We start from the raw sequence: 72089 nt of genomic DNA, 5'->3' as shown, positions 1-72089 counted from the left end.
CTTATATAAGGGAATCATTAGATTCAAATAAGCTGAAAAAGTGAAACCTCGGTACGCAGGACTATTCAAAATTCTGGAGAGATTGACACATTGTCTTACAGAATAGCATTGCCATCAGATATATCTAGAATCCACAATATATTTCACAAGTCCAAACTAAGGAAATACACCTCGAACCAAAGCCATGTTATGGAAATTGAACCGCTAATGATCAAATGTAACATGGGGGAAGAGCTGAAATATGAAGATGTCTCTATTCATATTGTGGACACCAAGGACCAAGTACTAAGACGACGTATCATTCCCTACGTCAAGGTGCAATAGTCAAAACACACAGAACGAGAAAACTACTTGGGAGTTTGAAGAGAAAATGCGCAAGCAATATCCTTACCTTTTTGAAAGTCAAACCGACTCAAGTTTCGAGGACGAAACTTCTAATAAGAAGGGAGGGATGTGAGAACCCAAATTTTTGGGCACATAATTAATTAAATATAGACATGTATAAGAATTTATTTTCGAGTTATAATAAATTTGAAAATATAAATAATACATGGAAATCGAAATCCAGTGCAAGATACACAGTAAATTAATGCTGGATATCCACCTAATTGGAAATATTATATTGTATATAAGGAAGTTTTCTCAATAAGGAAGCTAGCAAATTTGCAATACAGTCCAGATACGTCACGAACCTGTACAAGAAAGCAGTCTACGTTCATCCGAGAGAGATTAGTGCAATTACCCATTTGATTAGCCATCAGCGTCATTCGTGGAGCGACTTCAGAGCTTACCTTGTAAGCTGATTTTCCGTGCCTATAAATAGGAGGACTCTTCATTCAGAACTTGCACTCCCAAATCTCGAAATCCTCTCTAGCATCACCGTATTTTCGAAGCTTTCATCCTCAAGTAGCGAAGCTCTGCCGCAATCTCACCATTCACGTTTCCTTGAGCAGTCAGAATACTGTAAGTGGGCTTTTGATATATGTATTCCTTCGTAAGAGGATTTTTGATATTATTATATAAAATTGCACACTTATGTTTATTTTAAGTGGCTCTCGATATTTATATTCTTTTGATAAATACGGTTCACTTGTTTAATTATTTTTAAAGTGGACTTTTGAATATATATGTATTATTATATAAAAGATTTGGCACACTTATTTTCTTTTTAAGTGAGCATGATATATTTCGAAAACAAATTAAATATGACTTTGAAAATTCGATCGGCATGATATATTCATTTCCTTTTGGTATGAAATCCCCTGAATTATTCGTTTTTCGATATCAGTTATAATATTTGAAAGCATGTTGAATTATTTGAAATGCACTGTAATGATTTGATTTAGAAATGGTAAAGGAAATTCCGAACTTTGATATGCTTTGTTTAGGCCCTGATGCGGTGGGTTATAATAACCGTTCCTTTGGCCTCACCCCTTAGAAGAGTAACATATAGGGGACTGATCAGTAAAAACCATAGAAAATGAGATGATTTTCAGTGCTATATTCGTATTTGTGTTAGTATTTGATTCAACATGCTTAATATTGAGATTCGATAATTTATTCGTATATATATCCTCGATATTTGTTATGCACGATCGGCCCCCACTTGCTGAGTATTTCCCAAAATACTCACCCCTTACTTCATTCCCACCCAGATAAGAAAGAAGAGCAAATGGATGAAGATGAGCAAGAGCAAATTTTGGGGATGGTAGGAGATCTCGAGTTATTCCAGAAGTTTTAAAGCTTAGTTTATGTTTATCGCTTCCGCATATTTTTATTTAAGTTGTAAAGACGATGATTTTATGAATAATAGACTGGTTTTGGTTTATACTGTGCTACGAGGCTTGTTGTTTTCCAGGTTGTAAAACAACGCCGATGTCGACTAACCCCGGTCTGGGGGCGTGACAATTCCTCACACAAAGATATTAAACATTGTGTTTATAGTCTTGGGATAAAAGATGTTAAACATTATTGGGAATGTTAGGTACTGCCTGCAATGTTGAGTGCTAGGAGTTCTAGTTGGGTGATGTCCTTCTGGAGTGGATTTGTATAAGATGTTGTATAAATAAAAGTCTTTTAGTGGATATTATCCGAGATGTTAGAATTGGTGACGTAGGAGCAGTTGAAGTATCCGAACATTCATAAATATATCTTGTGTATTTAACTGTTTAATTATTGTTTTAAAATTGATTTGATCAGTTCAGCTGATATATATCAGTTCAGTTCTTCCCATAACTAAACTTATAACTCATTTGACACATTCAATGTCCTAAGTTTAAGACATAACCTCGATTTTGAGATCCGATTGTAATAGTTAAAACTCATCTGCCAACTTTACGCACGCCTTGTGAAATGATCTACGCCACAATAACTAGTCATCACACTATTTGTGAACTTCGTACAAAATTATGTTAGTATTATCACCACCGAGGCCACATTCAAATTGAAAGGAATATTTTAATTCCTAATTCAATTGAGATTTTATTTTGATTTTGCACTTCTAGACTAAACTGATAGATTTGCTTTCCTAGATATGGTGAATCATATTATTAGGAATTATTTAGGAACTTATCAATAAGATATAGTGCAGTTACTTTGGATTAGAATTTGATTCATATTAAACTCTAGTTTCCTTGTTTATAGGTGGGAAGGTTCTATGAATATCTAGGTCAAAAAGGGACTATATATAAGTGGGTCAATTATCAATAAAGGAGCAGAGTGAAGCAAGAAGATATTCTGACGGCTACAGGAGCTTTGCTGATGGAGATTCAATTTTTGAAGATTTGCAATAAGAGCAAGAGTTGTCCGCCTACCTTGTGACTGTGTTGCTGATTGGTGTTGCCAACACTCAAGAACAACACTGACGCAGAGTGTTGATCGAAGAGTGGCTTCGTTTGATTTTAAGCAAAATGTTTTTGTTTTCATACATCTAGTATTTACTTTGAGAGTTTGATGCATGTTAATTCCTTGGAGTGTCAAGGAATTTAGTTGTGTTAATTTCACTAGTATTGTTTAAGTGTAAACGATTTACATAATTTTCTAGTGAAATTTTTTCCATGAGGCGTCGCACAAGTCGTTGTACTTGTGAAAAATTTAATCCAAGTGTTTATTTATTAAAGTTATATCTGAGTTAAATAATAATTTTCCGCTGCCGTGTTGTGTGATAGTGTTGTCAACACCGAGTACAACTCCCAATTCTGATATACTAGTTTTTAATATTTATTTCCTGTTAATTTATGCGCAATAATTCTTTCAAGTGATATCAGAGCCAACACTTGATACACTAAGTGATTGATTTTGTCTTCTGTTGTTCGTACAGGAAATACACTGACAACCAAATGGATTCGCTAGCATCAAGTAATGTGTTTAGACCACCAGTCTTAGATGGTTCAAACTATGCCCTCTGGAAAGTTAAGATGAGGATGTACATCAAATCCATCGAAGAAAGTGCTTGGAAACGAGTCTTAGATGGTTGGTCTCCACCAAGGACGGTTGACGTTGATGGTGATAGCAGAAGTAAACCAGAGAATACTTGGGCCAATTATGAAGTCCAAACCTCGAACTTTAATTCGAAGGCACTCAATGCTATATTCACTCTGTTGACGTCAACATGTTCAGCCTAATTACCAACTGCATCTCTACCAAAGAAGCCTGTGATATACTTCAAAAAAACTGCGAAAGGTCTGAAAGTGTTCGCTGAACCAAACTCAGAACGTTAACCTCTAAATTTGAAAACTTAAGGATGGAGGAGAACGAGACTATTGTGGAATATGATTGTAGATTACATGATATTGCAAATGAGGCTTTTAGTCTCAGTGATCCTATGTCAAATGAAAGACTCGTTAGAAAGGTCCTGAGATCCCTTCCTGAGCGTTTTATTATCAAAATCTATGCTATTGATGAATCCAAGGACACATCTGCACTTAATCTGGAAGACCTAATTGGCTCCCTCAGAACATTTGAGATGAATCTAGACCTACAGAAAAGAAACACTGGGAAGGCTGTTGCTTTACAAACCACTGATGATTCTGTGAATAACCTAATTCAAGAGGCAAAGGATTCTGATCTTGGTGAAGAATCAATCTCCTTAATCACAAAGAAGTTTTGCGACTATCTAAAAAGAATGATAGAAAAGAAGAATATTGTATCAACATCAAGACCACAGTTTGTTCCTTTTGAAAGGAATAAAATAACTCCATCAACTCAAGGAAGTTTCAGATCGAGAAATGATTCATCGGGTCGAACAGAAACAAAGAAACTTGATTCAGTCCAATGTCGAGAATGCTCTGGATTCGGTCATTATGCAAATGAGTATGCCAACCGACTCTGTAGAAATACAAACATGGCAGTCTCCTTAAGTGACGACGATACCGATGAAGATAGCGACTTGAAGGAAGGAGATGATTGCACTTCTCTATCTACCATTCAGAAAGATATATACAAACTGCAGGTTAATCCTTCTAGTGTTGCTAGTGGTGTTGCAACACTGTGTCAAAATCGTTATGTCTTAATGCCAAATCTTTAGAGAACACAGTTGCTGACAAAATCTAGGAAATTGACCATGAAGAGCTCACTGTTGAAATTGTCCAGGTGATGTATGAAGAACTTTATGATGACTGGCTTAAGAGGAATGAGACAAACTCCATAATCTCAAAAGAAAACACTGATTTAAAAAGCAGTTTGTCTCATCTTGAAGTCTTGTTGAGCAAAAAAGGATCTCGAATTGTGTGAGGTTAAGAATGATCTTGAGAAGGCATCAAAGACTCTTGATAAATTCAATATAAGCTCATCAAAACTTGACACAATGTTATCTATGGGGAAGGATAACATATCTGGTCTTGGCTATGTTGAAAGTATATTTGAACACGCTGAAACATCCAACGCGGGTTCAAAGACTCCAATATTCGTGAAGAGTGTTGAAGACTACATTGTCCCCGTAAGGTTGGATCCACCTACGAAAACTGTACCAATCACAAAATTAGCCACTGAACAGAAGCCGAATTCATCAAGTCAAACTTCCGCACCTTCAAAAGTTCTCTCTTCATCAAACAAGGCTCATGTCAAGAAGAAAGTCTCAACTTTTCAACCTAAGCAAAGAAAGCGTCGTTTCGTATGTCACTACTGTTATAAGTCTGGGCACATCAAACCCTTCTGCTACAAATTAAGAAATGATTACCTGAATTGACACTCAAATCAGGTGTTGCACAAAGTGTTGCCCAACGCCAAGCACAACACCGCTGTCAAGAAATCTTCCACAAAGCAAATATGGGTACCTAAAACTGGAATTCAATGCAATGTCATTTATACTTCTCTTAAAACTAACATTGCAGGAATATGGTACTTTGATAGTGGATGTTCACGCCACATGACCGGAACCAGAGAATACCGCACTGATTATGTTGAAGTAAAAAGTGGGCGTGTAACTTACGGTGGAGGTGATAAAGTAAAAATTGTGGGCAAAGGAACCCTGAAAGTTGAAGGACTTCCGCAACTGCACAATGTTTTACATGTTGAAGGACTAAACTCAAATCTAATCAGCATAAGTCAACTTTGTGATGATGATTTGCATGTTAAATTCAACAAAAACAGTGGTAAATTTTTTGATAATGCTAATATATATATAATGACATGTGCTCGATCTGCCGAAAATTGCTACCAATTAGGAGAAGGTGATGACTGCCGAAGTTCCAAAACAAATGATCTAGATCTCTGGCATCAAAAATTTGATCATGTGAGCTTCAAGACCTTAAAGAATCTGTGTAAGAGGTATGCCTAATTTAAGTTCCGGAAATACCTATGTTTTTGGACCTTGCCTGAAAGGTAAACAAACGCGTGTTGCCCATCTGGTGTTGCAACACTTTGGGACAACACGGTACCTTGAACTTGTGCACATGGATCTAATGGGTCCAATGGATACTGAAAGCTTGTGCGGTAAGAAATACTCATTTGTGTGTGTTGATGACCTCTCGCGTTTCACTTGGATAAGTTTTATAAGAGAAAAATCAGACACCTTCGATGTCTTTAAAAAGTTGCATGCTAGAATTACGAATTTACATGATGAGAAAGTAATTAAAATTCGAACTGATCATGGAAAGGAGTTTGAAAATTCCTTGTTTACATCATTATGCGAAAAGAAAGGAATAACACATGAATTTTCAGCTCCTAAAACTCCTCAACAAAATGGAATAACAAAAAATAAGAATCGGACTCTTCAAGAAATGGCTCGGCTCATGCTAAGCTTTCAACATGTGTTAAAACACTTTTGGGCTGAAGCTTTGAATACTGCTTGTCATATTTTCAACCGTGTGTTTTTGAGAAATGGATCTACCATGACATCTTATGAGATCTTAATGGGAAGAAAACCAAATCTTAAGTATTTTCATATATTTGGTTGTGTCTGTTACATCCTAAATGATCGTGATCACCTTGCGAAATTTGACTCCAAAAGTGATAAATGTCTGTTTCTCGGATATTCAATGAATAATAGGGCTTACCGTGTTTTTAATCTGAGAACTAGAACTACCATTGAATCAATTAATGTAGTGTTTGATGGTTGTGCTGACCTAACAGGAAAGTCTGTAGAGGATGATACCGAAGGACTACTGGATACAAGTGAGCCATTGACTAGTTCCGGTGTTGGGACTGGTGCTGAGACCAGTAAGACAACACCAGATACAACACCACCACCAAACAGAACAGAAGTCGTTGAAAATGAAAATGATGATGATGACGTGATAATCAACTTTCAGAAAGATATTCCCAGCAAAATTCAGAAGAATCGCCCATCATCACAAATCATTGGTGAAGTATTTGAAGATGTGCAGACAAGGAAAAAGAAAAAGGTTAATTATTGAAAAATGATCGGGTTGGTGTGCATGAGCTCCACGTATTCTCAAGTAGGTCACTCTTGATTTATATCTTTGATTGAACCTAAAAACGTTAATGTTGCATTAAAAGATGAATTTTGAGTCAATGCCATGCATGAAGAACTAGAACAATTTGTCCGCAATTATGTGTGGGACTTCGTCCCCAGACCTTCGAACGTCAATGTTATTGGAACAAAATGGATATTTAAAAATAAAACAGATGAATCCGGTAAAATTATTCGAAATAAGGCTCGATTGGTAGCTCAAGGGTATACACATGTTGATGGGTGTATTTTGATGAAACCTTTGCACCTGTGGCACGAATGGAGGTTGTACAATTGTTCCTTGCTGTTGCATGTCATATGTGTATTAAATTGTATCAAATGGATGTGAAAAGTCTTTTCTTGAATGACATTTTAAATGAGGAAGCTTATGTCTGTCAACCTAAGGGATTTGAAGATCCTCACCACGTGAACCATGTCTACAAACTGAAAAAGGCTCTGTATGGACTGAAACAGGCTCTACGGGCTTGGTACGACAGGTTAGCCGACTATCTGATAAATTTGGGTTTCAAACGAGGAGAGGTTGACAAAACCCTTTTCATTCAAAAATTGAAATATGATATTTTTATATGTCAAGTGTATGTAGATGATATTATTTTCGGTGGGTCATCTCAAATACTTGTGAATAACTTTGTGGACTGCATGTCTTCTCAATTCAAAATGAGCATGGTATGAGAACTAGATTTCTTTCTTAGATTACAAGTTAAGCAATTGCATGATGGTATATTCTTGTGTCAGTCCAAGTATGCAAAAAATTTTACAAAAATTTCTCAACCAATAGCTCAAAACATGTGAGAACACCTATGGGGTCGAGTGAAAAACTGTCTGAGGATAGTGTTGTCGAAGGTGTTGACACACCTTGTATCGCAACATCATTGGTAGCCTTCCGTACTTAACTGCTACTCGGCCTGATATCATGTTCAGTGTGTGCTTATGTGCTAGGTACCAAGCCGATCCGAAGATTTCGCACTTAAAAGCAGTGAAACGTATATTAAGATACATTGCAGGTACACTAGAATTTGGTTTGTGGTACACTCATGATACAAACACAAACTTGGCAGGTTTCACTAACTCTGACTGGTCAGGTAATTTAGACGATAGAAAAATCACCTCAGGAGGGTGTTTTTATTTAGGAAATAATCTTGTATCATGGGCTAGCAAGAAACAAAACTGTGTCTCCTTGTCCACGACTGAATCTAAATATGTGGCAGCTGCCAGTTGCTGTTCAAAACTTATCTGGATGGATCAAATAATTAATGATTACGGGTTCCATAGTGACATAATGATTGTGTATTGTGACAACTCTAGTGCCATAGACATTTTTAAGAGCGATGTTCTACATTCTCGAACTAAACACATAGATATAAGACATCATTTTATTCGAGCCTTGGTTGAAAAATGTATTATTCGACTAGAGTTTGTCAGGACTGAAAATGTAATGCCCAAGATTTAACTACTGTAATCAGATGCTGATTAATTGTCAGAATTGTGATTAGCAAATATCACAGGGGCTAAATAAAACGTGAATCAGGAAGCCGGGCGTTGGTGCATAACAAGTCAATATTTCGGACAGAACCTATGGCGCCCGAGCGGTAGAAAAGCACCGCTCGAGCGCCAATGAATCATAAATGGAGAATTTGGACAGAATGCCTGGCGCCCGAGCGGCAGAAAGTTACCGCTCGAGCGCCAGTGTGTAATCGCCGAGGCTTGGACAGAAGGCTCCGAACTCGAGCGGTAAAGATTGACCGCTCGAGCGCGAATCATGCAAAACGAGATTTCGCCACTTGCCTTCTTGCATGCATCGTATGTGTCTATATATATATATATATGTATAATTCGAGATTTCTTCAGAAAGAAGAACGAAGGATTCGAGAAAGGTTCCGGAATAGGGTTGAAAATCCTTACGCCTTTTGTGAGAAATCCGTCCGTCTAATTTTGAATCCGACTTCAGTACTGTGTTCCTATCAACACAGGCTACAACTGGACGTAAGTTTTGTTACGTTTAGACATGTTTTGAAATTATGCTGTGGTCAGAATTGAATAGGATTCATATATGATGTTCTTGTCATGTTAGACATCATAGAATCGAAGTCAGAATAAGAAACAGAGTGTTTATGGAATTGTTATGAATTTTAGAGTTGATTTGATTGAGATTGCTATCAGAATTATGCTGTTATTCATTTTAAAGTGTACAGATATTGAGGTTATAGATTGTACTGAGATTTATTAGGAATTCTGATATTATAATTGGGATGTTAAGACTGACGGGGTTACAAGACTGTATTGTTATACCGTCTAAACATCAGTGGGTACAGATTGATCAGATTCAGTATTGGTTTCTGTTATCTTGTGATACTTTTGATATGAATCAGATTGTAGATTATTCAGATATTGACCAGACAGATTGTGAATTGGATTACACATTGATACAGTGTATTGGTTATTGTCATTTCAGATCGGATATGGACAGACCGGACTTCGAGACGTCTTCTTCATCAGATCAGGAAGACAAAGGTATAATTCATGTGATATTCGGGAAGAAACAACTCAATCGAGATCATCCTTGAGTTGCCCAATAAATCACATACTATATTCTTGTTTATGTTTTATCTTATTATGCTTGTTTACAGATTGTATATTCATGCATTAAGATAGGGCAGTCTGGAGATCAGGCAGACTACTAGATGTTCGGCGATATCTCAGCTCTGGGGAAGATCACCGCCCCTTTGTAGACGTGGATACAGATCAGGCCGAAGTCTAGGAATAAGACGTACAGCACCACGATTGGTTGGGTAGGTGACAGCCAGTGACGTCTTATTCACCTCGGGATCCCTAGAGTTATAGTTGAGTCGAGTCTAGACATGATTTGATTAGGACTGCATGCTCATATGGATGTGGCTCCTAGATCATGGGACCCATCATTATTACTTTCAGTTATGATAGCATGTTTGTATGATTTAGATTGTTTATATGCATGTTTAGCTGATTGGAAGTGCATGCTTGTTGCGATTAGATTTCATAGCTTATGAAATCTAATGTTTTGATTTTATTCGTGACAGCATGTTTCATGAATTATTTTATGTATATACATGTTTACCATGTTTTATACTGGGATTTATTTCTCACCGGAGTTATCCGGCTGTTGTCTTGTTTTGTATTTGTGCATGACAACAGGTGGGGCTGGATCAGGGTCAAGATGATGATGAGAGAAGACGAGTGTAGCGTGGTGATTCCGGACTTACAGTAGACTTGGTTTTATTACTGGACTTTAGTAGTTGAACCTGAAATTAGCTTGTTGTACTTTAATACTGAAATGTATTTATACAGACATGTATAGTATTTAGATTCCATTACCTTCCGCAGTTATATCTTAAAACGAAAAATTTTTAGACCCTGTTTTATCTTAATTGATAATTAAATCCCAAAGATGATTAGCGTCCGGGTCCCACAACAGGTGGTATCAGAGCTGATAGTTCTTTTAGACTTAGATTATCAGAGCGATAGATCCTTTAGATTGAGATAATCAGAGTTGATAGATTCTTCAGACTGAGATAGCAGAGAATGAGCGGGGTAGATTGAAATTTTTGTCCTTGCATGTGATTGCTAGCATGAGATTTATTTCAATGTTGACTACATTGTGTGTGCTAGCATGATTTATTGCTTTCCCTATTACATGTTGCTTGTTATCTAAGTTGTTTGCAGCATGTAATTACTAAGCCTGGATCAGAACCGAGTCTGAATCAGAGGTATATGATCAGAGGAGGGCTGAGACAGATGGTATAGATTGTGTATTAATCTGTTTGATATTCAGATATACCGCCGCGAAGAATTTCAAAAAAAGGCAGTACTTCGTATGATCAGATAGATAGATCAGAATATCAGATAGATGTGTCAGAAACTCCAATGGAAACGAAGTTGAGGGAATTTCAGTTACTTCAGCCGCCGATTCTCAGCGGTATTGAGACATCGGAAGATTGTCAGCACTGGTTGGATGACATAGAAATACTGGTTGATTTACTTGATTGTACCGATGACCAGAGAGTTAAATTGGTATTTCACCAATTACAAGAGGCTGCCAGAAGTTGGTGGATTACCATCAAAGGAATATTAGCACTACGTGGTACTGTGATCACGTGGGAAGTCTTTAAAGCTGAATTCTATCAAAGATTTTTCTCAGTTTCATACCGGGAGGACAAAAGAGCAGAATTTGAGAATTTGAGACAAGGTCAACTGAATGTTGAAGATTATGTTGCGAAATTCTCTACGCTACTGCATTTTGCTCCTCATTTGACTGGAAATGACGAAGCTGTAGTGAATCAGTTCGTCAGAGGATTGAATTCAGAGATAGTTGCATTGATGAACATGCAGCAACCTTATCATTTTGATGATGTCTTGAGTAAAGCAAAGAGGGCTGAGGCGAGTCTGATTAGACAGCTAGGGAGGTTATGCGTGAAGCCACCCCAAACCTAGCAATTCCCTCTTCGATTCGATCGAGGCAGTACGAGTGGAAAGCAAGATTTGCTGAAAAGCTCGAAAGAAGTCATTCAAGAAATTGGGAAGTGGTTCCTCTAGCTCCAGCAGTCCTAGTCCCAGCGATACTGGAGTGTATTGCAGGACTTGCGGTGGGAGACACCTCACAGAGCAATGCCAGGGAGTATCTGGTAGTTGCCATATCTGCAGACAGCGAGGACACTTTGCTAGAGTTTGTCCCCAGAGAGGTCCTCGAAGATTTCAGGGGGCTGGACCATCTGGATATGGTGATCGAGGGACAGATCTAGGTCACACTGGGTAACATAGTAACAGGTACTATTCTTTACGATTATATTGCATATGTATTGATATATACTAATGCATTCTTTATGAGTATCTGTGACTGAGTTGCATGGAGATATGCATTATATGTTGGATCTGATTATACTGTAGTATTGATTTCTTGGTTGTTGAGGAATATGTTGATATCAGAGATCTCTGTGACATGTTATATACTACAGTGAGATGAACCCGGGATTGGGTTAGATTATGATGTACTTGTGATATATGATTTCGATTTCATTATTGACATGTAATGCTAAACAAGTACAGAAATATCGTAGAATGTGTTCCAGAAATGGTAAGATTAAGATCAGATCTAGTTGAGAAATGAGGATTCTAGATCCAGGATTCCTTAGATCATTGTACTGTTGACTCGATTAGCACAGAAAGAACAGATGGTATTCTTATGTGGTTGGTAGATATACTGAAATTGAGTCTAACAGTGACAGATTTGCCCGTAATGTATTAATTGACTGGTGTTTGCCTAGATAAGATTTAAGATGTGTGGATATCAGAAAAGTAGATTTCAGAATTGAATCGATACCAGATAATGGTTATAGACTAGAATTCAGTACAGAATGATATTGAAGATTAATAGAAGGGTACAGATTGCTAACTCTTAGATTCAGGGATATTCGGATGATTGTATGCTTGTTATATCTATGATATTTGATATGTTAGCAGCATCTGACTGGTTGAAATGAATATTTGAAGACTTTATTGAATATTCAGAGAATGGTGATTATTGTATACAGAAATGGGTCAGGTATGAATCATAATTGAAACGGATTGTATTCCGCATATGTAATATCTGCAGTGTGTATACCGAATTATTTGCACAGTTGAGACAGAAATCAGCGACTGTAAACGACACAGGTAACAGATATAGCAGAATTAGTAAGAATGTCAGAAAGTCAGAATTGCTGAGTTTTACATATTTTCTTATTCTCTTATTCCCTTATTATGTTATATCTGCTTGCGTATTGTGATTGATCTAATCAGTATTTGAGACATTTTATATTGTTTGGGAGCATATTTTATTTGCAGAGGAGGTATGGCAGATGATTTGGGCACTGTGAAGATTGATCAGTAGTCAGAATTATCAGTATTGCCAGAAATCGCTGTTTTATGAGTTTCTTAAACTCACTAGATCTGTATAGGTTGTGTGTATTTCGATAATCAGAACAGAGTTTCGATCAGAACAACCGATATGTGATTTGTGTTTGTATCAGATTGATTATCTTGTGATATCAGAATGTTTCAGAATTGTATAACAGAATTTGATATCTATAGTCAGAGCCAAATACCAGGTAGGTATTTCTTCTTTAATTTATATTATTAACTGATTGTTAGTACCGAATAGTTTGAATCAGCTATCACAAGTAGTGTCAGACATGCACAGTGATTGATTCAGTTTTCATTCGGATAGCAGACAGTGTTGCTATAAACAGATTAAATCAGTTATGACAGAAATTGTACTGCAATGTTAGCAGAAATTGTACAGATATGTCTGAATCGCTAACAGAAGAAGACAGAAAGATAGAAATCAGAAGATTAGTACAGATTTTGTATATTTCTGAATAGAAATGGGAGTACATTTCTATGGCTTCCGTAATGAAATTACCGCCATTTTAGATTATGATATGATATGATTATGATTGACAGATTTCTCAATCTATATCTATCGGTTGGTACCAGATTACATACAAACAGAACTAAATGACATAGGTCGATGTCAAAGAAATGTTCAGATAGAACAGAACATTTAAGTAGATTATATCAGATTGTGATTTTGATTGAGGTTGTATTTGTGATAGAAGATATCAGGAACTCTTTCACAGATTATCCACAGATTGACAGGTAGTCAGAGTGTATGATTCAGATACTGACAGATATTGGTAGAGTTTTAGTGCTGGATGTTAGCACTAGTTGTTATGATTTATTGTCACTATATGACTTATTGCATGACAATAGTTATCAAGACAGTTCAGAATGGACAGATTAAAGAAACCAACATCGGATGATGATGCTTGGTATTTGAAACTGAAGATTTCATATGTCCTTGATTGGGATTAACAGGTTTGATAACAACTGCTAGTATTGTTTTGTTATGAACTGGGATTGGTTTATACGGATGTTGTATAACCAACATGGCAAGATTGATTCTGTCAGAGTTAGTTTAAGAAGTATTAGAATAGTATACTTTATGAAGTTTTATTCCAGAATTGAAATCAGAGATTGATACAAGAAAGAGATTTCAGGATGGATTCATTAAGAGAGGAGTTTGGATGTTAAACTCTATTATACATTTCTTCTCTTATATTTGAATTATTTGCTTATGAGTTCGAGGACGAACTCAGATCTAAGAGGGGGAGAAATGTAATGCCCGAGATTTAACTACTGTAATCAGACGCTGATTAATTGTCAGAATTGTGATTAGCAAATATCACAGGGGCTAAATAAAACGTGAATCAGGAAGCCGGGCGTTGGTGCATAACAAGTCAAGATTTCGGACAGAACCTATGGCGCCCGAGCGGTAGAAAAGCACCGCTCGAGCGCCAATGAATCATAAATGGAGAATTTGGACAGAATGCCTGGCGCCCGAGCGGCAGAAAGTTACCGCTCGAGCGCCAGTGTGTAATCGCCGAGGCTTGGACAGAAGGCTCCGCGCTCGAGCGATAAAGATTGACCGCTCGAGCGCGAATCATGCAAAACGAGATTTCGCCACTTGCCTTCTTGCATGCATCGTATGTGTCTATATATATATATATGTATAATTCGAGATTTCTTCAGAAAGAAGAACGAAGGATTCGAGAAAGGTTCCGGAATAGGGTTGAAAATCCTTACGCCTTTTGTGAGAAATTCGTCCGCCTAATTTTGAATCCGACTTCAGTACTGTGTTCCTATCAACACAGGCTACAACTGGACGTAAGTTTTGTTACGTTTAGACATGTTTTGAAATTATGCTGTGGTCAGAATTGAATAGGATTCATATATGATGTTCTTGTCATGTTAGACATCATAGAATCGAAGTCAGAATAAGAAACATAGTGTTTATGGAATTGTTATGAATTTTAGAGTTGATTTGATTGAGATTGCTATCAGAATTATGCTGTTATTCATTTTAAAGTGTACAGATATTGAGGTTATAGATTGTACTGAGATTTATTAGGAATTCTGATATTATAATTGGGATGTTAAGACTGACGGGGTTACAAGACTGTATTGTTATACCGTCTAAACATCAGTGGGTACAGATTGATCAGATTCAGTATTGGTTTCTGTTATCTTGTGATAATCTTGATATGAATCAGATTGTAGATTATTCAGATATTGACCAGACAGATTGTGAATTGGATTACACATTGATACAGTGTATTGGTTATTGTCATTTCAGATCGGATATGGACAGACCTGGACTTCGAGACGTCTTCTTCATCAGATCAGGAAGACAAAGGTATAATTCATGTGATATTCGGGAAGAAACAACTCAATCGAGATCATCCTTGAGTTGCCCAATAAATCACATACTATATTCTTGTTTATGTTTTATCTTATTATGCTTGTTTACAGATTGTATATTCATGCATTAAGATAGGGCAGTCTGGAGATCAGGCAGACTACTAGATGTTCGGCGATATCTCAGCTCTGTGGAAGATCACCGCCCCTTTGTAGACGTGGATACAGATCAGGCCGAAGTCTAGGAATAAGACGTACAGCACCACGATTGGTTGGGTAGGTGACAGCCAGTGACGTCTTATTCACCCCGGGATCCCTAGAGTTATAGTTGAGTCGAGTCTAGACATGATTTGATTAGGACTGCATGCTCATATGGATGTGGCTCCTAGATCATGAGACCCATCATTATTACTTTCAGTTATGATAGCATGTTTGTATGATTTAGATTGTTTATATGCATGTTTAGCTGATTGGAAGTGCATGCTTGTTGCGATTAGATTTCATAGCTTATGAAATCTAATGTTTTGATTTTATTCGTGACAGCATGTTTCATGAATTATTTTATGTATATACATGTTTACCATGTTTTATACTGGGATTTATTTCTCACCGGAGTTATCCGGCTGTTGTCTTGTTTTGTATGTGTGTATGACAACAGGTGGGGCTGGATCAGGATCAAGATGATGATGAGAGAAGACGAGTGTAGCGTGGTGATTCCGGACTTACAGTAGACTTGGTTTTATTACTGGACTTTAGTAGTTGAACCTGAAATTAGCTTGTTGTACTTTAATACTGAAATGTATTTATACAGACATGTATAGTATTTAGATTCCATTACCTTCCGCAGTTATATCTTAAAACGAAAAATTTTTATACCCTGTTTTATCTTAATTGATAATTAAATCCCAAAGATGATTAGCGTCCGGGTCCCCACAGAAAACCAGCTGGCCGATATCTTCACGAAACCATTGGATTTTGAGAGATTCTCCAATCTTCAGAAATCTCTCAACCTGCGTACTATAAATCATTTGTTCAGTATTGTCATTGGTGTTGCCAACACCAGAGACAACATCTGTTTTGTGCATGTCTATTATTAGGATGTTAGGCATACTGCATATTCATGACCATCTTATTATTTGTGTAATGTCTGAACAGTGAAGGCAATTTCTGAAAGGTACTCTCTGATTTTTCATACTTCCAATCAAATGTCGAGGAGTAAATTATGCTCAATCCAAGGCATCGAGTAGTTGAGAATATTCATGGAAATCATGATCTTGTCTACTGTAAAAAAGTGACTTGGAAAATGCGAGCATAAGGAGAAAAATAGAAAAGAGGTAAATAAAAAAATTGTTTAGAAGAAAATGAAAAAAGCTACCTAGAGGAGTTCATTGAAGACCGTTCTTCTAGTGTGGGAGCTACCACTTCTAAGTAAAAATAGTAATGGAAAAAGCTACCTAGGGGAGTTCATTGAAGACCGTTCTTATAGTGTGGTAGCTTCCATTACTGAATCAAAATAAACTTTTATGGAAGTTTGAATAAAACTCAGTGGTGTTGTCAGGAGGTGTTGTCAACACCAATTTTAGACACTACAAAAATTTATACACTGCCTGACATTATTGATAATGCATAATATTGGAGGCATATGTAGGACATGAATATTGATTCTTGTTTCGTGGATTCTTCATCTACAGTGACATATCAGTGTTGACACATGACGGTTGATAAAAACCCTAATTGACCATGTTGAAAAGAAGTCACTTCTTATGGATATGAGGTGTACTCGATGTAGGGTTGTTTTGGCTGTTCTTTGAAATTTCTGTGACTCGAATTGTCTTTTACCGTTTGATGTGAGGGGTAAAATTTGTGATTAAGTAGGATATATTTCGAAAATGATAACTGTTGAGTCCAAAAAATTTTTACCGTTACTATGCAACGTTCCAAAATCAAAATATTTGTTACCATTGATGCGAGGGTTTTTATACCAAATCAATTGATTTTTGAACAATTTCATTTTGCCCTCTTCTCTCTAACTTCACAATATTGACTACTGCTCCACATTTCCTCCCTTATCTCTGACAATTGTTTTTCAAATTAATCGTTTAACACTCTATTTCTTGAAAAAATTAGCAGATAATCAATTTGATCCACAGGATATACGAAGTGAAATGGCGGCAAGTCACGGTGTTTCACCTCCGGAGACAACACCACCAACAACACCACCTTCTGAGAGCCCTCTTGAGAATCCATTACAGATAGTGGTTGTTGCCTCAAAACCTATCCCGTTGGAAGAAATTTCTCCTGGAGAACCAGGAAATCCTTGGGATGCAGACAATCCTCCGGATTACGAAGCGTATCGGCAGGTTTTTCCCCCACAACCTCCGATTTATCGACGGCATTCAAAACGGCAAGCAGTGTATAGCCCTAATTTCGATCAACAGAAGAAACCCAGAATGACCACCTATTTTACTCTCGATCCAGACTTTTCATCAGGAGATGACTCCAATGATGAAAACTTTGAGTTGATCGCTCAAAAGCGGCCTACTCTCTCAAAAAAGCCATCCGCTTCCACCTCTACCCCTGCAGCTCCACCTGAAAAATCTTCTGAACACCCTCAAGAGGTAGGTTTCTCATCCGAGGATGAACAATCGCTGGCTGATTTTCTTAACAGCCTACGAGAATCAAAGAAAAGATAAGAATCTGTTGATAAAGCTAGTGCTGCTTAACCTGAGTCACGAGAGAGGAACCCATCGGAAACTGAGTCTATGCCGGAAGCTGATAACTCTAAGGATGGCTCTGATCAAGGAGCTGGGTCTGAAGAAGATGTTGAGCCCGGTGTTGAGACAAGTGCTGATAGTACTGACTTGGAGGATTACAACCTTGCCTCATCTTTCTCCTCTAAGTTTTACCCTGAGACGGTTGTGGCTCAATGGTATATGTATGCTCACAGAGAGTTTATCGAGGAACGCAACATTGACTTGAACCATACGGGAAATATAACCTGACCACTTTTCTTCAGTCCCGAAGGTTGAGTACAACGGTAAATTATGTGCTGCCCTATGCGCGAAAACCAGTCCTGGAATTTTACTGCAATTTGGTCTCCAGTGTTGGGGATAAGAGGTATGCTAAGTTTGGGAGGGTGTTTGTTCGAGACACCATATATGATTTCTCTCCCTACACCATCAACGAGTTCTACAACACTCCTACTCCTGATACTGAGGATGCTCTCCCACACATTGATTATATTACCTCTGTTTTAACTGGGCGCCTTATCATTCAATTTCCAAGTCGCCCCAAGCGTTTTGCTGCCGCCAACCTGATGTCTTTTTACTCTATCCTCCACAAGACTGCCATCCGCAACTGGACTCTCTCATCCAACATTACTGTGGTTACGAGACCAAAGGCAGTTACTCTTTTGTCCATTGGGACTGGTCTCAACTTTAATTTTAGGCAGCTAGTATTCACCATTGTCCTTCAATTTGCAGAGGGTCGAATGAAATCGATGAAGCTCCTGTTTCCCTTCTTGATTTTAGCCATACTGGAATCTCAAGGCTTTGTTGTGGATGATGAGGATCAGTTGGTGGATATAGGAGATCCATTGAAAATTGCACCTGCTTACTTTAAAGGGAACATAATCGTAGAACTTCCTTGGTGTGCCACAGGTGCTGCCACAAGTACTGGCCTCACTGCTCCTTCATCTGCTCCCCCATCTACTGATGGTGTTGCTCCTGGTTTTGTCCCTAGTGTTGGCAACACTGCTCCTCCATTGTCCTCAGCTCCTGAAGACTGTATCTTATTAATCGTTCCTGAGGTTCATGCCCAAATTGCCTTTGGGCTTCAGCAAATTAAGTAGGCCGAGGAGGTGATTACCTATTTTAAGAATCGGATTGCTCATTATTGCTTATGCCTCGACGTGGGTGTGGTTTCTGCACAAAAATGGGGGAAATGGTACGGATGCACCGACACGGCCAAAAATGGGACAAGAGGCTAGTCCTTCAACTCGAGATGATGAGGAAGACACTACTGATGAGGAAAACATTGATGAACGAATTGATTAGGCCCATGAGTTTACTTTAACTTTTGTTTTGTGCCTATTTTCACTTATGCTTAGCTCTTCCTAATGCTCTGTTGTCTCATATATGTTGTTGAAGTAATGAACTCATATTTAAGCCTTGTCCTCTTATAAGAATATTTTGGTATGTGTTGTGCGTAAGTGCTGACAACACTGACCACAACACTCCTCTGTACTAACTCCTCAAATTCAAGGGGAGATGCAATTTACAACTCAGGGGGAGTTGTGATATAGTTGTCATTTTTGGAAGTTTTGTCCAAAAATGCAAAAAGAGAGAGATTGAAAAGAATATTTTAATTCCTAATTCAGTTGAGATTTTATTTTGATTTTGCACTTTTAGACTAAACTGGTAGATTTGCTTTCTTAGATATAGGGAATCTTATTATTAGGAATTATTTAGGAACCTATCTATAAGATATAGTTCAGTTACCTTTGATTAGAGTTTGATTCCTATTAAACTCTAGTTTCCTTGTTTATATGTGGGAATGATTTATGGATATCTAGGTCAAAAAGGGACTATATATAAGTGGGTCAATAATCAATAAAGGAGCAGAGTGAAGTAGGAAGATATTCTGACGGCTACAAGAGCTTTGCTAAAGGAGATTCGGTTTTTGAAGATTTGCAATAGGAGCAAGAGTGGCCCGCCTACCTTGTGACTGTGTTGCTGAATTGTATTGCCATCACTCAAGAACAACACTGAGGTAGAGTGTTGATCGAAGAGTGGTTTCGTTTGATTTTAAGCAACATGTTTTTGTTTTCATGAATCTAGTATTTACTTTGAGAGTTTGATGTAGGTTAATTCATTGGAGTGTCAAGGAATTTAGTTGTGTTACTTTCACTAGTATTGTTTAAGTTTAAACGATTTATATAATTTTCTAGTGAAATTTTTGCCATAAGGCGTCGCACAATTCGTTGTGCTTATGTAAAATTTAATCCAAGTGTTTATTTATCAAAGTTATATCTTAGTTAAATAATAAATTTCTGTTTCCGTGTTGTGTGCTGATGTTGTCAACACTCAGCACAACTCCCAATTTTGATATACTAGTTTTTAATATTTATTTCATGTTAATTTATGCGCAATAATTCTTTCACAAATAATAAAATTCTGTCGAGGTATATATTATTAATTTTTATAAAATAGGAACAAACTATAATTTTGGTTTAGTATGCTGGACACTTTGTAATTTTGGTCTTTCGTATTATCAATTTCATTTTTAATTATCTATTTTGTTTTTTTCCTTTTGATTTTAGTCATTTTTTCACTTGACGTCGATGTGACACAGACATATAGATTTTCAAAAATTAAAAAGATTTATACAAGACTAAAATTACCAAAATATAATTTATTTGAAGAGGTGACCACCTCTCCTGTCGATATTTATGTATCACAAATCTGTTCATAAGTTTCATCTTTCCGCTGCAAACTATATGAATTTTAATACAACCGTGGGTCCTAAATAAATTATATGTATGTTTCAGAAAATTATTTTAGAGTGGAGGATAGAATGTATAATTTGAAAAATAATTATTAATTTAAAATACCCTTTCTTTTGGTCTTTATCGATCTCAAAATAGGTTAAGACTTTGATTAAATACTTATATAGATTTCAACTAATTAATTATTTAGTCTGTTTACTATTTTACTTTTAGAACTTCTCTTAAACCGAAATTCTAAATGAAATACTATGTATACAAAAAAACATTAATGTTGATTTATTTATAACGACTCAGTTATTAGCTCGAGATATTTATTTTAAATTTAAGATTTTGATGTCAGATAAATTATAAGCATTGGTGTTTTTCACTATTTTTGGATCCCGATATATTGCAAATTTAATGGAAAACGTTTAAATGTTAAATAAATAACAATTGGAGTAGGTAAAAAAAAAAAAAAAAAAAACTTCCGACGCTTACACATTTTGCTCATATTCTAATTTTATTTAGTAACATAAGAATTTTATATGACTTAAGTATTATAGGTATTGTAACCATTACACATAGGAACGGCAAATTAAAATGAGAAAAGATCTCAATAAATTAGTTCTTCTTGATTTTTTACTTCGCCATCAAAATATTCGACGCCGCTAAATCAACTAACTCTTTTGTTTTTTCAAATGAAAATTCTAAGCTTCAAAGACCAAATAAAATGTAGTAGACGAATATTATCGGTAACGCGATCAACATTCGGAATATAACCCTACAATTTATCGATAAAATGAGTTAGAAAAATTAATAATCAGATCTTCCAAAATATAAATCGAACAAGTAATATGTAGTACTCAGCTTGTGCTAAGGATATCGTGGTGTACGCTATTCTCTTTGCAAAAACAAAGGGGACAATTCCTTGGGGTAGTGCATCCTGCCTATCACGTACAATACATAATATTTATGGGCAATGATATGTACATATAGATAGATTTTTTGATATGTTATCTATCAATCGTGTCCATCGGTGAGGTGATAGTTATCTATTAGACGTGAGAAACATATCAAAATTATACATCTAGTAAATTAGTCGTGGTGGGCACAAATGTAAATATGATTGATGAACAACATATATATATATATATATATATATATATATATATATATATATATATATATATATATATATATATATATATTTGTATATGCCAAATATGACACCATATTCATTATTATTTTTTATTTAAAATTCTCTTAGTACTGTCAAATGTTCCTTTGAGCTTACTTGACGCCTCTTTGATGAATTTACTAGAAAAATAATGTTTTTATTTCAAAAAGAAAAATAAGTAATTTTTTGTTTTATTCTTTGTCGCAATTATTTATATTATAAAAAGGCTAGATTCAGGCGTCGACTGTCCAAAGGTAATAATTTAGTGAGATTCTACGTGAAAAGTTCATTTACCACGAGTCAAGAAATTATTAATATATATTGTTTAATAATTTCTTGACTCGTGGTAAATGAACTTTTCACGTAGAATATGGGGTTTTTACCCTCATAAGTGTATATCTATTCTATTTTATAATATATATATATATATATATATATATATATATATATATATATATATATATTATAAAAGGGGGTTTTTACCCTGTATATCTATTCTATTTTATTAACTATTTTATTAAAGTTGAGAGCATGATAGTAACCACCTAAGTAGGGATGTAATCGAGTCGAGCCGAGCTGAACTCTTGAATGTTTGAGCTTGGTTCGATTATAATCAAGTCGAGCTCGAATTTTATTGAACGAATATATGCATGGCTCACGAGCTTATTCAAGCCTTTATCGAGCCTAAACAAGCTTAATAAATATGAATTATACATTTAAATTTTCATTAAATTAATTAAAAAGTAAATTAAATTTATGGGAAAAAATATTATTCTTATTAAAATTTGTAAATTTATTATAATAAATAAATTTAATAGATTTTTCTATATATTTCATAAATAATATGCAAAATCAATAAATCAAATATCAAAATTATTATTTTTTCATCTAAAAGATTACTCATGAACTTACCAACGAACATGTTCACGAGCTAACGAGCCAAATACTGTAAAGCTTGAGTTTGGTTTGTTTATCTTAACGAGCCTCATTAAACGAGCTCAAACGAGCTTTTATCGAATCGAGTTTCGAATAGCTCACAAACGGTTTGGTTCGTTTACATCCCTACACCTAAGAAGGACACCAATTTTTTCTTTCAATTTTACGCTTGTATTATACTAATATTACACCTTTGTTTTTTGTTCTTTTTTTTAAAATTTCAACACACACTTTTGTTTTGTTTTTTTTTTTTTATTTCAACAATTCAAATATCAATTTAGTCCTTCAATAATTTGTCAAATTTCACTTTAATCAATCGATAATGATAAAAAAAGATTGTACACACGCATCGCGTGTGCAGAATAACTAGTATTCCGAGGGGAAAACGAGAACCTGGCAATGGCAACCCGCAAGAGGACGCCACGAAGGCCGATAGCAATGGAAGCAGCAGCAGCCATAACAGCTGGTCCTGTAAGGAATCTCACAGCCATTGAAAATTCTGCAACCCAGTTCCCACATGCTATGATCCGAGGTTGTAATGCCATGAATATCCTGCACTTACACATATATACCCATCATTTCTACAACAAAATTTGAAAGACTCTATTTTATCCACAATTAATTATAATTTTCGACATAATGTGTTAGGATGAAAAGCTCGACCAAAAATTATAATGTTAGCCACTTTGTAACTTTATTTTATTATACTTATTAGTTTTACAATTTCCCTACCATCAGCCATATCCCCAGCTGATACATGAATATTATCCGTTAAGATCTGACGTCACTCTTTTACGGCTCATCTAGCCGACCAGATCAAGCGGTGCAATGTCAGCAGCTTGACGGACGATAACTTTCCAAAAAATCACTCCTCTCATATCCGAGTAGGTGCGTGTCTATCTGCTGGTGCTGTCTCTTATCCTCTAGATATTAGTCTTACAATTTCTCGCTATATCCCCAGCAGATACAATATTATCTGGCAAGATCTGACGTCACTCTTTTACGGCTCACATAGCCTACCAGATCAAGAGGTACAACGTCAGCATCTTGACGGACGAGAACTTTCCAAAAAATCATTCCTCTCAGTATTACTCTCATGCTCTGATTCATGTACTCTTTAACTCAACTCACCAAAACTAAACATGGCCATGCCAATTCCTGCATCAGACAGTATCGAAATGGACTTTGCTATTATTGCAGGCATTTCATCATGCCGCCTGAAAAAGAAGTAACAAAAAATAAACTAAATTATCAAAAATCAAACTTGATTTTTAATCATATTCTAAAATAAACCCGAAAAATGGAGAATTAATTTTGAAAAAGTGTTGGGATTCCTTATGAGCTTTCTCCAAACCATGATCAAAATAAACCTTGTTATTACACTTGTTGGAGGCATTACTTTCACTTTCTTTTCTCCCACTTTTCATCTTCATTCGCTCTGTTTCTGAAGCTGAACTCATCCCTCTCCAGGTAATCTTCTTGGTCCTCTCGCTTATGGAGGTCGAAAACTATGTAGGCCGGCGAGTAGTCGATATGCAAGCTTTAGGCATATGCATATCGATGCATTATAGCATACAAGTGAATTGAATATGTGGAGACCTCCAATCTCAATACCTCAGTCCTAAAAAAAGCCAATATAGTTTTGTAATTCAACAAATGGTCGTGAAAACACAAGAAATGTCACTCGTCTTGTGTGGTATAAACTTATTCCAAGAGGTGGGTTCAATCATAGGCGATATATATCAAAGATCTGAAACTCCAAAATAGGTACTTTACTACTTTATCGATCAAAATAAGTATTTTTTCTAATTCCATTATCAGTGAGAAACATATTTTTTTCAAAAATTAGATGACGTGAATAAGTCATCTTAACGCGTTTTAAATTAAAAGACCAACAATTACTAAATTTATGGTGATCGCTCGAAGATATAATATTTTCTTGCATATTTGGAGTATTCAAATAGCCAAATTAAGCATCTGGAACTCCAAAAGAGGTACTTTGTATGTCAAAATAAATACTTAATCTTATTTCATGATGAGTGGTGAACGATGTTTTCTAAAAAAAATATATAAAATGACATGCATAAGTCATCATAATGATTTTTCATGAAAAGACCAATAATGACTGAATTTATGGTGATTACTCGAAAATATAGTATTTTCTTTTATATTTGGAGTATCCAAAGAGCGAAATCAAGTATCTGAAACCTCATAATATGTACTTTGAATGCCAAATAAGTATTTATCTTATTCCATAATAATTGAGAAACAATATTTTTTTAAAATTATATTTTAGATGGAGAAGACATGAAACAGGCTGATTAAAACCCCTAAGTAAAGAGTCTAAAGAGGTGGCTGCAATATTATTCGCAGAGCCAATCCTCTCAGATCTTTTAACAAAGAACGACATATAAATATTTTTAAATAGTTTTTAAAATTGTATAAAAAAAATTTAAATAGCTTTTAACATTATTTTAAAGTAACACATTTTAAAACACAGTTTTCTTCAAATGTTCTTCTTAGAACAACCCGCTTTGATACAAATTGAAGGATCGTTTGCTCAACATCTTTGGGATGCTTCAAACAAAATATTCTCCAATGAGATGCAATAGCTCATGTTCTAAGAATATTAACACCGATGAATTAAATCGAGTTTGGTTAAAAACCAAGCGGAAGAAACTCGAAATAATCTTTCGTGAAGAAGACTGTTAACTTAGAAAGCATTTTATCTTATGTAAACTGAATAACCGAAAGAAGACAGATTAGTTTTTGCATTCTTCAGCTCAGTTATGGTATCAACTGAACTGACAAAAACTCCAACTGATCAAAACAGTTTGAAAGCAATAGTTAATCAGTTAAATACACAAGATATGTTTGTGGATGTTCGGAGACTTCAACTGCTCCTACGTCAACCCTTCTACCGCCTCGGGTAGGATCCACTAGAAGACTTTGATTTATACAACTATATGTACAAACTCACTCAGCTAGGACTTAACCACTGCCTAAACTGAACTCCTAGACTTAGACTGAAGGCAGCACCTTCCAGTCAATACTTCTTTAATGTCTATGTGAGAAAAATACATACACAAGTTTAACGTCTTTGTGCAAGACTGTATTTGAGTGGTTGAGAGTGTTTGTGTGTGTGTGTGAACTGAACAACGATGTTCTCATACACTGAGGGAAACACGCTTCTAATCTAAGCCGATATATCTGTAAAGAGTTCCCTCGACTAAGCTGAATGCTTCTCTTAATCTGATATGACTTTGAAGCGTGTCCTTTTCTCTTTCTCTCTTCAGTTGGATATTTGAGTCTTCACTGATCTTCTCTTTATATAGGTGGGAAAACTGATCGTACAATGAGATTCTTTTATTGTATATGTTGCATTTGAATCAGCTTCTTGAACTTTGTGTCTCATCTTTTTGACTGCCTTTCTGAAGCGTTTTGTCTTTAATTCACTGATGCAACGTCCATTATTGTCATTTGACTGGATAATGGCTTTGTACCTTCACGGACAGCTGGATTCACTTGAAAGAATTTGTCTTCATCCATAACTGAAAGATTCTAACTGATGCTTCGAACTAGTCAGTTGAACTGATCTTTCAGTTGAGCTGGTGAAATCAGTTGACTCGTCAGTGGAACTGATTTCACACTCGTTCAGTTGGACTGATCAGCTGACTTTCTTCTTCAGTTAAACACTCCTTCGGCTGGCCAGACTTCTGAGGTTTTCCTGCTGAATCACCTAACAACTGGACAATCAGTTGGACTGCTCAATTGACGCAACCAGTTAGACTGATTCATTTTGTGCGATCAGTTGGGTCTTTGGTTTTGCGATGTAAACATCTCGTGAGTGATCCTAGATGCTGCACTAAGGTAGATCAATAGTAACACAATTAACAGTTTTGTTATAATCAAAATAAAGATTACGAACTTGAAAAGTTCCAACAAGGCACTTGCATTTCCGTGGTTAAAATAATATATTTATTCAAATTATAGCATGACAAAAATGTAAATTTGGGTTTGTAGTGAGTTTAAACTAAAATAATAACTTTGTCTGTACTGATTCTTAAAAAACATGATTATGTACTGAATTTTAATTCAAACATTGACACATAGATTTTTCACGAATTTACCGTATAAAAAGAGTGGTTATCATACTAATTATTTTAGAGAATATCAAAATATTTAATTTCATAAACTCATTAAAAACCGACCCAAATCACTATATATTTTATATAAAAAATATAAACAAAATTTTTCTTTTAAACCGAACCACTCTTTTGAATTAAAAATAATTTGATATAAATTATTTAATATTATTTAAACAAATTAAATAATAATTACAAATACAACCCGTTTACGTCTTTTACTAATTTTAAAATAACATTATCCGATACACAGTTTGTTTCTCTCTCAGTGAAGTGTATTACGTCGCCACCGCCACTGCTAGGGTTTCCATTTCCCTGGAAAATGCCGCCCCGTAGTAGAGATGATGATGATTACAAGTACATGAAAATTATTGATGCATCGTCTTCTATTAACCAGCGAGTCAGTCTCATCGGCATTGTCATCGAGACTACTCTCCCCAAGCGTACTAAAGGCACTGGTAAATCGAAGTTCTCCATGTTTTCCCCTTTACGATGGTAAAATATGGCAACCCATTTGAAAATATGTTTAAAAGTTGTTTCTTTTTTTGTTTGTTTTGGTGGGCGTGTTCAAGATTTATGTTGCTCAGTGAGGATTGTTGATGAAACGCAGCCGAAAACTCTTTCCATTATGTTTTATGCTGAAACTGTCGATAAGATTCCCCGGGTGGCGTCGAATGGTGATATAATCCTGGTTTCTCAAGTTACGGTAAATGGATTTCGCATCATCTTTTGCAAGTTTGGATTTTCTTTTTTCAGTTGCATTTGGAAATTATTTGGTGATTGTTTTATTTTTGTCCAGATAAGTACTCGGGGTTCTGAGGTTTATGCTATGTATAACAAGAAATTTTCTGCCTTTGCTTTATATGAAGGGAGAGATTTTGGTGAGAGAGAATTTGCGCCTTATCAATCTTCACGAAAATTTTCATTCAGAGAAGAAGACAGTAGGCTTATTAAGGGGATGAGGAAATGGTCGATGCATAATAAAATTGAAGGTAATAGTTATCTCTATATGATGCTTTCTACTGTTTGAATCATTTACTTTTCTTTTTCAATGTTTTGTAAGTATGTTATACAGTTTTACTATTTTTATGTTGTTTATTTTCCTTCACCTCGTCAAACATACATGTCTTGCCATCGCCCATGAGTTTGAGTTGCTTTCTGATTGTGTAATCAAAGTGACTTTGCGTGTCTTGTACTAATAACCCCCAAAAATTATACTTCGTGAAACATTTGGAAATTGGAATTTAACTTAACCTTATAGCCTTTGTTGGGTTTTTAATGTTATATAAATGTGTTTGCTAGGCTTGAATGATTTGATGTTGTTGAGGGAGATCAAGAAAGGTGAGCGTGTCAATCTGCTTTGTAAGGTATTTTGGTATCACAAGCTACTATCTTATGCATCACTAATAATGCTAACTTTTAGTAAATCTTTGCTTCTCATGGAAGAAGTACTGATACCATGTTTCGTTTTTTTGCTCCTCTGCTAGATTATGCATGTCCACAAAGTCAAGAAGGACAAGTGGATGCTTTTTCTTTGGGATGGAACAGATGCACCACCTGCTTGTATTGAAACCAAGTTAGTGATATGTTCTTATTTATCAGCAATACTAGTATATATAAATTCAGAACAAAAGATGAACCGTGGTTTCTCATTACCAAGTATTATTTACTCTCTTTTATATATCTGGACATTTGTTATTGGGTATGTGGAACTAGCAAACAACATCGTACTATTTCTCTAATCTGGGAGTAGTTGACTTTGAAATTCATAACTAGTTCACAGTTTTCCACATTGAGGATAAGTTGTCAAGCATTGAAATGAATGCAAGTCCTGGTGTTTTCACTAATATTTATTTTTAGGTGCTAAATTTGTGATTAGTTGTCTGGGTTAGACATCTGAAAAGTGAGTCATATTTACACTTTATTATCATCGATTTTACTTCATGTTGTTTAGTATTTTAAGGCATTCTCAACTACCTTCTCTCAGAGCAGATTAAGAAACAGAGCACGCATCAATTCACATAATATAAATTTAATACCAAACAATGAATTAAAAGCAACTAGACAAACATTTATATATAAAGAATGTGAATAAATTTTCACATAGGTGTTGCCCTGTTTGTAGCCTTAGTTAGTATAAAGAAAATTTGTGTGTACTTGCTAAAATAGGCACAATGTTCAATTTCATAAACATGAAACTACAACTAAAAGAAGGGAAAATAAAAAGTTTCTTTGTGACATTGAATTCCAAATTCCAATCATACCCAGATTCTGAGAAATGTGGTTTAGATAGAATTTCTTTCTGCTCATTCGTTACTGCCTGTTGTCCATGTTCTGGTGTAAGATTAGCTTTTTAGTTTTGTGTAATGGTTATGTTCTTGGTTATTTAAAACTATGCTCAAGAATGTTTCAAAAAAAAGGAATAACGCTTGAAAAAAATCAGTTTTAGTCCAAACATATGTTTCAACTTTCAAGCTCTAAATGTTAAAAGTCACACATGAGCGGCAGTCCAGTACTGGTAGCAAACAAATAGAATTAGTCGAGCTTAGTTGAAGTCATCTTATACGTTCCAAATTTGCCTATTCTCCAGTGGTATCAAATGGAAATCCAGAGCTATTCTGTTTCTACCATTTTTCTAGTTGTATTTGATCTGTTGCCAAAGCAACCTAGCTACTAATAAAACAGTCTTGGATAAAAACTTAGAGCAATTGTCCCAACAGGAACCCTTTTTTCGCCCAAAATCTTTATGGTGATTTGCTACTGCAGGCTAGAAGATGAGATGGAAAATCCACTTCCTCTACACTTGGAACCCTCTTCTTTATCTAGAGATATTTTATGTACATTTCCAACTGTCGGAACTGTCATGAGGATGATTGTCGATCAAAGTTACAAGATCAGTATCGATTTCATTCACAAACATAGATGGGTGAAATTTGTCAATATAAAATGTGAAGTTGTTGCAGGATTGTGGCAAGCTGTACTAATGCCTCTTTCTGCGCTTCGCATTTTGTCTGATGATGATGATCGTGTATTAGATTGCCTAAGGTGATTTTTGCTCAAAGTTTATTAATTTAAGTTATTAATGTGGTAGCATCTGAATCTCCGATAACTTGTCAATGATAATCATGATTCAGGACATATAACGAGCGTGTTCAATTGAAATGGGCATGCATGCCTTTTACAAGCTTTCCTTGGCCTTCTCACATAACAGGTTTTGTTTGGTTAGAGATGGGTCCTCTCCTTTTAGATTTTTGATGAAAACGACATGGTTTATTTTGTCCTCTTTATCTCCTGCATATGCAGAGACCGATCATCCCGATGTGCCTTTTGTGACTTTGATGAATGTCCTTACACATACAGAGGTTAGTGGTTCTTACTTTGATCATACCTTAGCAAAATTGTGTAAAGCAGACCAATTACTGACTGATGTCACCTTGCATGCTTCCAAGTTCCAAAAAAAGAGAACACGGATACATTTCGATCCACTCAATGATAGGAACTCTAAAATTTCTAGCGGATATCAACTTTGCTTTGAGAAGTTAGTTTATTGAAAATGTGTTTGAATCTGATATCTATGAAATACCAACTAGAGAAGTGGTCACACTTCCAGATGTGTTTAATAGCTTAGATATATCTGATCCCTGTAGGTTCCAATCACGAGCCCCTTAATTGCAGGTGACGTATAAATTTAAATGTGTAGTTCGGGTGGTTGCAATATTCCCATGGAGGGCTGATGACTTCCGCTCCCCTTGTGGTGTTTATCGGATTAGGTTGACACTAGAGGACCCTACTGCAAGAATCCATGCTTTTCTTTATGCAGAGGATGGGGTAAGAATGTCCAGTAATAACGGCAATTAAGTATTTTCCTTTGGAACAACTCCCATGTCATCTCTAATGTGCAGATTAAATTCTTTGGAAATGACTTCTCTGCCGATATATTGGCAAGGAAACGAAACATGTTGCTTGGAATTGGTGAAGGTGATGACTGCGAGAGTTCTTCAAAAAATGACTCCAGAAAGCCACCGTGGGTAGAGTGTTGCTTGAAATCTTATTATCTTGACAAAAATAATGCCTGGGGAAGTAGGAATTATCGGATCTTTGGCACAACATTAGTTGGCTAAGCATCCCATGTCTTTCTTGTTGTTTCCATTGTATTTATGCAATGTTAGTTCGTAAATAGATGTATTGTGCCCAACTATTTGAAAACGTAGCCTTTTGACATTGATTGTACTTTGTAAAGTGACATAATTCTCGTGTTTATGGCTTTAGGTTGACTTGTGAATTTATGTGAAACACCGTTATTTCTCACGATTTCAAATAAAAAGACAAATCAAGCAGCCAAACAGTTGAGTCGACAAGTACTCTCTCAATGTATAGAGCTCGATTACGCCTCAAGTTTTTTACTCGAGAAAAGGAACACGCTTTTGGATGCAATCAATTCGGAAGAAAGCCCAAACATTTAGTCTCAAAGGTTTTTTTGTCGTGTTAATATAATAACCATAAGATGATGCAACCTTTGTTGTGCTTGAGGATATATTACAAGAGTACAATAAAATACAACAGAGAATCGGTAGAAGTTAATTAAAGGAACTGTTGCCAGCCTTCCCAAAGTAATAAATATTGATAAAACTGCCGAGGAAGATGAAGAAACCAACTTGGGGAGAGACGGTTTGCCCCATACAGCATGATTTAATATGCTTTTCCAGCTGAGCCAAAGAGTTGCATTTTCTCGGCAATCACAACTTTCATCGCTTCCTTCGCTGCCGCCATGACGTTGATGAGGTCCTTCTTGGGGTCGGTTAACGAGTCCATGTAAGCCTTTCGAACCTCGGTATTCACGTTGAATTTCCTTACACCCCGCTTTATACATTCCTATTTTCACAATAGTCAAGCAGTTCTCAACACACTGGCACAGTTCAGTGTTCACATACATAAAAATTGAAAAAATAACTCGATGCTCCAGTTATACACTAAATCAAATTTTATTACCTCAATTATATCCTTTGGCAAGCCAGAGGCTCCATGAAGAACAATGTGAACACCTTTTTTTGAACACAAATCATATAGATCCTGGGAAATAGCAAAACCGTATTTACATCCTTGGATAAAATAATGATGAAAATAACAAAAGGTAAAAGCATAAGTCAGAGATATTTTACTAAGGATTTCAATTATGTGTGGCCACTCCTCAAAAATCAAGTTGTGAAAAAAACTTCACAACAGTGAAAGGCGAACAATGACTTATAAAAAATGCAACGGTTGGCTTACCATATGAATTTTGGCTGGTAGACTACAGAGCAGATAATGGGCAATTGGTTTTTGAGAAAAAAATTCAACATACACAATAAGTTGTTATATCATATATGTCGGCCAGAAAAAAAAACATAAATATTGCAAGTGTACTAGAAAATAGTAGTCCAAATATACACTTAACCTTTAACAAATCAAGTCTAAGTTTTGGGCCACTTGTAGGGTATTTTCCATGAACATTTCCAATGCAAACAGCCAGAGCATCTATACCCGTCGTATCAATGAATTCCTTAGCCTGATATTCATAACAAGAACAACAGTTTTGTAAACATGGTACCATTAAACGCCATTTCACAGTCTATAGTTAGAAGCTCGTCCGTCCTTATCATTGTTTCTAATGAGCACGGAATGAGGAAGAGACAGAACCTGGTCAACATCAGTAAGTCTAGCTTCATAATCTTTTATTGTCAAATCATCTTCAGTTCCTGACAATCTTCCCAACTCAGCTTCCACCATTAAATTTTTTTTATGCGCTAAATCTGAAATATACTTGGTGTATGAAGTATTTTCCTTGAAGGAAAGGTGAGAGCCATCGACCATAACCGAGTCAATTTCCTGGTGTTATTGGATTTTCAGAAAACAAAAAGGACATTAATGACCACATGGTATGGGGATATAAGAAAATTTGGCAAACTGGGAGAGGAGTGGGGAATGATGCTCGGGAAGTTGAGAGGAAGCTTTACCAGTTCAAGAACTCCCAGCAATTCTTGCTTGGAACTTCCATGGTCAAAGTGAACGGTTATAGGAATCTGTAAATTGAAAATCACCAATTTGCTAATTGAATATCAAAGAATTCAAACTTAACATCAATAAAACTCCAAGTGTTGTTCCACATATTCCAGATAAATAACCCACCCTCACAATACTTATTCGACAAGAGATGGATATCAATAATTGATCTATAGAAACAGATATTTACAGCATATTATGGCACAACTGGAAATATACGGCTGCAGAATCCACAGAAAAAATAGCTATAGTTCCCAAAACACGAACAATTTATTGATTTAGGAAATAAATAAATAATTCAGATGCTTTGGAAGAAGTAAAATTGACTGCAGCTGCATAACTGGTGATATAGTGGGCTGAGCTTTAGAACAAAAGAAGAAAAGGAAATAATCTGCAATAGTATATTGGACTAACAACGATGTAGAAGGGCCTCTTCAATCAACTGATTAATTTAGAGGCGTATTTGTTTCTGAAGATCCTGTTAAAAAATTCTACAATTTTTTTGGAGAGCAACAATGCCTAAAACACAACGCATTTTTCATCTTCCATCCACTGTTGTTTGACAGAATTGTGTTTTAAATACTAAAAATGACACTTACACTTGCTTGTTCGGCAGCAGCTATACAACAAGCAACCAATGGAGCTCCTCCATGCTTCAAGGCACTTGGATGGATCTGAAAAATAAAATATGAATCTAAGATATTTCGATCATACAAGAATTTTAATTTGTTGTACTTCTTCTCAGATGACAGCTATCTGCAAATATAGACCGAACACAAGACATGATTCATGACATTCATGCGATTCATCTGATCATCGGCTATTAATAATAGCGAATTACATTAGCTGGGATGTGGGAGGAAGATTAATACAACTTTTGGCCTATAAATTTATGTATTAAACAAACTGTAACTTTGTTTTGAATCAATAGGGTGTAAGAGCAGATTCCAGATTCAACTTGAGAGAAGTATTAATGTTACCGAATAATATGTTTTGGGACAAGGTTTGATATACTTAAGATTCTAATATATATTTGTATCTAGTTAGTTATGATTTCCTCTCATATTTATTTGAAGATATTTTAAACCATATAAAGAGGTACTATTGAATTCCAAACCAATAAGATTAATAAGAGTTTGGGCATTTCGGTCATTATCTGATGGATCATGCCTGAACCACTTAAAATATATCTCACACTATATTTCTGCGTTTTGAAATCAATGGAGGCAAGTGTCGTGCCGTAAAAGATGGTTGGTGACTTCAAAGCATGTCATGTGTAGCTCAAGGTACTTATACTCTTCTATGCTCATGGTAAATGGAAAATTAGGATTTGAAAAAAAATCTAAGTCCATAATAGTTAAAAACACAAGAATCTTTCAAGATCATTAAAGAAAAAAACTATGGGAATCTGTGTTCAGCAAATCAAACAAACTTTTGGGCACAATAGTGATTGTATGAACGGAGATATAGCAAAAGTAAATAGAAATCGCAAAATTTTAAATTCTAAAATTTGAAATCTCGAATTATAAAGGTTGTCGCCAATTCAAACCTGCAAAATAGCAGGACTTCGTTGTTCCTCTGCTGCAGCAACAACTGCCTCAACTCCCTCCATATTGTAGACATTAAAGGCTCCAACAGCATATCCACCCATTTCTGCATTCTTTATTACACACCAGCTAGTCGGCATCTGAATGAAAGCCAATTAGAACTACAGTAGCTAAATAAATCTTACAAGAAGAAGTTCCTTAGTTGAGAGTCTTCCCGGATGCGACCAACGACTTACTACTTCAGCTACAGCTTTACTGTCACCAACATTTCCTAGAAAATGCAATTATTATAGGATAACAATATAAAATTCAATGTCCAATATGAACCGATGATGAGATGTCTAATTTCCCACATTACCTGGGAAAACAATGTATGGAACGCCTGGATGTCTGCTTTCAGGACCTAGCTGCCATAAGGGTACACCTGCCAGAGCTTGACCAACAATTTTGGCTCGTTTTGCTTCTAGAGCTTTTGTCGCAAGGTCTGAAGAAGTAATTCCACCCTATGATATGAATGCTTTTAATTAACAACATTCATGGCTAACATTCTGGTGTCTCAATCTATCTATATATCTTAAAGAAGAACACTAAGAGTAGAGCGAAAACAAGGTTTCCACAAACTTGTGGGTATAGAAAATTAATGTCAATATACGAGTATATTCTGGTGTCTCAATCTATCTATATATCGTTATGGTTGTATTAATGTTTAAGACTGCTGTTATTGTTTTGTTTTCGTTTGGGTTGCAAGATAATTAAGTATTTGGTTTCCGCTGTTTAATTGTTGTTATTAAGTTTAATGTTGCATATTTATTAGTCTGTTTAGTAGTGGCTCAGGTAAGGGCGCTACATTCACAAAGTCTTTGAGAAGCCAAGGCTACTATCAAAGACAATATGATCATACTCTCTTCAAAAAGGTCCAATATTTTTTTTTTTATAAGAAACATTTATTTATTATAATAGAATTAGAGTTTACAAAACAAGTGGATGAGCGGTGCACAAAACAAAAGAGTGATTAATTCATCTCTAACTCTATGAACAAATAATTGTCTATGTTGATGATATGATATTGACATGTGATGATATAGAAGCGATAAACAGGTTAAAGAAGAGCTTGGCAAGATAGTTTGAGAAGAAGGACTGTTGAAGTATTTCCCTGGAAAGAAGGTAGCAAGGTTCAAAAGAAGAATCACAGTGTCCCAAAGAAATATATTTTGGATCTCCTGAAGGAGACATGGATGAGTGGGTGCAAAACCATTAGATACTCCTACAGAATCCAATGTGAAGCTAGGAGAAATTAATAATGGCACTGCAGTGGATACATGAAAATATCAAAGATTGGTTGGAAGATTGATTTATATGTCTCACACACGTCCTGACATTGCCTTCGCATTAAGTATGATGAGCCAATTTATGCACTCACTGTGTGCAATACACCTTGAAGCTGTACATTGAATTCTGAGATATCTAAAGAAAACTCCAGGGAAGGGACTGCTCTTGGAAAAAATAAGAAACGAGAAGTTGAAGTGTATACAGATGCTGATTGGGCAGGATTAGTCACGGATTGAAGATTAACCTCCGGTTATTGTACATTTGTGTGGGGCAACTTGGTAACATGGAGAAGCAAAAATCAAGGACTAGTTGCAAGAAACAGTGCGGAGACAGAATTCAGGTCCATGGCAAAAGAAGTGTGCGAAGTATCGGGGATTAAACGAGTCATGGAAGATCTAAAAATGACTGACTTTTCCCATCAAGTTCTACTGTGACAACAAGGCAACCATTAGCATTGTTCAGAATCCAGTTTTTCGTGAGAGAACTAAGCATATCGAAATTGACAAGCATTTCATGAAAGAGAAGCTTGAAGACGGAGTTATCTGTATTCCATTTGTTCCATGCTTAGATATCCTAACTAAAGGCTTATTAAAACAAACCTTTGAAGAACAAGTGAGCAAGTTGGGGATGGTGCATATCTTCACCAACTTAAGGGGGGGTGTCAAATGGTTAGGATTTGATAGACTTTATTTTAAATTAGGATCTTGTATTATTGGTAATTTGGTATAAAAGGATATTTAACCCTTTTGATCTATATAAAGTGTACCAATCAATGATTTTAATGAATTCGCAATAAAATAATATTTTCTCCTTGAAATCTGCCATGTTTTTCAGCAAAAGTATTTTAGGAAAATGAAAGCAAATACAGATCCTTCATAAAAGAAATACCTTTGCAAGGATGAAACGAGGTCTTGTAGTTATCTGCCGCACTATTTCCACTAGGGCGGAGCTGACTTTAGAATTGATCTCTAAACTTTCGGAAGCAGCTGCATGCACAATGAGGTTTGATAGATCACTTTATGGCATATGGAATATAGGAATTTGACGTGGTGATATGATAAAATAGAACTAACTCACTTTTTCCGACAAGAAGCTGCCGGCTAGTCATTAGAAGAGTATCTTTGCCACTTCTAAGGTAAACATCAGCAACCGCAGCTGTGCGATTGATCTCTTCCTCCCTTTCATTTGAAGATTTCACGGAAACTTTTTCAACAGAAACCTGTGTTGGCAATGAACAATACAAGGAAAAATTCAGGAGTAAATGTTGGACTTCCTCTCCTTTCGTTCACTTTATTATTTGAAACTTCTCTTTCTCAACAAGCATCAAAAATAGTTTTCAAATGAAGAACATCTAAAAACCTCGATCTGTTTCAAGGCCTGAAGCCTTTGCAACAGCAGCTCTTCGACCTGTAGATTAGGGAATTTTGCTTATGTTGGAAACTCGAGGTTAATAATCAAACTAACAGGCTAATATAGCAACATTAACCTGTTTTGTCGTTTTGGGAACGTAGGAGCCAACAATGATAAGTCCACCAGTCCTCTGTGTGGATATTCCAAGATCACCAGGCAATAATGGGTCTTTTGGAATGATTCCAAGACGAGCAGAAACAAAACTAGCAGCAGTCCGGCATAAGAAGCTCTTACCCAGTAGTTCAGCCTATAAAAGGGACGCAGGTTTGTGAAAAAATGCCTTTCAATTTGTTGTGACTACAGCTGCACGTGAAAGAGCTAGCAGTTCACACAGAAAAATATCAACCTGAATCATTCCTGCCGCAAATACAGCCATGTCTCTATCACTAGCAGCATTTACTATGCATGTAGATCCCTGTTTCATCCAAAATACAACTCAAGGCTTCAGAATACAAATCTGAAGAAACCAGGAGAGAGATTTCACAAGGATAGATTGGACAAATGTTTCTTGACCAACTAAACATCAGATACATTAATAGTAAAAATATCAACAATAAGAATAATGTTGCATAAAGCACTAAAAATATGCCTTGCCAGACAATAAACAGGTTTTTGGACCTTAAAGCTCAGTGGAATCCAGGACACAAAAAGCTGAACATTTTACTATGTCATAGCCTGAAGGGAACTTTCTCGAATGAGGGACGGTGAAAAGAGACTGCAGAATCTAGCAACTACCTTTGTACCAAAAATTACAGTTGGTGGCGATGATACAAGTCATATTTTAAACTATTTGTGTGATACAAACATCTCATCCAATTAGTGCATAAATTTATGAGTCCTAGAATCAAATATGTCACATTGACTTTAATACCAAGAATAAGCCTGAAAGATAAGACTACAAGAGGTTTTGAAACACCTGTAGGCCAGCAGGGAATGAATCATACCATGATCATTCCTTAATTGGATTGCAACCATAACGTGCCATCTCTTTGGTTAACTCAAAATGTGATTCTCCAAGATACAAAGTTTCATTTTCTTTTGTGTTCTAGATAAAAAAGTTTTCTCTTTTTTGTCCTGATTCTAATAATTTACAAGATTGTTGATGAATCAAATGGCACTGAAAACAATCTCAAGTACATTGATACAATCAGATCTCTACTCTTCCATGGAAAACGTCCGGGAATTCATTTTAAAAGGTGCAAAATACTTTTAATAGAGAAGTAAAGCTCCCATAAACTTGTGGTTGGTTTTTTTTACGATGATATTTTATAGGGAAAGGGATATAAAATTAAAATTGCTTGCATTATTTAGAAAATAAAATCCTCAACCATTCTTAGCCAAAATTACATGGTTTCACTTGTTTGACTTCATCCAGCCGACATTATTTGTTGGAGAAGAAAGTAGAGGGGCGACTAAAAACTAGATAAGACATCACCACATCAACCTTCCTTACTCCCTCTCATACACAGGCACATGCACTCTTGTTTGATCATGGTTGCTAATGTTTACACTTATATCTGCATGCATATAAATTATATTGGAACAAAACATCTCCATAACTTTATCTCTTGATCCCCCAATATATGGCACAATAATATTTTCTAAGAATTTCATTGCGTGTTCAACTTTATAGCGGTTCCAGGTATCTACTGAAACCTAACCTAGCCAAACTTAAGACATTAAATTTGTTCGACTTTATAGCGGTTCCCGGTATCTACTGAGACCCAAACTCAAGATACTAGCTTGAGCTTGACATGGATGATTTGAAAGATTCAATTAGTAGAAAACAAAAAAAGAATTAATAATAGTACTTTGTCTACAGATCTTATCAATATGCCTCACAATTTGTACCTTCTTTAAACTGCAGAGATATTCACAAACAGCTTCAGGCCCTCCTTTTCTCAATAATTGGATAGAAATGGATGCGACACTGTCTGCTGGTATGCGACCCCCTGTTTTCTCCTCCACCCACTGGAATACCCAACTAATATGTACTTAAACTGTGCTTCATGTAATGTATTGGGGTATTTTGAGTCAGGGACGTTAAAAAATCACACCTCTCGTAGATTTGAAGATTTGTAGCCAAATGAGGAATCTTTAGCAAACTCTGTTTCACCTGCAGGGATGAGCCTGTAGACACTATGCTTCTTAACTCATTCTAATAAGTGGATATTATGTGCCCGAAGAGACGGAATAATACCTGTCAGAGTCTGCAACATAGTGTATGTCCCCGATAGTATAACGACCTCCTTGAAGAAAGAAGGGACAAATTATCCACGCATCCATCTCACCAATTACAGAAACAGCCGCATCTGCTTCCTATACATATGGAAGGAGTTCATCAAGCTGAAAGCATGTCAAGATTTAAATGTTTAACAGTAAAGGCAATTCGTATGTTCTATGCCCTTGCCTGTGGGAAATGTCCTCTTAATGTAGAATCCCCCCTCAGGACGACAGTGTAGTCAGTTTTGTCCACCATCTTTGCAGCAGTAGACAGATTGCTACAGATCTCCACTATTAGTCTACGGGCCTATATCGAGAAGAGCTTTATTATAACTACGTAAGTCATAGAGAAAAACTAGCTTCTGGAATATAACAAACCTCTTTTTTTAAGTTGGAAAAGGAAATCATCAATGAAAATAGTGCCGCTATTTTACCTTCTCAGGGCTCAATGACCGCGAATTTGTCAAAATGAAAAAACACTTAGGCTTCTTATCGAACTGTTCGACAAGTGACTCGATACTCCTGAAAACAAAGCAAAATGTCAATAGCACATTACTGGAAGAAGAATTATAGATTAAGTATCAAGCACCAAATCTAAATACCATTAGGTAAATCATTCAGTTGACCTCAAGATCTGATTAGCATGTTTAAGATGATAGAAAAGGGATTTGACAAACTTAAATTTATATGTTTAATTTTATGAAAAACAAATTAAATATACAGACCTTTTATGATTATGCGCTCATATTATTCAAAACTAAGTTTTATTTTCTGTTTTCCTCTTTTATCGGCGATCTGAATCATACTTTGGCACGATGATACTATCCGTGGAGATAATAGATCTAAAATGTATGTAGGGATACATCATTGTAGCATATGAGCACAACAGTTGTGACACTAACTAGAACAACAAAAACATGGCCAAAAAAATTAGTTTTCTGCCTCAAAGAGATACAAATCATTGAGCTATCAAACAAAAAATTTCTCTTCATTTCTAATTAATTTTATGCCTCCTTTTTTTGCCTCGTCATATATATTTTACTGTGAGTGAGTCAACCGTTCAATTATCGAACAAATCTTAAAAAAACAAGATATATGCACGTTCTATGTCATAAACAGGTGCATCATCTGAAGTTTTCAATTCCCGTAAAGTAGGGACATCATGGCAAATCATATTTAAATTCATTTGGACGAGCACTTTAAATTATGTAGGCAATATCATCAAGGAAACAGCCTTGCTTCCTAATAGATCCCATAAAAAAAAGCCAATTCTTTGTGTTCAAGTCCATTCTCTTTAAAAGCAATTGTAAAAGACTTCTTTCTCCTCCATCGAAGTTCACCTCCTATTCCAATATGAGGAAACAACCATTTTCAACATCAACAACTTGTTCAACCAAGAATTTAACTGGGCCTTCATCATTATTTTGGAGAAACAAAACATACTTAATTGATTGAGTGACTTACCATTCCGTCAATACCTCGATGTCATGAACGGTTTGAGTTCCAGTTGGATCGTCATCCAAAACAACCAATGTTTTCAGATTTTTCTGGGCAAGGTTAAGTATATTCTCAACAGGATCAGTGGGCCATTCGGATGGTAGGGCTTGAAGGACATATTCTTTACTTAGAACATGAGGCTTTCCTTCAACTTTGACTCCCGTAATTATCTCATAAACCTATTAAATTTAACAGTTTACAAAAAGGAAACAAAAATTCCATTGATATTGCTGTATGTATTCCTGTAACCACAAGATATTCATATATTTTAACATCTAACTCATCTCTGTATTTGGAAACAATCAACAAAGTAACATTTGAAGAAGAGACAGCAGAAGCATGAACCTTCACTACGCCTGCATCATCAATTCGGCCCCATCCAGCAGCAGAACCTGCACCAGGAAACATTCCGGGTCACCTTGAATTAGAAACTTTGAAGCCAGACAATAAACTTTTACCACCAGGAACTATCCATTTCATCATACAAAATTCACAAGGAAAGACAGCTTTTGAAAGTTAGTTCCCAGCCATTAGTTGCGTGATCCACCTTTATTGAATTCAAAATTCACTTGGTCAAATTTGCGGGCCTTAGCCATTTGTTGCAGATTAGACAAATTCTTATTCATGGGAGGATGGGTGGAAATATACCCATTTTATAGACAAACAGTTCTACCACGAATTATTTTGAAATTTGAATCACTATCCATTATTCTGGATACTGAAAAGTGTAAATGGGGGCCCCTCCTTTTAGATTTGAGAATGTTTGGCTGAAGCACAAGAATTTCAAACCATTATTTTTGTCATGGTGGAATAATGCAGATTTTCAAAGATTGGAGGGGTACAAATTTATGAGAAACTCAAATCTATTAAATGTGATATTCGAAGATGGAATGATGAGGTTTTCAGGGTAGTTGAGGTGAGAGAGGCTGAAATGATAGAAAAAATTAAAAGGCTGGATGAGTTGGAGAGTGAGGAGCGGGGATCTGAGGAGATAGCAACCGAAAGGAAGGAAGCAAAATGGGTGTTAAAAAAAATGGTGCGTCGAAGGAATCAGATGAGCAATCAAAAAGCGAAGGTCAAATGGGTTAAGGAAGGGGATTGCAATACAAAGTTCTTTCATTCTCTATTGAATCAATGGAAGAGTAAGGCTACCATCAATAAATTGGAATGGGATAACGGGTCGGTTACCGTTGATGAGGTCAAATAGTATCAATCATAGTTAAAATTTTCGAAGAGTTGTACAATAAAACAGAGACTAGAGAATGGGGTATTGAAGGAATAAAGTGGTGCCCCATTGATAGTGAGCTCAGTCTAGAGCTTGAGGAACCCTTCTTAGAAGATGAGGTCAAGAAGACAATGTTTGAGTGTGATGGTTGTAAGGCCGGGACCGGATAGATTTACCTTGGCGTTTTTTCAGGATTGTTAGGATATTGTTAAAGAGATATAATAAAGATCTTCAGTGAGTTTTTTGAAGGGGGTATATAAATGGAATTACCAATGAAACATACATCTGTTTGATCCCAAAGAAACAAGATTCAATCAAGGTTAAAGACTTTAGACCTATTAGTCTTACACTAGTCTGTATTAGATAATAGCTAAAGTGTTATCTGCAAGGCTGAAGAAAGTTGTCATACACAATATTAGAATCTCATAATGCATTCATTGAGGGGAAACAAATGCTTGATTGTTGTCTTATTGCGAATAAAATAGTGGAAGAAGGGAGATAGAAGAGGAAGAAATGATGGGTTTTGAAGGTTGATTTTGAAAAAGCATATGATAACGTGGATTGGCATTTCCTGGATTTTGTATTGAAGAAGAAAGAGTTCGGTGAGAGATGGAGAAGGTCGATCAAGGGTTGTGTCTCGAATGTGACACATTCTCGATTATGATTAATGGGAGGCCAAGGGGTAAATTTCAAGCACAGAGAGGGCTTAGACAAAGGGATCCTTTGTCACATTTTTGTTTAATATGGTTGTGGACGTGTTGGGGAGGCTGATTGATAAAAAGAGCGGGGTAGAGGTAATGTAGAGATAACTCATATTCAGTTTCTGGATGACACACTTTTCTTTGTCAAGAAGGAGAATCATGTCAGATTTTTTGTGGAAGTTGTGAGGACGTTTTGTAAAATGTCAAGGTTAAAAAAAATTGGAAAAAGAGGGCTTTGTTGGGTCTCCAGTGTGAAGAAGAACTTGAAGAGTTAGCTCAGTAAATTGGGTGTGGACAAAGAAATGGCCAATTAAGTATTTGGGATGTCTTTAGGAGGAAATCCATTAAAAATCTCGTTTTGGGAACCGATTCTGACTAACTTGTCAAAGAAGTTGGCAAGTTGGAAGAAATCATTCCTATCAGGAGGGAGAAGGGCTAACGCTGATTTATTACATGTCTCCTTTTAGGGTACCAAAAGGCATAGCGGAGGCGATAGAAATATTGAGAGGGACTTTCTATGGGATGGAGCTGATGGTGAATCACATGGTTATCTGGTTGCCTGAGAGCAAGTGTGCAATCCAAAAATAGAGGGTGGGTTGAGTATTGGGAATATTTGTTTGGGGAATAAGGCATGTTGGGGAAATAACGTGGATGTTTTATGCAGAAGAAGGGACGTTGTGGAAAAATCTTATACGGGTTACAAGATAATGGATGAGATGCGGGTTTAGCAAAAAACGAGACGTTCAGATGCTCGTGGAAGTTTATTTCTAGAACTTACCCGACTTTTCATCAATTAGTGAGGATGGTGGTTCAAGGAGGTACCAAGGTTAGGTTTTAGGAGGATAGGTGGAGGTGGGGGGCGATTCTTCCTTTCGGGATCCTTATCCGTGTTTATTTCAGTTTTCTTCAGTTCATAATATGTTCATATCTCATTTGCGTTATTTGATAATTCTCCTCTTCCTCTTCCCGGGACTTGTATTTTCAGAGGGTTTTGAGGGATGAGGAGTTGTATTTGAGTGCGCTATTAGGAGAGTTAGATAAAATCGGGTTGATTGAAGGGGTAGATGATGTTCGTGTATGGGGCGGGGATCCGTCAGGTCTTTTAGTCAAATCCTTCTTTGATTATTTTTTCCGAGCAGTAGATTTCCCAATTTTTCATTTGACAAAGTTATATGGAAAGCTCCAGTTCCAACAATGATTCAAGTATTGTGAACGGTTCTAGGTAAGTTGCCGACTTCGGAAATGATGCAAAAGAGCTTGCCCATGTGTGGTCTGTGCCCAAATTGGTATGTATTATATCGAAATGACAGGGAGACATATGATCATATGTTGATTCATTGTACATTCACGAGTGAGTTGTGGGCGAGAGCTTTAGAAGAATTGAGATTGGTTTGGGCGACGCCTAAATCAACAGAAGATTTATTCGATAAAGATCTTAGACAGTTTTGGCAAGAGAGACGAAAAATTTTGGAAAGTGTTGGTTCATGACATATGTTGATCTGTGTGGATAGAGACAAATAGAAAATTTTTGACAACGTTGAAGATACGAAGGAAGAGTGCTGAAAAAAGATCAAAATCAAAATATCTACTTGGATTGGATCTCATGTAGACTTTCAAAATGTCTCAATATCAGATTTATTGAGATTGGGCTCTTGTGTATTATCCATAAGACCAAGGTCTTGCCTAGTTTTTTGTCGTGTGTGGATTACTAATCCGTTTATTGTAAATAAAAGCTATTAAGTATTTAGTAAAATACCGTTTCTTATAAAAAAAAAAATATTTCATAGTAACATATGAACGTAAATTGATGATTTCTAGGTTGAAAATAAACCATTGACTTGTCGGAAAACTTATATATTTGACTTTTCACTACATCCGTTGTTTCATTTGCTGCAAGAGTTGCAAGCCAATTTCTGCATAAGCCTAAGATTGGCTTGTTAATATAAAAAAAAACTCTCCCAGAAATGGCTTATTTCATAGAGAAAAAGACATTTAAATGTGAAAGTATATTAGTCTCTGATTATGTAGATGATCGCCGATAGAAAATCTATATCAAATTATTGTGATTATGTTGGTGGAAATATGGTGATTTGGTGTAGTAAGAAGCAAAAGTGGTTTAAATGTCTACCTCAAAAGCAGGGTATAGAGCCATGGCTAATGCAAAATGTGAATTGATGCGGTTGAAAACTATACCGACTAAAACGAGTATAGAATGTTCAATTCCAATATCATTTCAATGTGACAATTAAGCAGCTAACCTATATTCCATGAGAGGATCAAACATATTGAGGTGCATTATCACTTTCTTAATGATGTTCTAATTAACAAGATAATCAGCAGTACTCGTGCACTTTTTTCAGAACAGATTGTAAATATCTTTGGACTTGGCAGCTCGCTTATTTTCAACATTTTGTCTAAGATGAGAAGTATTGATTCATATTCTTAAGCTTCATAGCGATTGTCAGAAATTTTTTTGTTCTGTTAGAAAATATGTTTATCTTCAATTGTGGGGTTTTTTTTTTTTAATCTTCAATTGTGGGTTGTGTGCTTTAGGTATTGGATATTGGCAGGCCCATTAATTTTATAGAACATCTACTCTATATTAGAGAAATAACATGAACATTCTTAATTATTCTGTGGGTCATTTTCTTTTAAACATATACAAATGCATTACTCAAGTTTGATTAGAATCTTAGATATATTTAAATCTATGTACTTATCTTCAGAAAATTCTAATTTATATTTGTTTCGACGGATATTCAAACCTATATTGTTCGCTATCTAACACTTAAAAAATTTTCTTTTCAACAATCCCCTACTTTTCACAATATACTAATAAAAAAAATATGAAATTACATAATAAGCTCGTGCATGCTAACCAGATATGAACAATTGATGAGCAGCATTTGCCACTGGAAGTGGAACCTTGTGAAACGAGCTCTCACGAGTAACGATTCCCTGTAAAAGAAATTACATTTGTCAAACACTGCCACCACACAAAACGTGTTTGAAATCTTTAGTTATGCTTGCTACATTCTCTAATAAACTGACATAATGCATTTTTCCTGTATAGGATGTGTAGATAACATTCATGTAAGAGTAAGTATAGCAAGAGATTTTTTGTTTCTTTCTTTGGTAGATTTCAGACTTACTAGATCCTTCACAAATATATCGAGTGCAGATAGTGGAGTATAATCATTCTCCAACATGTGCGGACCACGATTCTCAAACATCCTGCCAATAGACAAGGATTTGAATTCAAACATTAATTGAAGTCAGTATCATTTTCTAAGTACACCTTGGATTAGTCATATGTTGTTCATAAGTGACAAAATATAACTATTCATATTTTATAATATAAAAGTTTAATAATTTTTTTGTGATTTATAACAATCCATGACATTGATTATAAAAAACAAATTGTTAGCCTGAAATGAATGCAAGAGACATCACCCTTGTCCTTGTCATATTTTAATAGTTACAACAGGCTACACATCAGATGAAAAAAGGCATTTATCATTTGATATTGCTTTAGAAGAATGAGAAAATAGGGGGAAAACACACACACAGAGAGAGAGAGAGAGAGAGAGAGAGAGAGAGAGGAATAACACCTTACCTTAATAATTTCATTAAAATTCTGATCTATCTTATTTTATAAGCTAAGTCAAAAAAATGGAATAAAGTGTTAACAAAGCATTATGGCCCACCTACTTCGTGGGATATTACAAACCAGGAAAAAAAAGTATTATTGGGCAGGCAACAGATTGACAAATCTAGAAATGACAACAAGCATTGCCTTTTTTGAAAATGCATGACATACCATGATGTTCCTGCACTAGCTGAGATGATATCAAACAACAACCTTGTGTCAAGACCCAATCGAGCACCAAATGCCATTGCCTCTGCTGTTGCTGTAATATGAACCCCAGCAAGCAGTTGATTGATCATTTTCACAACACTGCATATATTATGAGGACTAATTATAATAAATTATCATGATTTGACCCAAGATTATGAGGTTTCAAATGTGCCTTGAGATCTTTATCTGAAATGAGTGAAGAGTGAGAGGCACTTAGAATCTAAGATGTACCTTCCAGCGCCGCAACCCCCTTCAATAATGTAAAGCTTCTCACTTAACGCTGTACCAGAACAAAAAAAATATAACATAAAATGATGTTCCAAACTTTATAGCGTACAGTAAAACTCAGCTAACTTCATAGGCCAAATTTTTTCCACCTGAAAGAACTGAACCAGCATGCTCCAAAGCTTCCTCTGCCCCTGATGCCATTATCTGAGACAAATAATAATGCTTTTCATATGCTATTCAGATCAAGATATAAATGGAATCTCTTACAGTAAGTGTTCCATTGGAAGCTCTCTTTACGCCACCAGACACAGGAGCATCCACTAACTTCAGATTTTTATTTTCATCTATAAAAGGTGGAGAGGCACATAAGATGATAATAGAGAGAAGTTGAAATGGCAAGCTTGTGCCATTAGTTAATGACAATGGATAACGATTTATTATCGAAGATGAAAAGATTCAGAAAAATTCTCGTCTTTGGTTTGTTTTAAGTTAATGGACCCTAAAAATGAATAATAATTTTCTGATCTGATTTTTTTCCTTTTATTTGTGTGCCCATTCTATTCTCATAATCTCTGCGGAGGTAACAGTTAACCCTCACCGGAACAAATAGTCATCTTTAAGAACAAGCACAAAACTCTGATCAACTAACATCTAAGCCCCTTTTCAATTTTGAAGATCAATGGTCGTGGCAATTGAATTAACTTCCATGTTGTGAGAATGGGACGAAAAAGAAAGGTAATAATACGAAAGCAGATATAACAATTAAGCATTTGTTGCAACAAAATTTTCAACTCATCAAGCCATATTGGTATCGACAACAACAAAATATTTCTCATATTACCACCTTAACTTGTGCGAGTACCAACCACACTGCCATTAGCGCAATTATGTCAGCACCTCCAGCAACACAATACACCAATAGGCTATTAATTTTTTATGAAGACAAAGAATCAGAGATCAGTCCCGGATGTACATCAGTTCCAAGCCACAAGATCAAACCAGCCAAAACCGATGTGGGATGCGGGTTTAGCAAGAAATGTGACATTCAGATGCCCATGGAAGTTTATTTCCCGATCTTACCCGACTTTTCAACAATTAGTGACGATAAAGGTTAGAGGAGGTAACAGGGCTAGGTTTGGGAAGACATTTGGTGGGGCGATTCTTTATTTAAAGATCTTTATCCGCCTTTATTTCAGCTATCCGCGGTTCATAATATGCCTATATCATACTTGTTCACTTTGACAATTCGTCGTCTTCCCAATCATGGGATTTGCATTTTCGAAGGGTTGTGAGATATGAAGAGTTATTAGAGTTGACTGAGTCATTAGGTGTGTTAGATAGGATTAGGTTAATTGAAGGGATAGATGAGAGCGAGTGTGGAGTGGGATTCCTCTGGTCTTTTCTCAGGCAAATCCTTTTTTGCGTCATTTTTCCCCAAAGATATTTTCCTGTTTTCCATATTTTTATGTTATATGAAAGGTTCGAGTTCCAACAAAGGTCCAGGCATTCTTGTGGACCGCGATTCTGGGTAAGTTGCCTACATCGGAGATGATGCGAAAGAAGTAGCCCTCAATTTCTATGTGCCCCAATTGGTGTGTGTTGTGTAGGAATGATATGGAAACACATGATCATATGCTCATTCATTGTGCATTCACGAGCGGCTTGTGGGCTAGAGCTTTGAAAGAATTGGACTTGTTTTGGGTGATTCCGAAGTCAACGAATGATTTATTCGCTATGGATCTAGGAAAACTAATTGGCAGGAAGAGAAGATTTTTTTGGCAAGTCGTGGTTCACGGCATATGTTGGTTAGTGTGGCTAGAGAGAAATCGAAGAATTTTTTTAGAATATGGAAGACCATACAGAAGAGTGTTAGGATAAAATCAAGATCAAAGTTGCCATATGGATTGGTACTCATGAAGAATTTAAGAATGTGTCGATCTGAGATATATTGAGAGATTGGGCTTGTGTGTATCATTGATATAGCATCGATATTTTGTAGCTTATGTTGAAAGTGGACCACTAATCCATTGATTGTAATTAACACTTATTAAATTATTAATAAAATATCGTTTCTTATAAAAATAATAATATAGTCGTTGACTCAAAGGACAAAAGCATTTAATGTTGCTACAATAAAGGACAAAGTACGTTAGTCTTTTCCAAAAACAATATGGATGCATCGAGAAGATTAAATGTGACTTTTGAAAGAAACTAATATAAAAAGGGAACAATTCTCAAAGATCAATTGAGTGATCGAGAACACGGAAATAACCTATCAGCATTATTCAAGAATGCACCACAGTTTTCAGAACATCATGGATATTCAACCTCTCAAGCAGAGAAGTAATTCATATCTTTGCTCATACTTCACCGCCATATCAGCTCAATTAAGAAACACCCTCGAGCATCAGAGCATGACTTCAATGTCTACATCAAATCATCAAAGATCAATATGCAAGTTACTGCACATCCACTCAACCTCCACACAGTTGTAGAAGTTAGAGTTGGTCTTCAGGCAAGTCCTCTGGCCGGTCGATTGCAGGTCAGTTGGGGGTTGTTGTATCGACTGATTGAGTATGCCAAAAGTCTCAGTTGAGAGCGTGGCATCAGTTGATATGGGTTTGCACAAATAACTTCTATAAATCAAAGTTTTCTAGTGGAATCCTTCTAGCTAGGGGTGTTCAATTACGTTTTGATTTGGTTTTATATAAAAATTCCAATCAAACAATCTTTTATCGGTTTTACAAAATTTCAAACCAAACCAAACCTTTAATTTTTTCATAACCAAGCCATGAATTTCGATTTGGTTCGTTTTGGTCTGGATGAGTAATTTTAAGTTTTGAATTTCATATTGAATTAGTATATGAGATACTATAATTTGAAAAGGTAGCAATTGCCACTTGATAAAAGTTGAGTTAACATTTTATTTGATCGTCGACTAGAATAATTATAAGTGAAATACCATAAATTAAAATACTCATGTAGATTTCATAGTTTTGTAACTTAAAAAAAACCTAAACTTTTAAGTGTGGACTAAAATCTGCAATAAATAAATTTTCAGTCTCTGATAATATAATATAAACAAAAAATCAAATAAAAAATATTTCTATATCACAGAAAAATCACACTAAATTAACAGAATTTATTACATAATTTTTATATTAATATAATCAGTTTGGATTGGTTTGGTTCTTTTTATTTTTATCCAAAACTTGAACCAAATCAATTTTTTTGGTTTGGTTGTTTGAAACCAATCCAAATCGTGAATGATTGAAAACCGATCAAAACCATGCGGTTTGATTTGGTTTTTAAGTTTGGCTCAGTTTCCATACACCCCTACTTCCGACAATGGAAGTAGGGTAGACGTAGAGGAATTTGGTCATCAAACTTCCATAAATAAGCTTGTGTATTCATTTATTTACTTTTACACAATCAATTTTGACACACACATCTTAATATGTTTTCATGTTTTGTTTATTAGTTTGACCCAAATATTTGTTGCATCCGTTTGAGTAATTTCCGCATTTTCACATAAAGTTACTCGACTGATCAGTTTAAATCAAGAATAACTTTATTTATCCTAACACACCTTTTATATGATTATCGTCGCTATATTATCGAAACCAAAGAGTTACCGAATGAACCTTAATCTGTAGATTCCACAACCAAATCGGATGTCATTTCTCCAAAGTAGACTACTTGTTAGGATCAACTCCCTCACCTTTTTATTAACAACCAATATAGTGGGAATTGTAACATTTGAAACTTTTTTATTAACAACCAAATGTATCTATAGTGGCAATGTTGACATTTGAACTGAAGAGGAAAAAAATTCCACCAGTTTTGATGATGAATGATCGTACTCATTATTTTCACATTCTCTACCAAAGTTCGATAATCCATAAAAATTACGTATATATAACAGTTTTAGTCTTTTCTATCTTGGATTGGTAACTGAATCATGACCCATATAGTCATTCTAAAAACTTTGGCTGCTAACTTATCTTAGGCATGGTCGAAATTCTAAGAGTGTAAACAAACTGAATACCAGCAATGTCTTCAAGTTCAAGCTTGAACCAAGTTGAGCAAACTAGAGCAGTATTTGAAATATTGAGCTCAAGACTGGAGCCTCACGCTTTGACTAGTGTTCAATGTGGCAAAAATTATTTCTCATCTTCAAAATCATAAAAATATAGAAATATTTAAATGCGACTAAGCTTAATTCCAAAAAACAACATATCAATTTATTGATCATAAAAAAACTACTTTGAAAAACAAAATGAATCAGATTAAAAAACTACACATATAAAGAAAAATATATGCAGTTAACTACAAATTCTGGAAACTACAAAAGAAAAAACCAAGATGATCAAGAGGTAAAAGAGATAACGGGACCTATAAAATTCATATATCTTTCAAATGCTTGCAACTGCTGTTGCACAAAACAGGAAGCTGGAGAAGTGAGTCTTATGTTTCTGGGAGAAGAACAAGAATTTGAAAGAGCTTGCCTCAAATCCCAAAGAATTCTTCGAAAAAGTCAAAATGATGTTTGTAAGTTAGGTATAAATATTTTCTGGTAATAATTAAATAAAAGCTCCAGAGATCTTAGTAAAATCATTAAATTTCAAGTTCAGCTTGAAAAATATCCATACATGCTAGAATTTGACTCAAGTTTGAAAATTTGGAATGTGAATTGAACATCATTTGACCAACTAAAAAAAGTTCGCAAATCGGTTTAATGTATTTAGGCGCTTATTCAAAACCACATTGATTTCGCAAAAAAAAAAAAACGAAGAAGAAAAAGAAGAACTGCATAATCTAAGAGACAAAATTGCATGGTCACGTCAGCAAAAACATGATCCGCGTTGCAACCACGATTTATATATAATAATAACTGATGAAGAAAATGAATACAATATGGAATTATACTTAAATAAACCTAGAGATAATCTTTGTCCAAGTGGAACTCTCCCCTAGCCTAAGCAAGTATTTTTCTCTCACAACAAAATACTGAATGCCCAATCTATTATCTTCATTCACATTTTTATATCCACCTTCCACCCATTTCCAGATTTTTGGGCTTGATTACCCTATGCACAATATATTCGGGTTCACAACAATTCATAAGCTCAAAATCCTTTCTACAGTTGAGAAGACTATTTTTCAGGGCATCCACAATAACCCAAAAGTTTCTTCCAAACATTAGTGGGCACATTGGTCCACATCATCAATCAAATATCTAACTCCTGAAATATCCCACATTTTACAATCAAATATCCCGCCAACCAAACATTATAGGCCCCACTGTCACTTTATTAATATTCACTTATACTTTCATTTAAATAAAACCGATGTGTAATTTTTATTTTTATCTTTAATTTAATTAATTTTAATTATAATTTTTTCATTAATATTTTTTATTTAATATCGAATTTATGTATATTTTTGACAATTATCTAGTACAAATAATTTTATATTAAAATTTTATTTAAAAAACTGGTACAAACCCGAATGTACGTAACATAAAAACAGAAAATACAAACCCGAAAGTATGTAACATAAAAACAGAAAATACAAGCCCGAAAGTACATTGTGAGCATATGGTGGTGGGTAAGGTAGAGGATGATAATTTGTTGAGGATGGTGGGATAAATGAAAATTGAGAATGTTGTGGATTAGGATTAGAACGAACTCAAGAATTTCCACCACTTGTATTTTCGACAGTATTCGGAGAATCCCTAAAAACTCACTGAATTTTTAGCCATTTCGAAAAAAAATTGGTGGAGTGTTTTTTTTTTTGGTAGAAAGATTGGTGTAGAGGTTGAAATGAATGTTATTAAGGTTGTAGAAAAATTGTATATTTATAGGAATATTTTTTTAAAAAAAATGGTTGTGCACGCAAAAAATTGAAGCAATCTGACAAAGGTCATTTACTAAATTTATCAAATTTCAACAAATTTTAATTTTAAAAAAATTAATTTTTTTAAAGAAAAGAAAAAGCTGAAGCATGCAGCATGGGTGGGCTGCAGAGTGCAGCTCACGCTGCATGTTCCATTTAAAAAATAATAATAATATTTTTTAAAAAAGAATGTCCGGACACATTAGTATTCGGACATTCCACGTGGGAGGACACAAGGGAGAACATTTCTCCCTTTCTCCAAATGTCCTCCATTGTGTATGCCCTCATTCATCGAAAGAATACAATCAGAAAAATAATAAACCTACTATGCAATCGCGGCTCCAGCTGTCTGATAAATGCTGGAGAAACAGTTGATGAGATGATAACGGATGCTCCATGTGGAAGAGCTACATACATTAAGAAGCAATTAGGTCAATTCATTGTAGGAATAATTTAAAAATGAAGTCGGTCAAACTTTTAAAAAAATAACCTCTGTCGACAAAAAAATTACATTGTCCGCCCGGTTGCATGGGGTGTTTTTAGTTGATGAGGGTTGTAAATAAAAAAAGTTTAAGCAAGGTCATTTTTCAAATTAAAACTTTGTTGTATATACAAGAGGTACTAAAAACTCATACCTGTCACAGCACCATGGTCCCCAAATAGAACACTTTCAGCTTGATATTCATTTGTAACCATTATAACCAGAACATCCACATCTGAGAAAATGACAGACCAGCAATGATCAAAGAAACTAAAAGTTTTCCAATTCACAAACTTCAAACACTGAGTGTCTACACACCAAATGCAACTCTCAAATCCAAAGAAGAATGTAATTAACTTTTTATTGTTTACAGACAATGATGTTGGTTGAAACAATCGAACCCCGAGCAATTATGATTTTTTCTATGTCTAGCAGGATTCAGGAAATAAAAAAATTATTCGTGGACAAACTAAGCAGGTACTTCAGATTACGCTCTCATCAGAACTGAGAATATAGAAGCTACACCTTCCTAGGTACGTACCACAAAATCTTGCTTATCACGCTGACACAAATATGCAGAACCACATATCATGTTGCATAGACAAAGTGACGACACACGTTATTTCCTTTAAAATCAACACTTTCACTTACCTAGAGTTTCTACTCTTCAAGTTACAGAATTACCTTTTGATACTTCTGCAGGGCTGCTCTCTGCTATGCCACCTTCATTTGCAAATCGAGATAATGTAGGTTGATACACCTACTCACAAGATTCTAATTGTCGTTAAATGTGAATATTTCCCTTCAATTAACTAATAGTAAATATTAATGTGTATAACATGGTGGATTTTTTAAAAAAAATATCATTACGCCCTAAACTTATGGCTATATGCCTGAAATCATAGACAAAAGCTTGTCTACTTTATAAGGACATATATTTGAGATGAAGACTTACATCGTATCCCAGGACACAGAAATTGGATTCCAATAAATGCTTTGCCATGCCAAATCCCATAGCTCCTAGTCCTATAAATCCAATTCGCTTAACATGTTTTGATTTGGCAGCTAATGTACCAGCCAATTCCTCTGGGTTGTTGTATTTTGCATTTACTGCATCTATTATGTTCACTCCAGTTACCTTTTCCCAGACCTGTTAAAACTCAATTGCAGTCATAGATAAATGATTAAAACAGTTTTGGAGATAAGAACCATAAATAATATCTGCATGGTTTAATTCAATATTTACTTTGAGCAATGTGGCGTCTTCACCGATCTTTTCGCTATGCGAAAATCCTGTTAAAGATAAGAGTGAAATTTGCCTGACTTGTGCTCAGTATGAATCTAAAGTCTCCAGGCAAAAGTATAATATAAGTTGCATGTTATACCTGCTAGCAATGGTTGATGGGCAGCAGTTAAAAGGGGAAGTGGAAATATTAGCGATTTTTCCATCTCCAACACCATTCCCTTAAGCACAAATACAAATTGATGAGAAAAATATAACTATCGGGGTGGGTGGCAGCACAAAACATTAAGAGACCGGTTTGACAGTTCAGGTTTTAGATAGATTGTTTTGAAGTGAATATTCCCTTTATTTTCTCAAGAGTTGGCCACAACAAACGGCATTGATTTTCCAGACCTTAAATCCATGTAGTCCCAGCTTAAAATGAATAAAAATAATCTAACTTTTTCTTCAGATGTCCATCTGATATACTGTTCAGCAAACCCAAGTTAAGCCCTATAACTCTTCTCCATCCTATTAAAAACCCAAATCTTTAGTTCTTTACCCAGCTTCTATTTATGATCCATATTAAATTGTATTAATCTGAAGATTTTTCAGCCACAACGATTTCCAAAAATAGATCCCAAGTTTCATGCTTCGGTGCAGTGAAATGTTGATCACTAACTTCCAAAAAAGTGTTATTTGCCTGAAGGAAGGACAGTTATCCAACAGAAATTTTCCTCCCTTTCATGTATGTGTACATGAGTGGAATAGAAAGCATCACAACATAAATCACTTAACATTGAAAAACAAACATTACTTCTGCTGAATAGGTTTCGAAGACATGTCCAAACAGGAACTTTACATCAATTCATTGAATGTATTAAAAACAAGAATTATCAATGTGAAACACGAGATGAATCACCAGTCACCACATCTACTGATATTCATCTTTTTTGATAGCCAACAATGTGGCATTGCAGTTACAAAAGGCAAAATCCACTAACTTGAGTAAGTTGCAACATCTTACCAGGTTTTGAACAAAGGCGTTGAGCATATTATGCTTTGATCGGTTACCCTTTAACAAATGAGGGATGTAATTTTTGAAAACCCTACAAACATCAAACAAGGATAAAAGTTTAGATGACCAAAACAAATGTGTGAGCATGTAATGAAGTAGAGACGGGAATCTAAATCAAAAACTTGTAACATCAACATAAAGCACGTTAGTTCTTGTAGCTTTGTACCCAATTTGTTAGCATAAACTAAATTACTTGCCCCAAATCCAACATCTAGCACATAAAATTTCATATTGTACCTGCAAGTCAGAATTCACGGAAATAGCTTCTACTTTTAGTGTCATGCCTACTGGTACAATTTGCAATAGTCTCGACTCTTCTTGACTTTAGCAGATACAAAAGTGTAAAGCAAATTGTATGAAGTTGTTTGTGTAAAATCTATGAATTTAGTGTTTGCTGGGGAAGAGAATCTTATTTAAATAGCAAACCCAAGTAAAAATTCCATTTATTTTTTTTTTATAGGAAACTTATATTTATTAATAATAAAGGACAGAGGATTACAGCAGTGGACTAGTAGTCCACTATGTTAACTACACTCAACACACTAACAGCACTGTAGGAAAAAACCAAAACCAAGAGAATAATCTAGCAATACACAAGTTCCCAATGTCTCATTAAGTCAAAGAAGGAGACATTCGTAAAGTCTTTGTGATTTCCAAGCCACGATGCTATGCTGATCTTGATTTTATCCCAACATTTGTCTGAATTCTCCTCATTGTCTTCAAAGATTCGTCGGTTTCTTTCCAACCATACCGTCCAACAAATGCATTGAGCCACTGTAGTGCTCCATTATTAAGGATCAATCACCAGAAAATCATAGCATACTGCTCAAGTTTAGTTGTAACTCTTTTAATTCAAGTAAACACAAAACGATACTTCTCTAAACCGGACTCTGTATTAAGACCAGATGAGTATGAAATTCTTTCTTAGCTTGTTCCCAACCCAGATGAATATAACATTATTTCTTAGTTTGTTCCAGAAATAATTCCACTTAGTACAAACTGCCACAAAAAATATTGCCTAAAAGTAAAATGCTGTTTTTGGTTCAGATGCAACTCAGAAAGGAACCACAAGTAATTATCAAAGAAACGGACGGAAGGTGCCAATGACAATTTTTGGCTTGATGTCCTATCTGGATAAAAGCAGAGAGGCACAAAATTATGAATTTGCAAGTGTAAGTTGCTGAAAAATACCTTTTTCAACTTCTAAGCAAAAGGGAAAAAAATAACTGCAAATAAAATAAAATTAAAAAATTATAACAATTCAGTCACCATGAATTTCCAGCAGCATTAGATATGATATCATATAATATCATTGGATGAATTCCAGCTTGAGTACCAAGAGACAAGGCCTCCAGTGATGCTACAAAGTGAATGCCTTCAAGAAGCTCAATTACCATTTTACTTTTGCTGCAATGAAAATATAAAGCATATATGAGAGAAAGTTGAGTATTATATACAGTATAATAAATAAACTGTTAACTTTTGATTGAAGTGCAAAATGATAATTAAACTTTTTTCCCTTCAACAATATTTAATGCATACACTTTAATAGAGTAACTACTGCATTGCCTATCATGATGAGACACAATTTTTTGTTTTTAGAGGATACAAAGATCAAGAAGCCACGAAGAGAGCACACCTGCCAGCACCAACTTCACCTTCAAAAAAGAAAAGTTTTTCGCCCATGGCTGCGCAAAAAATTATTATTATTATCAGTAATCTTTGCTGCAAATTGCTAAAAAAACAACCAAATAAAAGCAAGGGGTGAATTGAACCAGAAAGAATGGGATGTGCCCTAGAGATGGAATCTGATCTTCCGGAGGATGTAATCTGTTGATCAATGATAAAAAAGAATTAAGCGCATCCAGCCAGAACTTGATTTTTCAAAACACCTTAAACAATAGCTAACAAACTTACCATGACTTTCCCATTCAAAACTTCAGACACGGCCCTTGAGACATACATATCAACAAATGCTATTTGATAATCCTCTGCGACAAAATAAAAGTATTATGGAAAGGAAAGAATGTAATCAAACAGAAAATTAATTTCATGTCCATAGATCTAGGCATAAAGGTGATAGTACAACTGTACAACAATTGTAGCTCTAACAATTAGGGGTTAGTGGCTTAACAAAGACTCAACAATCTTGTGTGTAATCTATCATTTCCAAACTGGGAACTGATAAAATAACTATTTATCAACTTAAAATGAAATGTTGAAAGAAATAGTGTTAGAACTTCCGGAAGATTAAAAGCTACGGAAAAGAGACTTGTTTTATCAGAAAATGTTGAAGATCTTAGATAAGATAATTAGGATATTTGTTTTAAATTTAAACTTAGAGCAGATAAATTGGATTTTGTAGGTATATGCAGTTAGACTTTTCTGTATATATATTTCATATTATTTCATGCACGTTCAAGTTAATGATGAAGGAGAATTCTCTTCCTTATACAGATTTTACACCAAACTACATGGTATCGGAGCATCAGGAATAAACCCTAGTCGTTGCCTTGACAAAATGCGGCCATATGGCTTCATCATCGGATTCTGATAAACGACCATCGGTTCCGCCGCATCCAACCACTATCGATCTCTCTCCGCTTCAATCCATTATGTGCGACAAACTCAATGGCCAGAATTACCTGCAATGATCCCGGTCCGTCATGATGTTTATATGCGGCAAGGGAAAGGAAGATCTCATCTCTGGCTCATCCAAACAACCGGCCACCACTGATGGAAAATTCAAATCCTGGAACCCCGAGAATAGCATGCTCATGTCTTGGCTTATCAATTTCATGGTCCCAGACATTGGAGAGGATTTCCTCCTCTATTCTTTGCCGAATATATATGAGATGCAGTCGGAATACGTACTATGCCCGTGACAACACTTCTGAATTATTCAGCGTGGAAGGCTGCCTTCATGACATCCGCCAGGGTGAGGACACGATCAGAACTTACTTCACTGCCTTCACCAAACTCTAGCAACAGTTCGATTTGTTCGAATCACACGACTGGAAATGTGCAACATATGAAACAAATTTCAGGGAGATTGTGGAGACCAAACGTGTAGTGTATTCAAGTTCCTTCTTAGACTTGATCCATCTCTTGATGAAGTTCATGGCTGCATCTTGTCAAATAAACCACTGCCAGGACTTCGTGCAGCTTTCAGCGAGGTCCTCTATGAGAAAAGTAGCCGAAAGTTGAAGTTGGGCTCTTCTCGTCCCCCTACCGGTGACGCTTCTGCCCTTGCGTCCACTCGACCATCGTTTCCCTCCAGTCCTGACGGTGGTACGCGCCATTCGCCGCATTCTGCATCCACAAACAGTCAGCAAGTGCGGAATGGTCGCCTATGGTGTGACAAGTACAAGAAAACAAACCGTACCTTGGACACTTGCTGGCGCATTCATGGTAAACCGGCAGATTAGAAACCAAATAGGGAATGTCGTGTTAATTCCGATATTTTCGATGCTGCTTTCCCTGCCTCGCAGCAACCTTTCACCCAACAGCAGCTTGATGCCCTTCAGCGTCTGTTTGGCCAGATTTCTGCTCAAAATTCTGCCCCATCCACAACACTTTTGAGTACGGTAATGCAGCACACCAAGGTGATTTTCCCCTTGTATTTTCCTCGAATCGGGGTTTTTCTTCTACGTGGATTGTTGACTTGGGCGCCTCTGATCATATGACGGCTAGTCTTTCAATTTTTAGCTCTTACAGGCCATGTGGGGTCTCTCATTCTGTACGAATTGCTAATGGTTATAGTTCAAAGATCTTGGGTATTGGTTCTGTGCAACTTTCTCGTGATATTTGCTTACAATTTGTGCTCTTCGTCCCTGATCTTGCTGTTAATTTACTGTATGTTAGCAAGATTAATGTTGACCTCTGCTGCACTATTAAATCCCTGTCGATTCTTGTCTTTTCAGAAAATGGCATCGAAAAAAACGATTGGCAGTACCGAACTGAGTGCTGGCTTGTTTAGCTTCCACATGGAGCCTCATTTCAAGACTGGCCCACTGAGTATTCCAAGATCGTCTTTTCCAATTTCCTGTAATGGTAATTCCAATAAAGAGAGTGAATTCTTTTATGGCACTATAGACTAGGTTATCCGAACTCTCTGTACTTAGCAGAGTTGTTTCCACTTCTATCTAGTAATAATAAATCGTATTTACTTCAGTGTGATTTTTGCTAAATTTCCACACACACACGTACAACTTTCAAACCACAACCGTACAAACCATCGACGCCCTTCTCACTCATCCACAATGACATCTGAGGTACATCAAAAATAAAAAATGTGACGGGTACTTGTTGGTTTCTTTTGTTTGTGGACGATCATAATCGCGTGTCGTGGGTTTTCCTCGTGAAAGACAAGTCCGAAACAAGTTCCTTTTTCAAACATTTCCATTCCATGATTCAAACTTAGTTCTCTGCCCATATGCAGGTCCTCCGCACTGATCGTGCTCTTGACTACTTTAATTTTGTGTTGGGGAGTTACCTGGCTAGCCATGGGATTATCCACCAAAGTTCTGGCGTCGACGCCTCAACAAAATGAGGTTTCTGAATGGAAAAATCGCCACTTTCTCGAAGTTACCCGCTCTCTTCTGTTCACATACAGAGTCCCTCGACTTTTTTGGGTTGATGTTGTACTTATTGCCACTTACATAATTAATTGTGTGCATTCACGTGTCCTCAAATACAAAACCCCTATCGAGGTGCTTCTTGAACATTTTCCTCAAAACATTTCTCCTAAACTCTATTCCCCTCAAAATCTTTGGGCGTTCTGCCTTCGTCCATATTCATTCCCAACATCGTGGGAAACTCGACCCGCGCGCCATCAAATGGATCTTTCTAGGATACTCTCCCAACTAGAAGGGCTACAATTGTTATTCCACGATCACCAAAAAGTTCTATCACTCTCTTGATGTCACCTTCTTTGAAAACGAACATTTCTACCCCAATTTCTCCATTCAGGGGAGGATAACAACAATGAATCCCTAAATTGGGATCCAAATTTATTTGTCAACCCAATCAATGCCAATCTAGAACCTAACCACCTATCAACTTCCCCGAACACACCGCTAAGGTTTATTCAAGAAGGAAAGTCATCCAAATGGAAAGACAACAAGAAGCAACACCAAGTCAACCAATCCAAGACTCTTCTACGAGGCCAGCTTCCAATGAAAAAAACCAAGGTACTGCTGAACTTGACAGTAATTATCCCTTAATTGATAATTGCGACATTGATGATAGACATGTTGCTTTAAGAAAGAGAACTAGGACACGTACTCAACATCTGATATCTAACTTTCTCATTTAAATCATTATTTCCCGCATATCGTGCTTTTGTGTCCAGTTTAGATCAAGTACAGGTTCCAGTGTCAATCGAGGATGCACTCAAGGATCCTAATCGGAAGGTTGTTGCCTTTGATGAGATCAAAGCACTAGAAAAGAATAACACATGGCAGATTACAGAACTTCCCCCGGGAAACATACTGTTGGGTGCAAATGGATTTTCACAGTAAGTATAAGGCTGATGGAAGCGTTGAACAATACAAAGCACGACTTGTTGCGAAGGGGTTCACTCAGTCCTATGAAATTGATTGCTTTTGAAGCAAGACTCGACACCGTCAGGGTATTCCCTTGTCGTCAATCTTGACTGGCCACTATTTCAAATGGATGTTAAAAATGCATTCCTCAATGGGGAACTGGAGGAAGAAGTAGACATGGATATTCTCTCAAGTTTTTTTGACAGATGCAGTGGAACACACTGTGCAAGTTGAAAAAGTCTCTATATGGTCTTAAACAGTCACCTCGAGCCTGGTTTCATCGGTTTACAAATGTGTTGACTAAAGAAGGCTATTTACAGTGTCAAACAGATCACACGTTATTTGTTAAGAACATCAAGGGAATGACCACTGCTCTTATTATCTACGTGGATGACATTGTTCTTGAAACGTCCACTACTCGTTTTTCTTTAAAATATACTAGAAATTTTTTTTCCTTTCTAATTCATTTGGCCGAAACACTAAGCATTTAAAATATAAATATTTTGCACCGTTTAAAAATAAACCAACTACCTATTATTTAAAAATCCAAAAGTAAGTAACTCAAACCATAAAATCGTAAAACGTCGACCAACCTAAGCTACCATTATTTCAAAAATAAACTTAACTCTAACATCCTCTCAAAAACATCATAAATCATAAAATTTTTTAAGTAATCATAAACATAGTTTCGTTTGCAAAAAACAAGCGACGGTCCTCAGGTTGTGTGCACCTTCAGTCCAGCAAGATCAACCATCAAGACCTCTATAAACATTAATCTCATGCTCACCTGCATCGATCACACCTAATGAATCTATTGACTCAGCAAACCTTAATCATGATGACAAATAATACATATAGATTCACAAACAACAGTGAAAATACTTTTAATAAAATAGCTTTTCCTGAACATAAACTTTAACATTTTCCTTTCAATATATCATATCATTTTTTTCTTTCATCATATACGTAAACGTTTCTTTTTTTATTGAATTCAGATCTTCAATTGAGACTTTCGTATTAGCTAAAGGTCGATAGATCCATCTACGTATTACCACGGTACCGGACGGCGGGGACATTAGCGACACTCTCACCCGTCAACTGAGCTTTGGCCTTGCATATCATCGTATCAGTCACAATCAATTCACCTCCTTCAACTTTTCATATTTCCATCACTTATAAAAATTTATGCACGTATAAATCATTTTTCTTTTAAACCTAGTATGCAACATGTCTTTTAGCATTAATGTTTCATCATAAAATTTCATAAACATTTAAAATAAACATATTAACATTATTTACAGCAGTCAGGGTACTGCCAAGACGTCTTTAACATTTTTCAGGTGTAAAATGACCGTTTTGCCTTAAAACCATAACTTTCCCAATTTATCCTTAAACCTTAAAACAGCGACCCAAATCATTCCAAACTTAACGTGAAACCTTAAAATAAACCCATAAATATTTCTTAGACAAAAACTTAAGCCTTCAACTAATTTCTCAATTCGTTTTTAAACTTAGACGTACATCCCGGTTTTGACTCGTATGGACTCGAAACTTAACCAAACTTCACCAAAATTGGACCATAGTTAAGAATATCTAAATAAACCATATATAAACCAAATCAAGTCAATCAAAGCCTTTGAACAAGCCTAGGAAGCAGCTGGAATTTTCTGCACAAAAGAACCCTAGCTCTAGTTGGTTCGAACTCTAGCTTGCCTCGGCTCCAGCCCTTAACCGCTATGACCAGACCTTAGTTGACCCTCCTAGGACCATGATCGAACCCAAGACAACCTACTGGACAGAAACGAACACCCCCAAACGCGCCCAACCCTTCCAACCGTGCCCTAGGAGCCATGCGCGACTTACCTCATGCGATCGCACCAGCCCTCAAGCCAAGCCACATGCGACCACCCTTGAACCATCCTACAGCCCCTTTAGGTCTCTTGGACACACCCTTTGGGGCGCAAGGCGCACTAAAGCGCTAGGGTGCGTTGGAGCCTGAGGCGCAAGGCGCGAGGCGAAGCGCACGCTTTATCGAAGTAAAGCGCATTTGACACAAATTTTAAAATTCAACATATATAAAGTATTTTATACTATTTAAACTAAATACTTATTCACAAAAATAAAAAATAATTTAAATAAAAATCAATTAACAGATAATGTAGCATAAATCACAACAAAAAACAAACTCCAATCATCTAAAATTCATTATTAAGTATAAACTACTACAAAAAATTTCTGCAACATGCTTTCATATATTCCTTGGACTGTGTCCAATTTTTTCCATAATATTTTATCATTTTTACTTTTTAGTATGTAAATAAGTATGAAAACTCACATTTTTTGATGAACCAGAAAAGTTTGAGAGAGGCCGCTGCGCGCAAAGTCGCATAGACAGAGGGAAACTGAGAGGGGGCTGAGTTATGTCTCGCTAGGGAGAAAAAAGCACATGCAGGGCTTTGTAAAAAATAAAATAGGGATTCTGTTTATTAATTGGGCCTAAAACTTGTTGGGCTTTAATTATATTTAATATGTATAGAATCGTTGGCTTTGTTGACACAGGCGCACAAGCGCACGCCTTTCAAAAGAGGCGCGCCTGGGACTAGGCGCGCGCGCTTGATTAAAGTATTGCGCCTGGGTATGCGCCTGTCGCCTAGGCGCAGCCAGGCGCTCGCCTTTTATAACTAGCTACTTACCCCTCACGTCCAGCCCTTATGCAGCCTCACTTAAGCCTTCTAAACCCTCATAAATTCATCCTTTTTGGTGTCCCTACCATTGCAGCTCCTTCATGCATCAATAGCGAGAGTTTTAAATTATAAAAACTTGAGTTCTTGGCATAATATGTCATAAAACCGAAAATAATACAAGGGTTCATATTTCTTTCATGCAAACATGCATCAACATATAATATGGTGCGATGGATGAGAAAAAGGAAAACTAAGGCGTGTCTTTGCGTATATTACACTTGAAAACAATTTTTTTTTTATAAGAAACTAGATATTATTAATACTTAAAGTTTAACAAAGCAAGCGGATGAATAATCCGCACTAGTACAAGTTACAGAACAACAAGGGTACTATCCTAGTAACTTCAAGCCCATACATATTTCCAATCCCTAATTAAATCAGAAATAGACAAATGATTAAAGTCTTTAATATTTATTGTCCAACTCGCGACCCTGAACTTTATCTTCTCCCAGATTTCCTCTGTCGTCTCCGAGTCCTCTTGAAAAATTCTATTGTTTCTCTTCAACCATATAGATCAAAGCGTGCAGTGTATGACAATGGGCATGAAGATCAATAATTTTCTGTTTGGAACTCCTCCCGGCTCCATGAGTATCATATCTGCCACCTTCCTCAGAAGTATCCACTAAAACCCGAACTCTATGAAGACTTTTATCCAGATAACTCTTGCGAAAGAGCAGTGCACCAATAAGTGATCCTGATTTTCTTCTTGTTTCTGACACAAAATGCACCACTGCGGACATAACATACATAGGGGCCACCTTCTTTGAATGGAATCATAAGTGGAGAGTTTTCCCAGAGCCACAATCCCCCACACCCCTATCTAATCTAGCCGATTCTAGAACCCCTAAAAGATTAGTGAATTCACCCGCTTCGACCTTATTTAACTCTCTTCTAAAACGAATTTCCCAATGAAAGATATGATTCAGCCCATTAGAATGCGAAACGAAAAAGCTGTTTACTGGTTTATTTGGAGTTGAGCAAATCCTAGAAAGTGAAGGAAAGCGCTCTGTAAAGGACAACCCTCCCTCCCAAACATCTTCCCAAAATCGAATCACGTTACCCTCTCTTAACACCACCCCAACCAAAAGAAGAAAAGCCGGTAAGATCGAGAGAAAAATTTCCACGGGCTTCTAAATGTTGTGTTCCTTGCCAACCCCGCATCCCACCCATTATCCTGGGTACCATAAATGCTTGTTATAACTTTTTTCCACAACGTATCTCTTTCCACCGATCCTTTCCACCACCATTTCCCCAACAAAGCTCTATTTCTTAAACCAATATTCCCCACACCCAATCCACCCATGTCTTTCGGTTTCGTAACCTATTTCCATCCAACAACCTGACAATGCTTGTCCCCGTCTTCCCCATCCCACAAAAAATCCTCATCAACTTTTCCATCCACCCGTCTTGGAACTCTAAATAAAGACATGTAATAAGATGGAAAAGCGCTCAACACTGACTGTATCAAAACCAACCTTCCCCTTCTTGAAAGGAATGCTTTTTTCCATGAAGCTAGTTTTCTAGCTGTTTTTTATAAGACCGGTTCCCAAAAGTTTATCTTCGCTGGATCACCACCCAATGGAACCCCTAGGTACTTTATTGGGAAAGTATCTTTTTTACATCCAATTATTTGTGCCAAAGCTTCGACCTCATCATCTGGATAATGAATTCCCATGAGAAGACTTTTTTCCAAGTTTATTTTCAATCCCGATTGAAAACAATTTGGCGATGCGAGGAACGTTGGCGGAGATGGACCTTGCTGAATTTTCTTCAAAGATTTCGTGCACTTGCCTTCTTAAATTCTCGTGTGTGCGTGTGTTAAGGGGGAGGGGAGAGTCCTAGAAATTTTTAGGTGAAGGGACATGTGAATTATGGGGTTTGGGGTAGGGTTTTAGGCTTTTATTTATTAATTAAAACTCCTAGTATAAGCTTAGACCTATTAACCTAGTATAATAGGCTCATTAAGCCCCATAGTAAATATTTAAAATATTTTGTTTAGGAAAGTTTGTGAAAATATTACCCGAGTTCTCAAAATGTCCCTATTTTGTCAAAATTTGATTGCCGGTTTAAAATACGACTCGGCGTGTAGAAACACATCAAAAGTTGTCGTTTTCAAAAATAACCTATACCATATATTAAATAATTAGAATTAATTATTGAATAAAAATATTTTCCCTCATGTGGTCCCGGTCTCCGTTCCTCGATCGCATGTCGATTAACTTTTACAACACAATTTTAATGCATTCAAGTAGAAAACTACCTCTTAAACATGTCTACCATAATTAATTTATGCAATTAAAATCATTTAATTAGCTATTTCCCATTTTTCCTAAATTCCCATGCAGTTGGATTACGTTATCGCGTTTTGGACCTTACAGTTCTCACTGGAGATAATGATCTAGAAATGACTCGCATAAAAGGTGTCATCTCAAGGGAGTTTGAAATGAAAGATCTGGGAAATCTTAAATATTTTTTGTGGATGGAAGTGGCTAGATCATATCATGGGATTTCAATCTCGCAAAGAAAGTATGTTCTAGATCTACTGAGAAAGACTGGAATGATAGAGGCACTAGTTGACAGTCCTATGGATCCAAATATGAACATGGGGATGAATCAGGATCGAGTACTTGTTGACAAAAGAAGATACCAGCGATTGGTTGGAAGATTGATATACCTATCACACACTCGACCTGACATTGGATACATCGTGAGTGTTGTCAGTCAGTACATGACTAAACCTACTGAACAACACATGGAAACACTATATCGAGTGCTGATATACTTGAAGAGAACAACTAGAAAAAGGTAGCTCTTTAGAAAGACTGCAATAAGAAATGTTAGTCTATAGTGATGCTGATTGGGCAGGTTGTCCTATTGATAAATGCTCTACATCTTGCTATTGTTCATTTATGTGGGATAATCTAGTGACATGGAGAAGTAAGAAACAACCAATTGTGGCCGGAAGCAGCGCGGAAGCATAATTCAGAGCATTGTCCAATAGAATTTGTGAAGGCATGTGGCTTAAAATGTTGCTCAATGAATTGAAGATAGGAAATAGTCATCCAATTGAGATTATGTGTGACAAGTGACAACCAAGCGACCTTAAAGATTGCCAAGAATCCAATTCACCATGACTGAACCAAGCATGTGGAAATCGACACACACTTCATAAGTGAAAAGGTTGAGGAGAGAATAGTTGATCTCCACAATGTTCTCTCACACAGCTGGCAGATATTTTGACAAAGGCACTCCATCGACCGCATTTCTAAGAATTGAAGACCAAGCTCGACATGACATACATATACCGCCAAGCTTGAGGGGGAGTGTTGAAGATCTTAGATAAGAAAATTAGGTTATTTGTTTTAAGTTTAAACTTTAAACTAGAGTACATAAATTGGATTTTGTAGAGATATGCAGTTAGGCTTTTCTTTATATATATTTAATATTATTTCCTGTACATTCAAGTTAATGAAGGAGAATTCTCTTCCTTCTACAGATTTGACACCAAACTACACAAAAGATTACAATTAAGTTAGTAAGATTTAAGTTTTTATAAGTATAATTGTAGGCAAGAATATTGTAACAGTTTTCACAAAGATAGGTCTTTGGTGGTAGGCAGAATTTGTTTCTCCAGTACATACACCCCTCACTGGAAAATGAAAATAATCAATTTTCTATCTAGATCATACCAAACAGCATTTGCATGACGTCGGATGCTGCTCTATTAGCAACATAAAAAAGGTATGTTCAATTTAAAGATAAATGGGATGGTTGACGCTTCGGGTTCAGAAACAATACATCTCATACTGATATACTCCATTTCGATTCATAGAGCATTAGAATTGTAGTTTATTACGCTGAATTTCTAAGAAACTTAAAAATTTGGTTGTAAGTAATTAAAAGTATATTAAAAAAATAATGATTCAGGAAAAAGTTTTGAAATGGCAAAATAAACAAAGAGAGGAAACATTAGTACGCTGTATGCCAATCTACTGCAAGTTAATACCAGAACATAATTCTGGAAAATCATTTGTATGAAGGAGGTATACAAGTCAAATTAATTTAAGTTAGATTTACAGAGAAGACAAAGAAAGTTGAGATAAACATAAACATTCAGTAGACTTAAATCTTCACCACTTTTTTATCAGTATATCTTTCTCTCTTTATTTAGCATAAAAGGTGATAAGCATACAAAATAAAAGCTACCTTTAACACTTTTCTCCAGCTTCTGGATATGTGCAGGGAGTATAATAGAATGGAGAATGATGATTACGTCTTTTTGCAATCCTGTAAAGTCAGAAAATAATGTTAGTACATCTCAAACAAAATTAATAAAGAATCTTCATACAAATTTTGAAAGATACCTTTTAGAACACCTTCATCACTATAAAAGATATCATTTATTTGATCAACGTGAGATATAAGTATGACCAAAGCATGGACACCTGAGTGAAAAGAAAAAAAATTGTAAGCTTGAATCAAGACCAGGATCATAGTTATAGAATATTCACCCATGGAATAGCACAACTAAAGTCAGTATAATTGACCATTTGGAATACTAGTGTCTTAATCTCATAGTAATTTATTTTTCTTGCTGTGGCATGGTGACACTTATTCATTCTAAACTAACACTAACAGCAATTTAGCAGTAGATCAAATCATCCTGGATCACTACAGAGACTTAGGCATCTACAATCAGAAAAATGCGTTCTGGAGTAGATATAGTGCAAACAAAATTCGTAAATTACTAATTCGAAATATTTCAGTGTGTAACTACAACTACTGCTTATAGCTGTTTTAATCTAAAGGTGGGAAATATGCCACATCGAAACCTGCAAAAGGGAGAATTATTTCATTTACCTTTCCCTGTATCCACCAGATTGGAACACTTTTTACCCCCTAGTTTTGAGAAGTCATCCATCAAAGAACTGGATATCTGAAATGTAAAATTTAAACAAGTATTGTAAAGTACAGAGGTAAGAAATAATTAATCTGTACCAGATTATTGAATGTTTTTATCAGTAAAATTGACAACTGAAAATTGGTTGCATCGTGACATTGGGTCTCATTAACATTTCAAATCATTGCTCAAAAATGTGATTTCTCGTCAAATTTCTTTCGTAGAATAGGAATGCTGAAAATGACAATCATATCTTAGAACAGTTTCCCGGTCTGTAAGTTAAAGCACTTTCAAATGGTGAACATCGAGATCTAGCTTGCTGCATCTCACATGGTTATCAATTGTACTCTTTAGCTTTATAACTACAGTGATTATTTATTTATAAAATCAATCTGGGTTCATAAGGTTACCGGATTCCGCCATTCTCTAATCCGGGATATGGATATTTCAGGATAGAAACTGACGACCAATGGTAATACCAGTATACTCTAATATTCCTCACATGTTCCAACACGTAAAGATTAATCTGGCATTGCACAACTAACCAAATTTATGTACACAAGATAAGCGATTTTCAAAGTCATGACCTCCAGTCCCATACCACGTTAATGATCACCACACCAAAAGTTTTTGAGTTGATGGATCCTGGGATTTAAATAGTATTCGCATTCAATTCTTTGAACAGCCAAATCAACCACATTTACTCCAAATGGTGGCAAATAGAACATGAAACCGAATCAATAACACCCAAAAAGAGCAAAAGAAACAAGATTAATACTGGACAGCGTCGTCAACATCATCGTCTTGATCTCTTACCATACATGTCGATCATACGAAAACCAAACAGCCCAAAAATAAAAAATTACAATGAAAGGAAACTCGGGAAAACCTCAAATGCCTGAACTTCATAGCCAGAATGCAGAAGAGAAGCAGCCAGTTCCAAGGAGATATCATCCAACCCAATGAAACCCACTACACTTCGACCCATTTCTCGCACAAATAAGGACTCAAACAGACAAAGATTTGCGAGTATATGCGATCAGAATTTTTATTTTACGCCTTCGATCGGCAGCAAATTTAGTCAAAACGCAAAGCATAGATGCAAATTTGACTGGAGAAGTAAGAGTATATATTTTGGAGAAGTGGGCCAACCTAATTACGTGCCAAATCTATCTACAATGTTCAGTATAAGCACATATTAAAGAAAATAAAAATTAAAATAGATATCTTATAAATAATTGGAATAAATTATTAGTAAATTAGAGAAAAATCTCCAATTGACATAAAAATTTAGTTCAAACTCCTCAATTTTAATAAAGTAATACAAATATTTTTTATTTTATAATTGGACAAAAAATGATATTAAAGACGAGGTAAAATTATTTCAAACATACAATTTTATCATTTGTGTTATAAAATGTTTGAGGAGGAGATTTTTCTCAAAACTATAAAATAGGTTCCTAAAAATAGTTCAGGATTCCTCTACGGGGATCTTGGAGAGATCTAAAATACGGTACAATACAATACCAATCAGTTATATTATTCGTTGCGTAAAATTGAGGAAATACTTGATAAACAAAAAGAAATTCTTAAAAGATATTCAAACAAGAATTCAAACTCTATAAAAACAACCAAGTTCTAGAAAAATGATCTCGAAATAAAGGTACTAACATCCTTTAATACTGAACCTTTACTTCACCAAATAGGGGCGGCCTAGGCAAAACCTTTAATCGGAGAAGACAAAATCATCAATCTAATTAAAATCGTCTCATAAAAAATATTAAGCTGATGACAACTATAAAATTGATTGGTCTAGAAGATATTCAAGACCTTGCAGAGTCTTTTGTGAATCTCAAGGTCGTGGATCTGAAGATGAACACTGCAGACGATGAATCTCCCTCGATAACTTGGTCATATTCTCATAAACCACCAAGGAAATGTGTCGGATCTCATAATATAAATATGAGAGGACCTCAAACAGATTTCCATGTAGGTGGAAAAGCAGACTCAGTGAGAACAAGGTCAAGGAGAAATCAAATTCTATTGCACCAAATACCATATGAGAAGTCTGTTTTAGAACCAATACATCCTTATGGGTTATGCTTGACCTTGATGTAGTGGACTTAAAAAACAGAGAAGATCTCACATATGATTGTACAGTGACAACGAGAATCACAGCAAGAACACTTGATCTCAACAAATAAAAACTCATTAAACTATTAGAAATGAATTTGATGGGATCACTCAAAATCGTATAAGATATGACTTCAACAGAAACCAAAGAGCCAGTTCTAACAGGAAAATCTCTTAGTGAGATAGTTGGAATAATGATTACTCTATTTAAAGCATAATTTATACGGGTAGACTATTTTAACAGTTAAGACACAAAGAAGAAAAAGAAATTTATACAAACTTTGTGTAGTCTTGAATTACATGACATCTGCTTAATAGATGAATATATTATATTATTCACTAAATAAATATATAATTCGGGAGTGGAAGAAAATATAACAATGCAACTTGATAGGATCGATTAGGGGTTAATCGTTGAGCTACAATAGCTCGGTTCTTGAAATATCGAACACCGATGAATTAAATCGAGTTTGGTTTTCAAACCAAGCGGAAGACACTCGAAATAATCCTTCGTAGAAACCGATTAAATATTTTGTAAAGCATTTAAAATATATGCAAGTTGAATGAGTAAAAATATTTTGGTTGAAGCATTTTATCAAACACTTGGTGTGCAATATTTTATTTGAAGGACACATAAAATGCTTCGACAATGCATCTTTAAAACTATGAAAAGTGATAAGTAAATGCAATAAACAAATAGACACAAATTTGTTTATGGATGTTCGGAGACTTCAAATGCTCCTACGTCACCCCTTCTTCCCCTTGGGAAGGATTCACTAGAAGAATTTGATTTATACAACTTTTTGTACAAACCCACTCAGCTAGGACTTACACACTGCCTAAACTGAACTCCTAGCACTGAAGATTGTAGGCAGCACCTCACAATCGGCATATTGTTTAATATCTCATATGCAAAGACTACAAACACATTGTTTTACGTCTTTGTGTGAAGACTCACTCAACTGAACTTTGAAGTTCAACTCTCTCGTATATATGTGAGTGATTGTGTGTGAAGAATTTATCTTTTGCAGTGTACATCTCAAATGTATCCTCACACAAGGGCTTGTGCTCTCAATTAGATGATTTC

General features: G+C 35.8%; 2 protein-coding genes and 1 pseudogene across 2 annotated transcripts; 1 reads left to right on the top strand and 2 right to left on the bottom strand.

The window, feature by feature from the left end:
• Positions 1 to 21504: 21504 nt before the first annotated feature.
• Positions 21505 to 24193, bottom strand: LOC140805600 (probable auxin efflux carrier component 1c; annotated as a pseudogene).
• Positions 24194 to 27190: 2997 nt separating this feature from the next.
• LOC140805742 (protection of telomeres protein 1b-like) lies at positions 27191 to 31250 on the top strand. Its single transcript, XM_073162031.1, has 10 exons — positions 27191 to 27400; positions 27515 to 27648; positions 27742 to 27934; positions 28245 to 28309; positions 28430 to 28518; positions 29709 to 29987; positions 30077 to 30153; positions 30246 to 30304; positions 30618 to 30770; positions 30845 to 31250. The coding sequence occupies exons 1-10, from the start codon at positions 27265 to 27267 to the stop codon at positions 31061 to 31063; spliced, it is 1404 nt and encodes a 467-aa protein (XP_073018132.1). The 5' UTR covers positions 27191 to 27264; the 3' UTR covers positions 31064 to 31250.
• A 150-nt stretch (positions 31251 to 31400) lies between these two features.
• Positions 31401 to 69981, bottom strand: LOC140805740 (uncharacterized). Its single transcript, XM_073162030.1, has 42 exons — positions 69759 to 69981; positions 68830 to 68905; positions 68334 to 68414; positions 68176 to 68256; positions 57597 to 57670; positions 57455 to 57509; positions 57319 to 57367; positions 56949 to 57086; positions 55629 to 55710; positions 54765 to 54843; positions 54626 to 54672; positions 54335 to 54529; positions 54064 to 54139; positions 53534 to 53614; positions 53225 to 53305; positions 47268 to 47344; positions 47150 to 47204; positions 47004 to 47052; positions 46734 to 46871; positions 46066 to 46147; positions 45793 to 45871; positions 41333 to 41379; positions 40955 to 41166; positions 39925 to 40012; positions 39678 to 39797; positions 39468 to 39586; positions 39325 to 39397; positions 39119 to 39238; positions 37614 to 37682; positions 37344 to 37514; positions 37217 to 37264; positions 36935 to 37076; positions 36746 to 36843; positions 34887 to 35031; positions 34714 to 34799; positions 34531 to 34641; positions 33581 to 33655; positions 32936 to 33001; positions 32619 to 32807; positions 32377 to 32487; positions 31932 to 32012; positions 31401 to 31814 (listed from the first exon to the last, which is right to left on the bottom strand). Exons 1-42 carry the CDS (start codon positions 69855 to 69857, stop codon positions 31632 to 31634), a joined length of 4128 nt encoding a protein of 1375 aa, XP_073018131.1. The 5' UTR covers positions 69858 to 69981; the 3' UTR covers positions 31401 to 31631.
• Between the last annotated feature and the right edge of the window lie 2108 nt (positions 69982 to 72089).

The sequence above is a fragment of the Primulina eburnea genome, chromosome 11, assembly GCF_022965805.1.
Source record: "Primulina eburnea isolate SZY01 chromosome 11, ASM2296580v1, whole genome shotgun sequence".
Classification (NCBI taxonomy): domain Eukaryota; kingdom Viridiplantae; phylum Streptophyta; class Magnoliopsida; order Lamiales; family Gesneriaceae; genus Primulina; species Primulina eburnea.
This window is presented reverse-complemented; position numbering and strand designations above follow the sequence as displayed.

Bases quoted from the DNA above. Each gene is read 5' to 3' on its own strand.
- LOC140805742 (XM_073162031.1), top strand. From the start codon at position 27,265: ATGCCGCCCCGTAGTAGAGATGATGATGATTACAAGTACATGAAAATT. The intron at 27,401-27,514 runs GTAAATCGAAGT...GGCGTGTTCAAG, and splicing joins CAAGCGTACTAAAGGCACTG to ATTTATGTTGCTCAGTGAGG. The intron at 28,310-28,429 runs GTATTTTGGTAT...CTCCTCTGCTAG, and splicing joins GTGTCAATCTGCTTTGTAAG to ATTATGCATGTCCACAAAGT.
- LOC140805740 (XM_073162030.1), bottom strand. From the start codon at position 69,857: ATGGGTCGAAGTGTAGTGGGTTTCATTGGGTTGGATGATATCTCCTTG. The intron at 54,844-55,628 runs GTAAGATGTTGC...TTTGTGCTTAAG, and splicing joins ACGCCTTTGTTCAAAACCTG to GGAATGGTGTTGGAGATGGA. The intron at 33,656-34,530 runs GTTTGAATTGGC...TTTATTTTTCAG, and splicing joins GAAGTCCTGCTATTTTGCAG to ATCCATCCAAGTGCCTTGAA.